The sequence below is a fragment of the Ochlerotatus camptorhynchus genome, unplaced genomic scaffold (genome assembly GCF_037179485.1).
Source record: "Ochlerotatus camptorhynchus isolate MF236.1 unplaced genomic scaffold, CSIRO-AGI_Acam_v1.1 ptg000124l, whole genome shotgun sequence".
NCBI classification, from domain to species: domain Eukaryota; kingdom Metazoa; phylum Arthropoda; class Insecta; order Diptera; family Culicidae; genus Ochlerotatus; species Ochlerotatus camptorhynchus.
The window spans coordinates 1,487,727-1,559,815 of NW_027040614.1; the positions used below are offsets into that span (position 1 = coordinate 1,487,727).

Here is a 72,089-nt window from a genome sequence, read left to right on the forward strand (position 1 = left end):
CACCGCCAAGCCGATCATAGCGCGAGCCTTTCCGTCTTTCGCGAGCCACTCCGCACTGACCGCTTCAGGCTTTGGATCCGTCACCAGCTTTGACAGTTCCTCCTTCACCAGCAGAAGCTCCATCTCGAACTTCCAGATCGAACATTTCTGGTCGTTCGGTTTCTCAAAAGAAAACTTTGCATCAGCCATTTTGTTTTTCACTCGCGAAGCAAAATTGTTCGTTCTTGAAAAAACACTTCACGTTCCGGGTTTTCACTATTGTCCACAAATGTACACAAACTCCGCGTTTCAGTGGGCCCATAACCTATTGGGCTGAGCTAGCAGGTTAAATAATAACACCGGAATTAATTGGTTTGATAATAAAAGTAAACTGATTTATTCAACACATGTGTACAGTTCGAGAGAAGAAACGATAATTAGCAAAATGGGCGATCGCAGTAGACGGTGCGATCGCATAGAAAAGCGTCTCTCATTTATAGTTGTGCTTTCTCTATGACAGCACGCAAACAAGCTTTGCGCTGCTGGGTTCAGCAGTTTGGGGGTTCGGCAATTGTTGCCTCCCATCCAATAAGAATTACCAGGAAAACGGCTTTCAACTACTGAAAACGCTCAAAGCATGAAAATCTCCTGAATATTCTACAATGTCTCGCTGCACATAATATCACCATGATGACGAAAATGCAACTAACTAATCCATTCCTTGATTGATTACGAAGGCCACAAATCCAACCGAGTCTTGGTCCGACCTGTATAAGTGTGAAATTCTTCACGATCCTTTGGTACGTCCGCATGATCCGTTCTGTGGAGCAGCCCAGCCAACCGCTAATCCATCTCGATAATCTTTACTGCGCGACAAACTTCAACCGATGGACACCGATTCTGCTGCTGCTGCTGCTGCTGCTGAAAACATCCGTGACTAATTCGATTTCGTTACACAATTCCAAATGACTGATCCGTACATAGTAGGCTTGTCGCGTCATTGCCATTGCTCCCTCCCCCTCCTGGCTAGGATATGCGATCGTAGTCGGCATTGTATAACCGTAACCAACATGTCGCTATTTTGTTTGCAGGAAGCTCAAAAACAAGAACCAGAAGCCATCAAGCCGCCACAGGTCGAGAAGGAGCTTATGTGCTTACGTGTGGTTGCATAGTCGTCATTATGAATGACATTCCCGAGCGGGACACGGACATTGCCGCTGCGCGAGCGCACTGGCCGCAACGCTTGAGTAGTAATTCACTTTCGCTGACCGATTCCGGTCCAGTCTGGCAGTGACTTTCGATTCGATTGGTCGATCACCAGAAACAGAAACAGAAAGAGATTTTATTTGTTGCCGTCCGTGCTGCTTAGAAGTGGAGTGAAGTGAACCGCGAAATGGAAGACGCCACCAGCCAACCGCTTTATGCAACCCGAGATACCGAGACGGGAGATGTGTTCGAAAAGAAAAAGGGCACCCCCAAGTGCATCCGGGTGATTGTCGTGTGCATCTATCTGTTCACGGTGTCCTTTGCGGCACTGCTCCTGTCCGCGTACTACATCTTCTTCTGGAAGCCCACGATCGAAGACTACGATGAGGATAGCCCCGAACGGTTAACGGCCTGCGATAACAACGATTAGCGATTGGCCAGCACCTTCACCGAGCGAGCCGAGTTAGTTTAGCGTTTTAGGCTTAAGGTGAGTAATGAATAGTGGGCGATGGAGGCGCGTGGCATTCTAAGATTGCTCCTAATCAAATTTCCGCCCATTAAGTCGCTGTAATCCGACGTCAGGGGAGCTTGGTCCCCATTTGTCCCCATCGATGATATACCTACGTTGCAATTGTTTATTCATTGAAATTTTGTGGAGCGCGCCTGTGTCGTTATGTAAAAAATCAAGAAGGACGTCGATGAATGGTAATCCTATTATGGCGGTGGAATTCCTTTCGTGACCGTCGTCGTCAGAACGTTGTCTTTCGAACCGACCGGACATGATAGCATGCCGCACATTTCTCGTGGGAATTATACAAGTTGTTACTTATGAACTATAAATGGCAAATTATGCATCGATGCATTGGTTGCTCCACGGTCGACTGATTGGAAGTGATTTGAGCACCATTCTGGATTGGTATGTCATGAAATTATAATACTTATGACGAGTTGGTATGTAAGCAAAGTAGGCCACCATTGTAATACCTTTGTACACATCAAGTATTTGGGTCGTTGTCGGTTATAATTTTACTGACTTTTCAAACAGCTGAGTGTTCGGTAATTTGTTCAGTAAACGTTTTGCTACCGAACAATTAGAAAACTTGCAATCAAGGTGAGTATAACTCACCATGCTTGCAGTCAACACTCAACCTTAAAAATGCCGACTAGTTCACACGGCAAAACGAAACAACGCAAAATTAAGTCTTTTGTACTTATCTTGGCTAGAGGTGGGCAAAATGGCACACTGCAACGAGCGGCTCTGAATTGTTCCGCTCATTAAACTGAACTAGTTCTCCTGAATCGTTCATTCGCTAACGCTTGAGATTGTCATTGACAAGTAATACAATAGAGGTAACTCTAAGACCAGATTGTCCCGAAGAAACGAGCTCAACTTTTTGGCTCAGCTCTGGTACTATCTTCGGTCCCAAGCTAATCGATGCTTCCCTCGAAACATAGTAAAATCCACGAACCCCTCATTTTATCTGTCAAATTAGCACCAGAGCACCAGAGAAATTTTTCTTCACTCGAGTTGTTCGCAGATGACAGGTGTTGCAGTCCTGTGGCGGAGCGGAAACTAACTATTTTAAATTGGCTAACTATTTGACTAGCCTATTGGTCCCAAGCAAATCGATTAACGTACCTCATTCTGGTCGACATTCTAGTACTACACTATGTTTGTTTTGATTCGCTATGAAAGTTTGACAGATAAAATGAGGGGTTCGTGGATTTTCCTATGTTTCGAGGGGTGCATCGATTAGCTTGGGACCGAAGATAGTACCAGAACTGAGCCAAAAAGTTGAGCTCATTTTTACGGGACCTTCTGGTCTTAGAGTTACCTCTATGGTTGTACCATAGAGGTAACTCTAATACCAGAAGGTCCCGAAGCTCAACTTTTTGGCTCAGCTCCGGTACTATCGTGTTCAGAGTTGAAAATTATCTGGGGAGAATCACCCGGGTGCAAGAGATATCATTCTCTGGGGTGAATCTCTGCTTGTCTCCTCGGAGATTTTTCCTGGCACCACTGGAAAGATTTTTAGACACAGCACGAGAGAGTGAGAATGTTGACAGTTCACTTTTTGTCTGTTCATACACTCACTTCCGTGAGAAAGATGGCAGCGCAAATGCGTTATTGTTTCTCCAAAGATTCCGGCAGAGCTTGACGTGAGTGAGTGAAAACATCAATAAAATGTTGAAGATGCTATTTCGAATAACACACTGAAGTGGTAGTTTTTGTACGATAGATGAGTAGGAGATGAAAGTATAGAATTGATAGTTCCGTTTAGATAACGGCATTGTGAAAATTGCATATAGAAAGTAGATAGCGAGCTAGGACAACTTTTAAGGAAGGTACAAATCGGTTTTATCATCTCTCTTTACCAAACTCCCCCTTTGGAGAGGGATGGTGAGGGGTGTGTGTAACCCCCCCCCCCCCCCCCACAACTGGCAAAAAGAGATGATCGCCGACCGCTCAAGTACCAACGATGTGTTTGAAACAGTTCTACCGATTTTTATTGTTATTCGAAGGAAGGCATCCAGTCGTAGATTTGGAAATTGCAGCTATTGTTAAAACCGATTTGTACCTTCCTTAAAAGTTGTCCTAGCTCGCTATCTACTTTCTATATGCAATTTTCACACTGCCGTAATCTAAACGGAACTATCAATTCTATACTTTCATCTCCTCCTCATCTATCGTATAAAAACTACCACTTCAGTATGTTATTCGAATTAGCATCTTCAACTATGTAAATCGTTGACTTCACGCAGAATTAATACTAAACATATAGTCAAAGTATCAATAAAATGGCTGAAAACCGTATACAAAGACAAGAGCGTAGCCAGGTTTTGAGCTAGGGATGAGCGAAAAAAAAATTTACTATGGAAAATTTGGCCGAATGCCATTTTACCGAAAGCCTTTCTGTTGCAGAGTTTAGTGCGGTTTGAGGACGGTACCGAAAAGGTGGTTGTGAATGTTGTGCTTTGCATGGCAATTGGAAAAACATTAAAAGTGGTCACGGTATTCAACTTGAAGCGGCATCTCGTCAATATTCATCGAGTGTTCTGGTGTGGCTAGATCGCTGCTCCTCTCTCCATTTTCGCTGCAGCTGCTGACGGCATTCCAAGTGCCTTCCTCTCGACACATTTCATCGACGACATTCTCCACGTTAAGGACGGGCATCTCCCTTCACAAAACTGCCTCGAACCTTGGACAGTCGAAGACCACATGCTCCGGTGTTTCATCCACGTTGCCACACTGCGGGTCCGAACCGATGCAGATACTTCCTGAAGCAGCCGCGGCCAGTCAAGAACTGCGTTAGGTGGAATTTGACGTCTCCGTGATTTCTGTTCACCCAGGTCGACAAAAAATCTGTATTAGTCTACTTGGTTAGGTAAGGTTATCTTTAATAGCGAGACTTTCAGCCAGAGGCTGGTTCATCTCTTTATTAGTCTACGTGTCCATCTACCGTTCTCTGCCGTGTTCCACTTAGCCAACGACTCCGCTCTCACAACTTTCTGTACTCTTCCGGCTTCCCTCCGCCTGTACCACTCGCTATCTTCCACTTTGAGGTTACGGCATGCCCCGGACGGTGATATCTTCCCACTGTACCGCTTTACAGTTACTGTCCAATAGAACTTCCGTTTTATGATGAACTATCTGCAGCTTCGCTCCTTACATCCAGTTACCAATCATGTCGATCGTCTCGGTCGCCAGCACTTCCACTTCTTCCAGCGTCTCGCCTGTTACCGTCAAGACGATGTCGTCCGAAAAGCCAACGATCTCAACTCCTTTAGCACGCCGTTGTACATCCCGGTGCAGAGCGTTGGACCAAGGATGGAGCCTTGTGGAACTTCCGCTGTGATCCTAATCGACCTCATGTCTGTCTGTCAACTAAACTGAAGCAAATTTCAATAATGGTGCGCTGATGCACTTCCCGTATTCGCATTTTCAAAAGGTGTACACCAAATTTTAAAATATTTGACTACTGTACGTTAATAGAAAAAGTAACCTTTAAAAAATCTTTGTATGCAACAAACCTAAGAGGAAGAGAAGACAATACGGGGGCGAAAACGAACCACTTTTCTGTCAAACGCGAACCAGCTCGTGATTGGCCGATTTGAAATGCGTAAGATAGAAATAGAGATAAAAGAGTAAGAAGTCAGTTGTCTCCTCTTCCTCTTAGCAACAAACTAACAACCAAAGTCTTCACCGGGTTGATTCTCCCCGGTGAAGCAAACGAACTCTCTACGGAGCTCCCTAGTGATCACTGTCGGTGTGTTGGACTGGTGGAGGTGCGAGATCAGAAACTGTATTTGTTTGCGAAGTGTGAGAAGCGATAGAAACTGAAAACAAAATAAAGATCTCTCGGGTGAGTTTGCTTTTGTCATAGTGCGAGGTGTCTTTTCAACTCATCACCCTGCTTACACTGGGGAGAATGGCATCCCTGATCGTGTTAAATATGTGTATGTGTATGTGTTATCACTGAGGACATCCAGATTGATCCAGTAGATCAAGTTATCTGAACTCCAGGACAATTTGGAGAATCTAGAACATATTGTACACATGCAATTGAAAGTTAAATGATGTGCATAATCTCAATGATCCTGTTTGGATATGTTTCGTAATTAAGAGCCTTGTATCAATCATGGATGATCTGGTAGATCATTTTATCTGAACTCCAGGATAATTTGAAGAACCTTGAGCATCTTATATAGCTCAAAATAGATTATAAGGGATGCGCAAAAACTCAATGAGCATGCTCGGACAGGTGTCGTCAATGAGAACGTCGTGCAGGCCTTGGTTGATCCAGTAGATCAAATAGCCTGAACTCCTGGACATTTCGGAGAACCTAGAACATCGTATACACATGGAATTGAAACGTAGATGATGTGCACAATCTGTATGAACTTGTTTGGAGATGTGTTAGTCTTCTATAAGTCATGGTTGATCGGATAGATCAATTGATCTGAACGCCAAAATAATTTGGATGTCCCAGAACATCAAAAAAAAAACTTCTCGATGGTTTTTAGGTATTTATACCTAAATAGCCGTATTCTATTGAAAAGTGTCAGTATTTCCTTAAAATATGCTTTTGAAAAAAATGGGACCGAAAGGGTCAAGCCATAGAGGTGACTCTAAGACTAGTAGGTCCCGAAGAAACGTGCTCAACTTTTTGGCTCAGCTCTGGTACTCTTTTCGGTCCCAAGCTAATGGATGCACCCCTCGAAACATAGAAAAATCCATGAACCCCTCATTTTATCTGTCAAACCTTCATAGCGAATCAAAACAAACATTGTGTAGTACTAGAATTTTGACTAGAATGGGGTACGTTAATCGATTTGCTTGGGACCAATAGGCTAGTCAAGTAGTGAGCCAATTTAAAATCGTTAGTTTTCACCGGTTGGTTAAGCCCTAAGTGGAAGAGGAGACAATAGGGGGACTTTATGAACTAATTTTCTGTCAAACGCGAACCAGCGCCTGATTGGTCGGGCGAACGTATATAAACGCGAGAATTTTTACAACAGGGAATCTATTTTCTTGTATTTTGACAGTCGACTGCGTCGCCCATAATGAAATAGTTTTTGCACGGTCGTTTCCGCGAGAGAAGAAGAACACGTCACAGACAAAAAGAAGCCAGTTGTCTCATTTTCCTCTTAGGTTAAGCCTGTGCTTCTGTATCATGCGAGGTATCATGTCAGTTTGTCGTTGGTTGTTTAGCTACTTAATGATCGGCTGGGGTGTGAAAGCACTCAGCTCCCGGTACCGTCTTTGCGGTCATCAACTTAATCAGCTTTGCGGTAATATCTGTCAACGTAAGTTAACGTCAAAACAACAAACCGTTGACGTCTACAGGAATCTACAAATTGCATTACGCCGTCCATTGACCTGATAGTTGATGGCATTGATGGAACCTGTTTCCCTTTCTACGCAGTACACAATGCAATTAAGGAGACAAAAGAAATAGCGTCACAGTTTGCTGGCTTTATATTGTACTTTGCAGGATAATAGATCTTTTTTTTTTGTAGTTATCCAGTGGCAGCACTTGCTTAAACTCTACACTGGACCCCTTTTATTGATAAATTTTGCTTCTATGAGCCTCTATTTTAAATCAACACACAGACGTTCCTACGCTATGGTGCCCGTTTGGTCACTGTTGTTTTTGTGCTGATCCAAATAGTTTTGATAATATAATTGCACATTCTTTTTTTTTTTTAAGGTTGATTTTGTCCCAGTCTTGTCTTCTGTCGTCACTTATTTTGTCATTTTGTCTTGTGTATTAACCCCCACTTGTGTTGTTTATTGTGTCAACTTGTGTCTATTGTCCTTCCCCATCTGTTACTCTGTCATGACTAATTTCATTGATATATAAAAATAGTAATATCAATTACAGGATAATATGGTTATTTCTCGATTACTTTTTCAAAGGGAAGCACCAGCTCCTGCAAACAATGCATCCGATCGTCGATCCGGCGCAACCGGCAGCTCGCACACGCTTATCAACACCACCAGCAGGTAGAGGAAAATTTCCCCTATCTGATGATAGTGCCAGCCCGCGTGGGCGAGCCACCAGTTAAGCCAAATCGACGACCAAACGCACCGCCTACAAAAGCCGATACGCTCCCTTGAAAAAGTTATCGAGGTTTCTACTAATTAATGAATTATTGACAATTACCTCTCATGATCCTTGGCTCTGATTTTAACTTACCACTTTTTGATTATTTATCAAATACCTATCCCAGAATATATGATTCCCCGATGCCTTGTTGGTTTCTGGTCTCATTTGGATTGGCCTGAATTTGTTTGACATCCTGTTCGAAGTAATTCTTTGAGTTCCAGCTTGTACGTGTCTCACGTCATATGATTCGCCATTCATAAAGATAATGGGTTAAAAGGGAGTAAAACATACATAAAGGTAGATTAGTATTAGTTGTACTTGATCCAAACAATAGAAAGAAGCATAGATGACTTAGTAGAAAAATAAAACTAATATATAACTAAAAGTGCAATGGATAAGTGTTAGTTCCGGGATCATTTTAGTGTTAGTAGTTATGTTAGTTTTGATCCGTATTCAGCCCTGCCGGCCCCTCCAGCACTATTTGCAGCAATTGTGATAAGATTATGCGACACTGCTACTACTACTATGTTAGATGTATGACTTGTCAATTTTCGCAATGTCTTTCAATAAATCACTCAATCAATTTGATGTTTGAAAATTTGCTCAAAAGGGCTTTGTTGACACATCATACCTTACCGAAAACTAAAGCACAACAATCCTAATTCTTATTTCAAACCTATCAACATATTTAACACAGCTTTCTTAAAACTTCACTTGTTCGTAAGCGCCTGGTTGAAGATATGACTTTCGCTATTGACATTGTCTGTAATTAACAAATACACTAAATATGAAGATTTATTATACAACTTCATAGGCTAGTCGCCTCCCTAAGCGGACCCCCCGCGTCCTATCTCTTATGTTAATTAACTTTCTGAATTCTATAATTGAAGTTTATTTAATAAATAACTGTAATCTCTAATCTACCTACACAATCATAACCCATGCTTTTAAACTACAATTTAACATGTTTCAAGTACTTCTGGCTTTTACATATATTTTTTATATCATTTTGTATTAAATCGTCCCAGATGACACCTTCAAGTGACTCAAATGCTTCACTTTGAAGTTAGTTTCCAAGCTAATTTTAAATTGTATATTGTATAGGGTAAATGTTCCAACTACGCTCTCACGTTTCCACTATGTGGCACCACAAAAATACATATGGGTATGTCACAATAGAAGCACACCACAGTGGAAATCCCGAGCCATAGTTCAAACACTTATCCCAAACCAAAATGAAGCACATATAAGATTAGTTACAATACCGTGTACAAAAATGATGTTTAACATTGTTTCCTGAGTAATAATTCAATGAAAACAACAATGAAAGCTTGTCACGCAAATAGAAGGAGCACTGTTGGGCACTTTCTGAAATATTTCAATAGTATAATTCCCTTGCAAACCCAAATGAATCTATCTGCGAAAAAAATAAATAAAATAAGAGTGATTTGCGGCAAAACCCGCCAGTATCACACCCAACGTCACACACTACGAAAAAGTCGTGTAAATTTCGGTTCCCTGAGACCGACACATGTAAGCGGCCCTTTTGACATAAGAATCAGTTGAAAGAAACGAGAAAATCAATTCAATCAAATGTTCTCTTCGTCGAGTTGCTTATGTTTCGGTTTGAGAACACTCAATTTTACATGAAATGTTTGTTTACGTTCAATGATTTACGTCCAATATGGATTACGTCTCATGTAAAAGTAGTTATTTCTAAGTGTGCAGTGCCTATACGTAAGCGTACTACGACGCGGCTCTCAATTAAAGGAGTAACAAGTGTGATACTATCACTGCTAGACTAGATCTTTGGTTCTTTTCATGCAGTGGTTTATCAGAGAGGGGAAGATCAGTAATCTCCATTGCCTGCCCATGACGCCATTCTATCGCGGCATGAGCCAGCAACGCCGACCATAAACCCACCGTCTCCAACACTCCACTAGCATGAAATTAAGCCCGCCCACCAACAGCAAGGTGCAAAAACTAGCCAAGGGGAGGGAAGGATAATACACCCTTTAGGTATGTACAGAACTCGAGAAGTTTCCGCCCAATCCACTCAGCTCCACACAGATGACAAACGTTGGCGTTTCGTAATTCAAGAGCATATATATTTGGGATTAATACGTATTGAGATCCTTCACCAGTACTGAGACTTCTTTCAAAATTATATGGTCACCATTCGTAGGCAGTACCAGCGTACTGGCCTGCCTAATTTGAAGACCAATTGTAATCGATTAACAAAGATCATTCATGCCAGGATGGTGGATCTCAGAAATAACGATTTTGCTAGTAAGATCCGCTCTCTCCCAGATTGTGCTAAGCCCTTCTGGAAACTTACAAAAATTCTTAAAAACAAGCCTAGGCCCATTCCACCACTGACCCCACTGGATCGTCCCGGCGACCCAGTGGTTCATCTGATAACTCCTGAAGAGAAGGCTGCCGCGATAGGTCAACACTTCGTCAGCTCCCATAATCTCGGACAAAACATCGTCAGCCCTCATGAATCTGAGGTTGCTGAAAATGCAACCAATCTTCTTCAGATTCCTAACATGTTTCCAGAGGAATCCGGCCTATATCAAATCATCTAAAAACATGAAGGCCCCAGGTTTCGACAACATCCTGAATTTGGAACTCAAACACTTGAGTTCCAGATTCTACAACCATCTGGCACTGATTTTTAATTAGTGACTCAGACTTGGCTACTCCTCCTCGTGTTGGAAGTCAGCTAAAGTCATACCCATCCGGAAACCTGGGAAGGATCCGTCCTCTCCTTCAAGTTATCGACCAATCAGCCTTCTCTCAGGGTTATCAAAACTGTTCGATAGAGCAGTGTACCACCGGCTCCTAACATCTGCCGATGAAAACAACATCTTACTCGAGGAACAGTTTGGTTTTCGGAAAGGTCGTTCGACCGTCCCCCAGCTGACTCGAATAACAAACTTTCTCAGACGGAACAAGTCTGTTTCGAAAACATCTGCCATGGCGTTGTTGGACGTTGAAAAAGCGTCTGGCATGATGGCCTGGTGCTCAAATTGTAGCAGTACGGTCTTCCAATCTTCCTAGTGAAGATAATAAACAACTATCTATCAGACAGGACGTTCCGAGTCTCTCTGAATGGCATCATATCGGATGCTTTCAACATCGGTGCCGAGGTTCCACAAGGAAGCATCCTTGGCCCCATCCTATTCAACCTGTTCACCTCCGATATGCCGGCCCTCCCTGTTGGTGGATCGTTGTCTCTGTTCGCAGATGACACATCCATCGTCTACAAGGGTAGGGTCATCGGAGCTCTGACTGCCAAACTTCAGAGAGGCCTGGACGTATCAACGCGGCAAAGACCCAGGTCCGTTCCGTCGGAGAATAACAAGATCTGCCTGAACGGCACAGTGGTGGAATGGTCCAAATAGGTCGTGTACCTCGGGCTAGCACTAGACAGCAAGCTTCTTTTCAAGGAGCACGTTGACAAAACGAAAACCAAGTGCAACATCTTGATAAGATCGTTGTATCCACTTATCAACAGGAAGTCAACCCTGTCCCTGAAAAATAAGCTTGCTGTCTACAAACAAATCATCCTTCCTGTAATCGAGTGGGAGAGTTGCGCAAAATGCCATCAGCTTAAACTCCAAAGGATCCAGAACAAAATCCTTAGGATGGTCCTATACAGTCCCCACGGACTAGAAATTCTGAGATCCACCTCCTGGCTGGAATTCAGACATTAGAAGAACGGAGAGTATTCATTAGACTGATGCAAAACTGGACTTTTTCGTTCCACAGTGCTTAAATGGTTTCAAATCGGGTCCTGATTAGCCTCTCAAAGTTACAACTCATTTGGTTAGAAACAGACTTCACACAAGCCATTTTTCCGACCACATGTACTTGGGCATATTCGAGTCGATCAGCATTGTCCTTACCTTTTCAATTAGCGTTCGATTGAACCTCTCGGCAACTCCGTTCTGTTGCGGAGAATATGCTACGGTTGGCTGGATTTGAATCCCCTTTCGCTTGTAGAATGCTTCTTGTTCCTTAGAGCCGTACTCACGCCCTTGATCCACGGTTAGCTTGCTGATTCGTTTTTCGAACTGGGCGGTCACCATCGCTTCGTATTCTTGAAAACGACCAAAAACCTCGGACTTCTTCTTCATCACATAGATACACGCAAAGTGACTATAATCGTCGATGAATGAAACAAAATACTTCGATCCATCCCAGGCCGGAGGATTGATTGGTCCACACACGTCCGAGTGAATCCGCTCTAGTAGACGACTAGCTCTTTCACGAGTTCCGTCGAAGGGTTCTCTGCATTGATTACCGAGCACGCAAGTGTCACTGAACCCGATAGCATTGACCTTCGGACCAAATCCTTCCGCCACACTATACCGGGCCAACGTGTTCATCGTGGTCTGACTGGCGTGACCCAAACGACGATGCCAAAGTTTTCCAGCGTCCGATGCGCATAGATTTGCGGTAGCTCCTGACACGTCCAAGTTTAAATCCAATTCGTACAAATTACCTCGTAGATGCGCTACTCCAATTACTGAGTCATTCTTTTTCATCATCGCTTGATGCTTTCCACCACGGCTTGTGAATAGTACGTCGATTCCCGCTTGGGACATCTTCTTCACGGATAGCAGGTTTCCTCTCAGCTCGGGCACGAAAATCACATTTTTCATTTCAAACTTCACACCTTCTCTTGATAGTCCAGTAACTTCACCTTCGTAGTTTCCGATAATTGAAACACCATCTTTGGCTACATCGATCACGAACGGTTGTTTGAGTTTCCTCACCGACTGCATGCATTCCAAAGTGTTCACCAGATGGTCGCTGCATCCAGAATCCACAACGAAAACTGACCTCTTATGTTCCGTTTTCGTCGGCATCTTGTTCACCATGAATGAAACTGATTTGCTGTTAACGGCCGCATTCACCTTACCTTCTGGCTTCTTAACATAGCAATCTTTTTGCATATGTCCCACCTTTCCGCAACGATGGCATTTTCCGGTAAACTTTTTGGTCTTCTTATTTCGTCCTCCGACAAACGCTGCACTCCTATCTTCACAAGAATCTTCAATCCGATCAGACCGCTTGGATTCCTCCGCCAACAATCGTTGCTTCACGGTTTCCAACGTCAGGTCCTTTTCGTTTATATTCTCTAAAGCTGTTACCATGGAGTCGTAGCTGTCGGGAAGGGTCAAAAATAACTGTGATACCGTATCGTTCTCCTCCAATTTCGCACCAGCGGTCTTGAGCTGCCGTACGATGTCGTCGAACTGCTGGAAATGATGCCGCATTGAAGTACCCTCCTTTATCCGAAGTCTTGCCAGTTGCTTCCGTAACAGAGTCTGACTTGCCACAGACTTCTTTGCGAAGGTGTCTTCGAGTGCCTTCCACATATCGCGAGCCGTCTCCTTGTCCCGTACTATGCCAAGACATTCATCGGAAAGCAGTGCTTACCGGTACGTATATATTAAATCGTTGCCCTACTGCTGCTCTATCGGACAACCGTACGCCTGCTGAGTATTGGACCGGTGTGAAACCTGATCTATCGAAATTGAGGATTTTCGGATGCAAAGCATTTGCATGGGTGCCAGGTCAACTCCGAAAAAAGCTGGACAACAAGAGTCGCGAGGCGGTGATGGTGGGCTATGCACCCAACGGATACCGCTTTTGGGATAGAACGTCAAGAAAAATCCTCGTAGCCCGTGACATCAAATTTGACGAGAATTCATTACCGTACGCTTTTGAAGACAGTCAAGATTCGAGGGTACCGTTGGTGATTCCAATGCTGTATCCGGCCGTCGAAGATGACCAGCAAGCTGAATTGGAAGAGCAGCCAGATGACCAGCAAGTTGAGTTCGAAGACGCGATGCCTGTGCTAAGTGATGGCGAGGATGAGGTTGAACTAGACGAACAACCTGAGGAGCAACTTGAAAAACCTGGGGCGCTCCCTTCACAATCAAGAGGTGAAGACTGTTCAGAGTCAAACACTAGGCGTGGTGAACGGGAGCGCAGGCTCCCAGGTAAGTTTTTTGACTTTCTAACTGGGTTCAGAGCAACGTCTGCTGGAAAAATTTCAACATTCCCAGATTTCCCGGATTCGTACGATGAAATCAACGCGCGGAATGACCAAAAACTGTGGCTGGATGCAATCGATGAAGAACTGAAATCCCTGGAGGCCAACAAGGTATGGGAATTGGTGCCATGCCCAACCGGCGTCAAACCGCTGCAGTCAAAGTGGATCTTCCGCACGAAAGAGGATGAAGAAGGAAACCCTGTGCGCTATAAAGCAAGGTTGGTCGTCAAAGGTTTCTTGCAGAAAGCCGGTTTGGACTACAACGAAACCTACGCACCTGTGGCGAAGCTGACGACAATCTGTATTGTGCTGGCTGTCGGTGTTCAAAAAGGGTTCCATTTCCACCAAATGGATGTGAAGACGGCGTTTCTTCACGGTAAGCTGCAAGAGAAAATATTCATGGCGGTTCCGAACGGCGTCAAGGCGAGAGCTGGCACGGTGTGCAAATTGAAAAAGAGTCTGTATGGCTTGAAGCAGTCCCCTCGCTGCTGGAACGAGAAGTTCAATCAAGCGCTGCTGAAGTTAGGTTTTATTCGTTCCAAGCACGATTATTGCCTGTACACCCGTACCGACGAGAGGGGGGAAGATGCCATTTTCGTCGTACTATATGTTGATGACCTTCTCATAACGGGAGCAAAGCTGTCAACAATTTTGAAATTGAAGAACGAATTATCCCGGATGTTCGCCATGACCGACTGTGGAGAGCTTAGCCATTTCCTTGGCATGAAGATACGCTACAATCGACAAGACGGAAAGATGATGCTGTCTCAAGAAGTAAGCCTAGAAAAGATCTTCCAGAAGTTTGGCATGTTGGAATGCAATCCTACAAGGACCCCGATGGAGAAAGGGTTGCAGCTTTATCGTCAAGTTTCCGAAGCTAATGGAGTACCGTATCGTGAGCTACTGGGAAGTTTAATGTACGTGATGGTATCAACGAGATCGGACATTTGCTATCCTGTCGGGTACCTGGGGAGATTCCAAGCTCAACCCGGACAACAGCACTGGACCGCGCTCAAGCGAGTAGTGCGTTACCTGAGAGGGACGATGGATCATTGCTTGATTTTAACCCGGGATGTTCAAGCAAAACCACTAGTTGGGTTCGCGGATGCAGACTGGGCTACCGATACCGAGGACAGGAAGTCAGTGAGCGGATTTGTCTTCCAGGTGTTTGGATCGACTGTTGCCTGGTCTAGTAAAAAACAAACGACGGTCGCCACTTCATCAAGTGAAGCAGAGTATGTGGCGTTAAGCGCTGCAGCATCGGAAGCAATATGGTTGATTGGTGTCCTAGGCGATTTGGGTGAAAAGCAGATCGAGCCATTTGCCATATATGAAGACAATCGTGGGTGCATCGGCATGGCTAAGAACGTGGAGAGCAAGAGAGTGAAGCATATTGATATCAAACATCATTTTCTTCGGGATCTTGTTGTCACCGCTGGGAAGCTGCTGATAGAACCATTTGCAAGTGAGAACCAATTAGCTGACTTCTTTACCAAGTCCTTGGACGCTGGCCGATTCGAGGAATTAAGGACGAAGCTAGGAGTATCCAAACGAGAGGGGGTGTTAACAAAGTAGGCGTTGGATTGCTGTCTTGAACACTCCAATCAATTTTCTAGCGTCATTCCATATCAAGACACTGAAGAGAGCAGTCATACCAAGATAACTTTATCGTTAATAAAACTTGTTCATTGTTAAGTGTTGTCCTGGTTATTTCCTGTCCGCCCCATCCGCACCGTATTCCTTTAGAAGTTTACATGTAAATTACTATTGGAAATCTCAACTTTTTGTTCATTGCCTTCTAGTCTTTTCCCATATTGAGCTGCGAAACAGTTCGATAGCCATTCTTATATAACATTTTCTCAGCTACAACTTTGCTGAAGATTGTTTCTATGTAAAACGAGACAGGAAAAAGTTATTAATTATTTAAGAGATTGGTAAACTTATGACATGATCAAGCAGCTGCTCTGTAGGCAACTCTGTATTTTGCAGTGTGACATAGTAGCCATGATTTGTGAGTCCTATTCAACGCCCCAGAAACACCAATGTTGCCTGCTGAGCAGTTGATTGAGCATGATCATAAGACATCAGCGCATTGAACCATTGATAACTTTCGATCCTTGCATTTAATTAGCAAAGTTGTGGCTGGGAAAATTTCCTACAAGAACAGTTGAAAACTTTTGAAGCAGACCGATATGGTGAATTATTAGATAGACATGAACAAAAATCTTGGTTTTACCATAGTAATTCCCATACAAACATCAAATGGTTTCTGCTATCTCAGTTTCTCACCAAATGGGTTCAAATTTTGAGAGGTTAGTCAGGATCCGATTTGGAATCGTTTAAGTATTGTGGAGCGAAAATTTCAAATTTTGCATCACTCTAGTGTTCATCCTGAAAAGGTTCAGAGACACCTGTCTGACATCAAATCATCAGATCATACGTGATCTAGCACGTTAGGTTAAGTTATACTCGTAGTTAGGTAGGTTATCACTTTTTTCAATTCAATTAAAACACATCCCCAAAGGGATATTCTGTAAACTAGTTGAAAAACGCAAATATGAAATTAGAATATCAAATTAAACAAAGATGAAGAGCCAGGTAGGCTAATCAATTAAAATGATTAATCAATGTACTAACATAATCAACAGAAATAAACATAATTTTACTACTACTACCCCGACGATCACACAAAATGCTCTCCAGAGTTGTTATCTTGTAACCAAATTTGGAAGCAGGGGTGCAATTGATTTCGATCGATTCTCTTCATCAACTTTCTCTTTGAAAAAATTACTACAAATTTGGTACACCCACAATTCAAAAACGGAAAGAGTTAAGATAATAGATGATCGATCAATTTAAAGAACTAAATGTCCACTAGTGGTCCTACGTCAAGCTTCCGTTCGTGCCCCTAGGCACAGACCCTTCTACTTTTTTTTAGCACGTTCACGTTCGAGCCGTTCAGTGCGGCTACTGCTAAATTCGACCGTTGGTTGGAACGTTTGGAAATTTCGTTCCGGATCTACAAGGTTGCTCAGGAGGACAAGCGTGACTGCCTACTTCACTACATGGGTGGTCCTACGTACGACGTACGACATCGTTACCTTGTTGAAGGCGCATTACAGTCCGACTCCGCTGGAGATTTCGAAGAATTTCAAATTCATCTGCCGGAAGCAGCTGGACCATGAGGCATTGTGCGACTACATTATGGATCTGGAGAAGCTGACCCAAACCTGCAACTTTAGTGCCCATCTGGATACTGCGATCCGGAATCAGTTTGTTTTCGGACTACGAAATCGTACCATTCAATCCCGCCTACTGGAGGTACGTGATTTGACGCTAGCCAAAGCAAAGAAAATCGCTTTCGGCATGGAGATGTCGCATAGAGGCACTGACGAAATGCATGGCTCGAAACCGGAGGTGCAGTTCCTGGAACACGGAAAACAGAAGAAGAAGAAGGTGATTCCGAAGTCACCAGCCCCGAAGGTGAAACCGAAGCCGAATGTACAGGAGAAAGCTTGCTACAGATGCGGTGATACGGATCATTTCGCTAATAAGTGCAGACACCAGTCAACAGTGTGCAACTTCTGCAAGAAGAAGGGACACCTGGAGAAGGTTTGCCAGTCGAAACTGCGTGGCAACAAGGAGAGGACCTCGGAGAGGGTTGTTACTCACCACATCGAAGATTCACCGGTGATCAAGGATGTTTTCCAGCTGCGTAGTTTGCCAGGGTTTGCTGATAAATTCATGCTGGATCTCACGATCGACGGGAAGAAGCTGACTTTCGAAGTGGACACCGGATCACCCGTTTCCCTTATCAGTTCCTTGGACCACAGACGATACTTCTCGAGTTTTGCAGTACATTCGACTACGACTAGATTGGTGAGTTATTGCGACACCGACATTAATTTTTTCGGGAAAATTTTTGTAAAAATAATTTCAGACGGTGATGAGCTCACATTACCTTTGTATGTGGCGGAGTCTAACAGACATCCAATAATGGGTCGTGACTGGTTACTTCGATTGGATATCGATTACAATAGCGTTTTCAAGCCCGGAGTTCATTCGATTTGAAAAATCTGTTGGACAAATACTCTCGTGTTTTTGATGGAAAAGTAGGTAAAATTACCGGCATTCAGGCTTCGCTGAGTTTGCGTCATGTGTACATTAAACAAAGACCAGTGGCATTTTCTGTTCGAGACGCTGTCGAAAAAGAAATTGATAGGTTTGTAGAAGGTGGTATCTGAGAGAAAGTTGACCATTCTGAATGGGCTACACCTGTCGTTCCAGTTAGGAAGGCTGGCGGCAAGGTCAGGCTGTGTGGTGATTACAAGATCACTGTGAATCCCCATTTGCTGGTTGACGATTGTTTGCAGCTGTTGCCGGGGGAGAGCGATTCTCAAAAATAGACTTGTCACAGGCTTATTTGCAGCTTGAAGTCCGAGCTGAGGATAGAGGTCTTTTGACTCTCAGTACTCACAAAGGACTACTTCGGCCTTGATATTTGGTTGTTAAATTTGGAATTCATAAGCTTCAAAGGAAGGTGGATGCTATTCAAAGCATGCCTGTCCCGAACGACAAGGAACAGGTGCGTTCGTTTGTCGGACTCGTAAGTTACTACGGTCGTTTCTTCCCGAATTTGAGCACAATCCTTTATCCGCTGAATAATCTTCTGAAGGATGATGTTCCGTTTTCATGGACTAAAGAGTGTGACAAGTCTTACAATTTGGTGAAAAGGGAAATGCAATCTGATTTCTAGTTCATTTTGATTCAACGTTGCCGTTGATACTCGCCACTGATGCTTCACCCTACGGTGTCGGTGCCATTCTCAGCCATCAGTTCGCTGATGGAACTGATAAACCGCTGCAATATGCTTCTCAAACGTTGACCCGCACTCAGCAAAATTACTCACAGATCGATAAAGAAGCCTATGCCATTGTGTTCGGGATTCGCAAGTTTCATCAATACTTGTACGGGCGCAAGTTTACGTGGGTGACTGACAATAAGCCAGTTAGCCAAATATTTTCGGAAAGTAAGGGCCTCCCAACGATGTCGGCAATGCGCATGCAGCATTACGCTGCTTTTCTGCAGAATTTTGATTACAAGATTCGATTCCGCCGATCATCTGACCATTGCAATGCTGATGCCATGTCCCGTCTACCAGTAGCTGTTACTGATCCAGAATTCGAAATCGAGGAGCCTGATGCAATTGAAATCAATTCAATCCAGACTTTGCCCCTAACAGTAGATGAGTTAGGACCTGCCACTCTTGCGGATAGTAGCGTGCGTGAGTTGATTCGTGGTTTGAGACCTGGTAGGACGGTCCATGCAAAGTTTCGCTTCGGAGTCAGTCAGGAAGAATTCAGCCTTCAGAAAGATTGTATTATCATTGTATTTGTATTACCACACTTCGGAGTTTCCAGAATTAAATCCCTTGCGCGAGGTTATTGCTGGTGGGAAGGTATTGACAGGGATGTCGAGGATCTTGTCGAAAACTGTGCATCATGTAAAGCTACTAGATCGAATCCTCCTAAAGTTTTGTTTCACTGTTGGGAGACTCCTTCAGAACCATTTCAACGGGATCATGCAGATTATGCGGGTTACTATTACTTAATTCTCATTGACGCTCACTCTAAGTGGCCTGATGTACATATTGTCAAGAATATGACAACTGAAACAACAATTCGAGAATGTAGACAGTTTTTCAGTACATACGGTATTCCCTCCGTATTCGTGAGCGACAATGGTCCTCAATTTACATCAGGAGATTTCGCAAAGTTTTTGAAAATGAACGGTGTTGTTCATAAGTTCAGTGCACCTTACCATCCGGCTACAAACGGCCAAGCCGAACGATTCATTCAGACAATGAAACTGAAATTGAAGGCCATTAGGTGCGATAAGTCTCAGGTTTATGCTGAGCTGTGTTCTATTTTGATGTCGTACAGAAAAATGGTTCGTCCTGCCACAGGACTTTCCCCTTCCATGATAGTTTTTGGCCGTCAAATCCGCTCTCGTTTGGATCTCATGATTCCGTCCACTGGTTTGCAGAACCGTGAAACTGTAGCTAAAGTTCGCGAATTGGAAATTGGATCAAGAGTTTCTGCACGTGAGTATGTCCAAGATAATAAATGGGAGTTCGGTATTGTCAAGAAGCGTCTTGGAAAATTGCATTACTTAATTTTGCTTGATGATGGCCGGGTATGGAAGCGCCATATCGACCAGCTACGAAGCATTGGGCAAGGGATTGCGAGCTCTTCAACGTCTGAATTCTTTGCGCGCGGTGAGTGGTCTGACTGTCGCAGTAACTCCGTCTGGTTCTACAGTTCCTGGAACTGGAAGGGCTCAGAACCCCCAAGACAGTACAAATGACGAAGACATTCCTGATCCTACACCCAACGTTACTACTGCAAAACCCCCTACTCCCATCCGACCCCTAACGGTGCCGGTATCCAGTGCGAGGGAACACGCTGAATCTCTGAGGTCTACGGGCCCAGGTGATTTATTGGTGGACCAAGGTCTGCGACGCTCGAAGAGGACTATTCGACCACCGACACGGCTCAACCTCTGATATCACGGAGAAACTTCTTTACCAGGGGGAGAGCTGTTATAACCTGGCAGCACTGGACGCTGCCAACCGAAACGAGCAAAACTACACGAACGTGGCTCGACGTGGCGATTGACTACCGAGCGCGTTAGAACAAAAGAGCAACCACAAGAGAAACATTGTTATATATTCTTCTCTAATAAAACGTAAAATAAAGTTAAATTTGATTCTCTAAATAACTGAGAAGTTAGTGCTTGTCCTTGTTTGCGATCCGGACTTCCGTGACTGACTCTACTAAAACACAACACCCTCTTGGATGACGTTTTTATTTTAATTGAGAAAGTCACCATGCGTTTCCACCAAAGCGACTTATAGTACCGTGCTGTAAAGTACCAAGCGTCTTCACTTTTCGAAGAAAGCAAAGGCACGCAAAACTAACAAGTGGCAGGTTTCATTACCTTTTGCCACATGAGAGCTCCTCAAACAATACGAAACAATAACAACACAGTTCATCATGCTTTGCAGGTCCCGTTTGATTTGAATGCACTTAATCTTTCATCCAAGATGAACAGAACAACATCTAGCAGCAGTCAATGGAATAGGTAGGGGAAATGTCAGCTTCGGCAATACCTTAACCTAGTATCGTCAGGGGGTGAGCAAAGTCCTAGAGCACTCAAATTTGGCCAATAGATGCTCTGAAGCACAATGTATCCGCATGCCAAAATTGAGCTCTCAAGAACTTTGTTTACCACCTTGACGATAATAGAATAAGGTATTACCAAACCCGTCATTTACCCTATCTGATGTAGCACAATTGTCAACACCGAGAAACGCATGCGCCTTGGCGGCGGGGAGAGCTGAATATGCTTTGTTTTGTTATCGTCGCATAGCTGCTGCGAGCGGAAATAAGCCACCAAGAAGGCTACTCTTTTCAACTCAAAATCAAAACAAATCGACGTCGCAATGCTGAGTTGGGGGTTGCTTTGATGGTGTTCGGTAACATTCTGATATAATGGGAAACATCTACTCCGTAAATCAAGCTTCAGTAGTAAATGTTGGGGCTTGAAAGATTTTCCAGATCTCCCCTTTTAGCCTCGCAAATAAACAGAGAGTGCGAGCGGAAAAGTCTTCCATCCCATGTATGTGAACTTGTGGGAGCGAGAGAGCGCCCGAACGGCAAAAAACACACGTGTGCTGTGAGATTCGTTTTCCTCGGTGTGAATTTTCCGCACTCGTTCCGATCCGACGTCAGTGAGCGAGAAGTTTTCATTCGATCTGGATTGTTAGTCGATTCCGTGGTCTTTCTTATTGGGACTTTCGCACTCGCATTAAAAATTGGCTTCGCTATTGGAAAGTGGTTTTGCAGCTGGAAATGAGCCGCGAATCGCAAATAATTTCGCCCGTTTAAGTGGTTCGGTGGTGGTGAAAGCAATAAATTTTCGTTACTCGGTGGTTATGTTTTATCTCGGCGGGAGTGTGCAGATTTTCTTTTTATTCGCTGGAGTCTTACGTGAAAAAAGGGAACCTGTGGTATAATTAAAGTGTGGGATTTGCTGAAGCGAGGAGGTGGCCGATGGGCGGAGGACCAAAGTGGGGGTGAAATGTTCTAGAGTGTGGTGCTACGCGCGTTGGATAAACACGAACCAGATTTGTTATTCTTTTGTGCTCGCTACTAATCGAATGCCTACTCACGGCAATAAGGAGAAACGCGGAAAGCCGAATCGTAGTAGGTCTGGCCGATGGCTATAAATTATTCATCTGTCGGTCCATAAGCAGGCGAACCCCGATTCGAGTAATGCATTGCACACATTCTGCCTTTTAAGTGATTCGGATCAATCAAAACAATATTTTATTCCGTAAAGAAAATCGTAAAGAGGAAATTTATTGAATCTGGTGAAAAGCGGCTCCCGGGTAATAATTCATCTTTTTACGACGCTACTGAGCGTTCTGTGTTGGCAGATGATGTGCAATCTGTCAGTCGGGGAGATCTACTTCAGTGATAAATGGAGGGGCCAATCGTAGTAGGTACATAGAGACCGTATGGTTCACACTGGCTCCATAACAATGACATTCCAAAACTTCTACCTCGTCACGCCAAACAAGGAGATTGGAATCGCTGGATAAAGATAACAAACGGAGGGGTGATGTGGGGGAAGAAAATGGTCTCGTCTAAATGCTAAAGGGTATCCCTGTGGGCCGTACATAAGGGAATGTGCGCGGTGGTGCCACGATTACACGGGTGATGTGTCCTAATTCGAGGTTTCCTTTTCACATTTTCTTTCTTTGCTTTGCACCCTCCCTTCTTCATACTGGTGCAGCCCTATATGGACTCACCACTCACCAGGGTATTGTTGCTTGCATTTAATATTGGCTACATTTAGCTCGTTTTGGGCGCAATCTGAGTTAATAAGTTTATGGAGTTGCGAACTTCGAGATTTTGGAAATTTATTTAAAATTGAGAATTTAAATAACACGTTGACTATATGTTTAGTATTACTTCTGCGTGAAGTCAACGTTTTGTATAGTTGAAGATGCTAATTTCAAATAACAGACTAAAGTGGTAATTTTTATACGATAGATTTGATAGTTCTGTTAGAATACGGCAGTGTGATAATTACATATAGAGAGTAGAAAGCGAGCCCGTGTCCCCTCGAGGACGTCAAGTCGACGATGACAGGAGCACATACCGTGGTAGAGGTAACAATAGCTGCAATTTCCAAACCTACGACTGAAGGCTTTCCTTCAGATAACAACTGGAGTGCGGTAAAAATCGGTAGAACTGTTTCAAACACATCGTCGGTACTTGAGCGTGTCGGTGATCATCTCTTTTTGCCAGTGGTGGCGGGGGGGAATACCCCTCACCATTCCTCTCCAACCGGGGAATTTGGTAAAGAGATGATCAAACCGATTTGTACCTTCTTAAAGTTGTTCTTGCTCGCTTTCTACTCTCTATATGCAATTTTCACACTGCCGTACTCTAACGGAACTATCAATTCTATACTTTCATCTCCTCATCTATCGTATAAAAATTACCACTTTAGTCTGTTATTTGAAATTAGCATCTTCAACCATGCTTGGCATACACAGTTTTGGTCACGAACTGCTCATTTGCTAATAACTTTGCACACAGTTGACGAAACATAGTTCTTTTTGAAGCAGTAGATAGAATAAAATGTAAGCTTGTTATAGGTACGTTAAAAAAAATAGATATTATTTCTAGAATTAAACTATATTTTTTTTTGTGTTGTAAAAATGAAGTGAGAAATGCTCGCTGTACATCTCGGACTTAACGTGTAAAAATTCATTGGTGTTGATTCAAATGATAAGATTTACCTACTCTTTGCATATCTATAGTAAACTATGATCCTGATCTATAAATTACTATAAAGAAAAACTAATTTCAACAACTGATTGAAAAGTTATTAACAAATGAGCAGTTGGTGTGTACAACTGTGCATTTCAAGCATGTCTTCAACTATTTAAAAAACAGGTTTTAATATTTTTTGTTTCACCCCTTGTTTGCAGGGCTGGTAGTGATCACTGCTGTCAAAAATAGTGATTTTAATGACCATGTTAAATAAATAAGTGACCAAATAGTGACTTAAAGTTGTTAAAATAGTGACTAAAAAGTGACCTAAGAGAAGAAAAGTAGTCGATATGATGGCACACAAAAGCTATAATACCTCAAGAAGTTTTAAGAATCTGGAGTCAAATTCCATGCACAGTTTTAAAGGCTCGTGGAATTTTATTATTATTTCTAATGACCTCATTCCAAGGGAGTTCTGGAAAAAGATCTTTCAGAAAAACATCATATGCTATCTGTTTTCAAGGTAGTTCTGAGGAATTTTGTTTTCATGTGAAGCCTGATAGTTTTGAGTAGAATTTCAAGAAAACCCTGAATTGAATTAAAAGTAAATTTTAATGATAACTCCAAGGGTATTCTGAGGATAATTTCATAAGATTTGTGGTAGAAAATGAATCCAGATCATAAGTCATTGAAATTTGTATTAAAATACTAAAAGGAGGATTACAACTAAGTCTAATAATAACTCCAGGACATCTTCGAAGGAATTTGGAAAATAAATTCAGGAGAGTTTGCCAAACAAATTATGAGAAGAAATCGAAGGAATTTGTTAGGAGAAATGCCAATGAATTCTTAGGAGACTTTCAATGTGAGTAGAATGCCAAGGAAAGGAGTGAGATTCAAAAGGAAATCGGAAATTAATTCAATAAATATTCGGAGAATCTTTTCTAAGTGTTCATATTGTGGAAAATTTCAAGGTAATTCCGAGGAAAACTAAAAAAATAAAAAAAATATTTCAATGGAAATCTCCGTTAGATATGGAATGGACTATTCTGAAGGCTTCAGAACTACTTGAATGTTCCCAAATTTTTCCTGAAGTTATTGAAACTGCCTTGAAGTTCTTTTGTAGTTTGAGAAACTAGCCTGATGCCCACAATACTTCTCATCAAATTCAAACTTCCCTGAACTTTATAGGACTTTCTAAAGTTTCCTCAATTTTTCTAACGATCATGGATTTCCTCTAAAGGTTTAACAATTCGCTGAAGTTCCTAAATTTCTTTAAAATTGATGTGACTTCTCTCATGTTAACGGAACTGCTCTGAGGTTCTGTATTCTTTTCTGAAATTCTCAAAACTTCTCTAAAGTTTTTGCAGTTCTCATGCGGTCCTAAAAATGTTTAAGCTTCAGTGAACTTCTGATCTTATGCGAAGACCTCAATTAACTTTTTGACGTCTCTGAAGTTATCTGAAAATCTGGGAACTGCTTTAAATTTCCCACTAATTTTCTGAAACTAATGGAACTGACCTCCCCCCCTGAGATTCTACCAATTTTTAGGATGCTCCCGAATTTTGCTAATGTTCATAAAAAAGTTCGTGGATCTCCTCTTAAACTCCGTAGATTTCTAAGAAGTTCTCGAAATGTTTCTGAAGACCACTGTTCTTCTGTAAAGTTTTCGAAGTTTTCCAAAATTTCTGGAACTTTTGTGCTCCCGCAATTTTCATGGAATTAGAACGAAATAATTAATACAGTTCTATGATTTCCACTGAAGTTCTCAAGATTTTTCTGAAATTCATGGAACAGCCCTTAAATTATCGACACTAATTTAAAACTTCTTCAATAGTCTAGACTTTCGTGGTACCTAAACGATTGTTGAATTTCTTCAAAGTTCTCTAAACTGCCTTGAACTTGTGAGTATTTTACAACTTTACTGAAATTAATAGATTTGCCTTGAAGTTTCAACAATTTTCCTTAAGTATTATAACCATTATTAACAATCGCTAATTTTCCCTGAACTTATCTATGCTTACCTTAAGTTCTCTAAATTTGTTTAATAATCCGGCAAATTTTCTGATGTATATTCTTAATTCCCTGACGCTTCTGACGTTTTCGGATCAATCATAGAATTCTTGGAATACCCCATAATTCCATGGAACTCCTTATTAGTCGCTACAAATTCTCTTAAGTTAATGGGATTATTCTGAAGCTATCTGATCGTCCTCGAAGTACTCGGAACTTCGCTGAATATCATGAAACTATCTAAAAATATCTAAATTTATTAGGAGTTCTCTGAATGTCTTGAAGATATCGCTGCTTGCTTAAAGTTCTCACATTTGTCTTTAATTAAAGGAACTTTGTTGATGTTCTCTTATCAACTTAGGATCAAATTTTCGTATTTTTTAAGTTCTCGAAATCTCCATGGTATAACACCCTTAAAATATGTTCCAGAAAGTCCCTCGGAGCTTTTCTGAAGTTTCCGGAAATTCCCTGAGTTTCTCGAAACTTCTATATGGGTTTTACTATTTCCTTGTAATTATTTGATGGACTTTGATTCTCTGACCTGTCTTGATGTTCTCGAAGCTTCCACAAAGCTCTTAGTTCTATTGAAGATCTCGGTTCTGCTAGGAAATAAATAGAATTCCCGTAAACACCTTTGAATTTCCCTGAAATTCATTATACTTCTGTGAAGTTTTTGAAATATTTCATAAGTTTCATAAATTCTCTGAAGGTCTCTGTACTTCCCGGAAATTCGCGGAACATCTTAAGGGTTCTCGATTTGTTTTCAGCACATCCTCCATTTACGATTATAGATTTTTAATCTATCTGGTTGGTTGGTTGGTTGTCTTTATTAAGGAGATTTTCAGCTGGTTCATCTCCGGAACTTAATCTATCTAGCTTTTCTGAGGTGCTTAGAACTTCTTAAAAATTTGCCCAATACCCCTCAAGTTTTCTAAATTTCTCAAGTTCACTTGACACCTATTAGGTTCTCTGAAATTCTAGGAACTTCATAAAAGAACCGCTTTGAGGTTCTTACAGCTTCCAGTAAGTTTCCCATATTTTCAGCGTGTTAACTTCCCTTATGTTCCTGCAGTTTGTTTATAGAGCTTCACTGAAATTCTCAGCATTTCCTTTCATTCCTCAGAACTTCTCCAAAGTTCCTACAATTGTTGTAAAGTTGATGGAGTTGAAGATCTCTAATCTTTCATAAAGCTAATTATGAACTTGAAATAAATCATTTATTTGTTTACTTAATTCTGGCACTTTGAATATTTTCAATTTCTTGAACATGTACATGGAATACGAAACTTCAAGACATTGTATATTTTTAGATCTTGGGCTTACTTACTTGGAAAACTCAGGTAATGTTATCCAGAAAAATGAGTAGACATCCTGTATATAGAGAAAGACGATTAAACGTCACAACACAAAGAATAATCAACCTTGAAATAAATTCACGCGAAAAAAAGTTGAAAATAGTGACTTATTACAAGAAAAGGTGACTTTAGTGACTTTTTAGTGACTGACTTGAAAAAAGTGACCAAGTCACTAATAAGTGACTCGCTACCAGCCCTGTGTTTGGGTAATTTGCTTAAGTCCACCCCGGGAACTATTTGACAGCTCCAGTGTAATGTCAATCTCCCCGAAAATTGTGGTACTTTGGTTCTGTCAAATCGAATCAACTCTTTTTTCACTTCCTAGATCTTTCTCCACTTGGTCTAACCACCTTGGTCGCTGTGCTCCTCTGCGTATTGTACCGTCCGGATTCGAGGCAAACACAATTTTTACGGGATTGTTGTCCGGCATTCTTACAACGTGTCCCGCCCATCGTACCCGTCCAGTTTCCACAACTTTCTGGATACTGTGTTCACCATAGAGTTGAGCCAGCTCGTGGTTCATCCTTCTCCTCCATACGCCGTTCTCACATACCCCGCCAAAGATGGTCCTAAGCACTCGTCGTTCGAAAACCCTCCTCGAGCATCGTCCACGTCTCGTGCCCGTAGAGAACTACCGGTCTTATCAGCGCCTTGTACATGGTAATTTTGTACGGGGGTGAAGTTTACCCGTCCTCAGGGTCTTGTGGAGTCCGTAGTAAGCACGACTTCCAGCAATAAAATGCCGACGAATTTCTCTGCTGTAGTTTTTATCCGACGTCACCAATGATCCGAGGTACACAAATTCATCCACCACCTCGAACTCATCTCCGCACGCTATGTCTGAAGGCACTTATTATGCAAGTTGCATGTACCTCCGATTTTTTTTCACAGGAAGTTAATATTGATGATAACAATCAAATCTGTGAAAGACTTAAAATATTTCATCTTGGGTTTTTAGAGAAAAGGTGTTTTGAAGTTGATATCAGGCATGGAAAATCATTTACATTAATTTCGTGCATTCATTTACATTTATTGGCCAATAACTTTTTTCATAAACCAAATTTTGTTAAGTAATGTATGCGGTATTGGTAGGTCTTAACATTGGCTACAACTATTGTGAACATCTAAAGTCTGTATCTCTTATGCATGACGAACTAGAGAGATCAGTGTTTTTCGAAGAATGTAAATTATTGACTGAAAAACAATATTGGGTTCTGCTCGCTCTAGTTCATCATGCACTAGAGATACAGACTTGGGATATTCACAAAAGTTTGAGCCAATATAATGACGTATAAAAGAATGACACATCTTATTAACGAAATTCTGTTGATAGTCAAAGTTAAAAGCAAATAAATGTACATAAATACACTGAATTAGTTCAAAGATTTTCCATACCTTCGGCTTTCGATGAAGGTGTATAACAAATATTAACGATACAAAACTATTCTCTGACAATACAAATCAATAATATAATAATATAAATTGTTTCAAAAGTGGTTAAAGTAGTCCAAAGTATAAGTATTGGGAGTACCATAAGGTTTCATGACTTTCCCATAGTTTTATTTTGCATTTATAAGTAAAATATTAAAACAGTTATTCTTTTCTCAAATTGTATTCTTTTTAATAGTTGCCATCATTTCTTATCAGTACCTATATCTATATATAATGAAAATGTTAAGCAAATGTGATGCAACAAATAAAATGAAGATTACTTTAAATTAGCGCTGTTATACGAAACCACAGCTTTCAACAGGTTCTCTTCGTATTTAACATGATTCTGCGCCACTTTAAAGTTACTCCATGTTTGGATGAAATCATGATGCACTGCTTCTGTTGTTTGTTCCGTGAACCTTGCTAATCCTTTTCCTGTATTCTTACAAAAATCGCTAATGTGATATTTGACAATATGGAATTTAGGGGTTACTGGAAGGTTTGCGGTAAGCCAACTTTCACAAAAAAAGATCTATGGCTTTTCGAAATCATCGTTGAGCTCATCGCCAAAACAATGACTTATCATTGCATGCATGTTGTCTAAAACCTTTACCTGACGATCTAGATTGCCTCCTATCAAAACTGTGCGTTTATCCAGCAAAGATCTACAATGACGTCTAGCGAATCCAAATTGCGCATGCCGACTTGCATTAGAGGCAGCCGCCCAGTTTGAAGCGTAATTGGGCTCATTTTCGGCCACGTTGTTGTAAACTGTGTTCATGAGACCCAAAAAGAGGTGTAGAGCAGGTGGTGGACAAAACAGGTTGATTTACACAGTTGAAAAAGTTTTTGGCATCTTTGTTGATTCCTCCAGATTCTTTCCAACTGTTCGCAAAAGTCCTGATGGAACCAAGTGTTCGTGCAAGGCCATTGCATGTCCTTAAATCACTCTTGCGTGCCGTGCAAAATGCGCAAGGAAACGTTGCACTATTTGACATTACTCCAGCCAAAATATTGATAACCTTGAGATCACCTGAAACAAAAAAAAAAGAGTTGAATAATGATAATGGGACAACATAAATCTTAATCTCACCAGTGACAATTGCTTTTCTTTTATGTAATCCAAGCCTCAACCACAACAGGGCAATGTTTTTGCAGTTCTCTTGAATTCCTGGACCCAAAGGCAAGAATGAAACACTTGCGAACACCTGAGTCTTTTAGTCCGGTAGTGCTCATTCCTTCTTCGATGGTCATGATGATTTCAAGTGATCCTTGACCGTCATCGATCCCGATCTTGCAAATGATCTCTCCCACATTAAGCGAACCCCACACGAATCAATATATTGACGCAAAGGGGAATTATTGACAATAATATTGATGATGTGAATACAGAATTATTGCCAATACCGATGTATTGACGTCAATATAGAATGTATTGACAATACGATTATTGTCCATAAAAACAAACGTGTAGGGTCCACTTTACGTCGACCTTTGACGTACTCAATCAACCCCTAAACGCTTGTACACATCAGAACAGATTAATTCTCTATTGCGAAGGATTTTCCTTTGCATGAAGTCATGTCGCACTTCATCACGAAACATAAATCCTCGAGCTCGGACAACATGTTGTTTATAGGGGAAATGTTGGCTTCGACAATACCTTAACCTATTATCGTCAGGAGGGTAAACAACGTCCTTGAGAGCTGGCTGTCTTTGACTGTCATGCCCATTGTTATCTCTTTTAAACTTATGAGGGATGACAAATGTGAATAGTTGTTGATCTAGGAGACAACTTTAATTGATCTTACGCAAAGTGGTCAGAATCAAGATGGTTGTTACTTGAAAGCCAAATAGAACTCTTAAACGGAAAATTAACTACTTGAATCCACTTGTGAAACAATTTTAAATTGATTTGTATAGTCAAAGAATAGTTTTATATCGAAGGCAGAAGGTATGGAAAATCATTTACATTAATTTTGTGCAATTATTTACATTTATTTGCTTATAACTTTGACTATCAACATGCACGAAATTAATGTAAATGATTTTCCATACCTGATATCAACATCAAAACACTTTTTCTCAAAAAACCCAAGATGAAATATTTTAAGTCTTTCACAGATTTGATTGTTATCATCAATATTAACTTCCTGTGAAAAAAAAATCGGAGGTACATGCAACTTGTATAATAAGTGCCTTCAGACATAGCGTGCTCCGTCGATTGTCACGCTTCTGTCTATGCAAGCCCTATCGCGCTCGGTTCCTTCAGCTAACAGATACTTTGTCTTCGACGTACTCACCTCTAATCCAACCTTCTCTGCTTCACGTTTCAGTCTGGTGTATTTAGGCCTATTCTGCGCGGCGTGTGAGGTGAGGTGACAGGAAGTGACAATTGTCACCTCGGGTGAGGTGAGTCTCCATGCAAATCAAATGGAGAGTCACCTCACCCGAGGTGACAATTATCTCTTCACTAGTGACAGCGAGTCATCTCACCTCACACGCCGCGCAGAATAGGCCTAATTGCTCCGCCACGGCTCAAAACGTTCTTCCGACAATGTCCACGTCGTCAGCGAAGCAGATGAACTGGCTGGACGGATTGAAGATCGTGCCCGCATGTTAAAGCCCGCACGTTTCATAACACCTTCTAGGGCAATGTTGAACAGGAGGCAGGAAAGACCGTCGCCTTGTCGAAGTCCTTTGCGAGTTTCAAACGGGTCCGATAACGCACTCGATATCGGCCCTTATTACGGGTGTTACTACACGGTGATAAGGAAGTGATACTCATAATAAGAGCCGTGATTGCCGTACAAATCAAATGGGACTCACTTCACCGTGACGACAAGTGACAAGTTTTCACCGTGAAGTGACATCCGCAGGGTTATTCTGCGTGGCGAATGAGGTGAGACGACAATTGTCACCTCGCAGTCACATGACTCTTCTCACTCTATTCCGACAGTCGACTCGGGTGACGTGAGAGGTTCATTCTTAGGCTCTGAACCATTTGGTGGATTTTTTTTTAACTTTTGGTTAAAATTTTACAGATGGAAAGTTATCGATTAACCCTGCTATCCGAGCGTGGTTATTTCTGACAGACAAGAAGTTAAATTTTGACAACCGTGGGTCGAAAACCGGTCGATCGATAGCAAGGGGATTTTCGAACATAGAAAATAACTTTCGAAATGTCACTTTTAACCACGAGTTAAATTTAACTCGGCAAATGGTTTACAGTCTTAGGTGAGTTGCAAAGAGAATCGGTGTTCATTCGCCGAAATGTCAGTTTGCTTTGTTTTTCGAAAAGGGCCTACGCAGTTTTTGTAGGTTCATTTATCAGTTTGATCGCAGGTTTTTAGTTTTTACTATGAACATGCGTTTCGAGTCGTATTCCATGTCAAACAAGGTAGATTAAAATATTTTATTTTTTTCTTAAACATAATCCGCGTTCACATGTTTGAAATAATGCATAAAAATATCATTAAAATGAATTGAAAATGTTCGGTCAGTTTCTCCATTTCCGATCCAGCGGCACGGCGGTTCGTAAATCGAACCAGACGTAACAAAATCTCATTACTTGGAATTTATTTCATAAAAAAGTTTTTTGAAAATATTATCAAATACCCCTCAATATGGGTATTTTTGGTATCGGGGTGACGTGTACGGACCGGACATCGATGTCTGGGGCCGTTTTAAAATTTAAGATGGCGGCTCCCGGTTAGAGAAGAACTGGGAAATACTGCCAAATCACTCACAATATTGGGTATTTTTTTAAACCTTGGTGACGTGTAGGGACCGGAAAACCATGTCTGACGCCTTTTTCAAGTTCAAGATGGCGGCTTCCGGGTGGAAAAAAAACTTTGGGAATTCTGTGAAATACATCTCAATGTGGGTATTTTTGGAATCTTGGTGACTTGGTGATATGGTGGCCTCCGGTTGGAGAACAACTTGGAAATTCTGTCAAATACCCCTTACTATGGGTATTTTTGGAAACGGGGTGACGTATATCGACCGGAAATCCAAGCCCGGCGCCATTTTGATATCCAAGATGGCGGCTTCCGGTTAAATAAAAACTGGGATATTCTGTCAAATACACCGCCTTATGAGTAGTTTAGGAATCTTGGTGACGTGTTGGGACCGGAAATCGATGTCTCACGCCTTTTTTTTGAAATTCAAGTTGGGGGGTAAATATGGGTATTTTTGGAATTGGAGTGACGTGTAAGGACGGAAAACCCATCCGTATTTTTCTATTCTTCTGTATTCTGAAGCCACCATATTGGATGTCAAAAAGGCGTCAGACATTGCTTTCCGTGCTCTACACGTCACGTCGATTCCAAAAATACCAATATTGTGGTGTATTTGACAGTGTTTCCAAGTTTTTCTTCTACCGGAACCCAGCATCGTGGATTTCAACATAGAGCCAGGCATGAATTTTCGGTCTCTACACATCAACACGATTCCAAAAATACCCATATTGAGGGATATTTGACAGTATTTTTATGTTTGTCTCTACCTGGAAACCGCCATTTGGATTTCAAAAAGGCGTCAGATATGGATTTCCGGACTCTACACGTCATCCCGATTCCAAAAATACCCATATTGTAGAGTATTTGACAGAATTTTCAGGGTTTTCTCCAGCCGGAAGCCGCCATCTAGAATTTCAAAATGGTCTCAGACATCGATTTCCAGACCCTACACGTCACCAAGGTTCCAAAAATACTCATACTGTGGGTAATTTGGCAGTAATTCCCAGTTTTTCTCCAACCTGAAGCAGCCATATTGAAGTCAGAATGGTGTCAGACATCGTTTTCCGGGCCCTACACGTCACCCCAATTCCAAAAATACCCATATTGAGGGGTATTTCACAGAATTTTCAAGTTTTTCTCCAACCGGAAACCACCATCTTGAATTTCAAAATGGCCTCAGACATCGATTTCCGGTCCCAACACGTCATCCCGACTCCAAAAATACCAGTTTTGTGGGGTATTTGGCAGAATTTCCAAGTTTTTCTCTAGCCGGATGCCGCCATATTGAATTTCAAAATGGCCTCAGACATGGTGTTCCAGTATCGAAGCACCCCCCGACTTTGCGAGCGCCGTATTTTTACCTTCGGGTTGAACCAATTTTCTATTTCCGGAAAAAAACAATTTGGAATGTCACATGAATTTAGTTTGTTTCATTCGTCCAGAAGAATAAACGTGTTTTTGAAATCGTAGTAAAAAAAATAAGTATATTTTCTATTTCCGAAAGGCAGTCAAAGCTTTAAATCAGCAAAACTACAGTTCGCTAATACCCAAACATTGGTCCTTCTAACCGGATAATGTCGGACCTGCAAAAGCTGATTAGCCGGAGGAACGCCCTCATGGCTCAAATCAAGGTAGAGCTTTCAGTCGCGGACAACATCAAAGAGCGGAATCCGTCCCAAAGTGAGGTCAGGGACCGACTGAATCAGCTAAACGAGCTTGCTGCTAGTTTTCGGGAAACGCAGAGCTCCATCGAGGAGAAACAGGAGGACCCAGTAGCCATCGCATCGGTGCATTCGGTCAGGGAGGAGTTTTTCGAAATGTTCTACAGAGCCAAGGATATTTTCGAAAGCCATCTGGATGAAGTTGGATCTTCCGTGAGTCAGCAACCTGTTGCCAATACGGCCGATTGGAAGGAGGCACTTCATCTGCTCATCGAGACGCAAAGGAAGCTATTGTTGGATCAGGCGATGACAGCAAAAACCGTCGAAAATCTGTCGAAGTTTCCGATTGCTGCAATCAAACTTCCCGACGGAGAAGAGGTGTCTAATGGTGCACCCCAGTTGAATGTTCGGTTGCCTGCCATCCAGATTCAGCCATTCAATGGTGAACGTAAACAGTGGATGACGTTTAAGGACCTCTACGTGTCAACAATCCACAATCGGGCTGACATTACAGATGCGCTGAAAATGCAATACCTCTTTTCCTATCTGGATGGAGACGCCAAACGCTTAGTCAACAAGTTCCCTATCTCGGGTGTGAATTTACGATAAAGCGTGGGAAACACTGGTCAACCATTACGATAAAAAGCGTTTCACAGTGGTTCACGAATTCATGGCCCAACCGGCCGTAACTCCAGCATCGCCGCAGTCGTTGAGCAGACTAGTTACAACATCGGACGAGATTGTGCAACAGCTGGATGCTTTGGGGCAGGAGTTCAAAAGCCGAGATCCGTGGCTAATCCATCTCATCCTGGAGAAGCTGGACAAGGACACACGAGCCAGTTGGTCTCAAGAAGTAGTGGAGATTGAGAACCCAACATTCGAGGAACTGCTGGCGTTTCTCAAAAAGCGCTGTGAGGTGATCGAAACTTGTTCTGCGTTCGTGAAGAAACCAGTGAATGAACCGAAGAAGGAAGTACAAAGATCGGTGCCAATCTCGACGAAGCTGAAGACGCTGTATACTTCAACAACGGACAAAAAGTGCGCGAAGTGCTCCAGTGAGCACAATACGTATCAGTGTGAAGAATTCAAAAATATGAGTGTGCTTACGGCCATTCCATTCGGTGAAGTCGTGTACGTCGAAGTCTGTGTGCCACAACTCCGACTGCAAGCAACGGCACCATACACTGCTGTGTCCTGAGGTGAGGAAGGCTGAACAACCGGAAGCAGAACAACAAGAAGATTCGGCGGTGGCCCCTGCAAAGGAAGAAAGTGCCATTGTCTCACTGGCGGCGGAAGTTCCGGAGAACAAGCAAAAATCTATCCCGTTGCTGCCAACGGCTGTTGTCAAGGTGCGAAGGGTGGATGGCGATTTTATGACAGTGAGAGTTCTCATCGATTCCGGTTCTCAAGCGTCGTTGGTGACAGAATCCTGTGTCCGGAAATTGCAACTACCACGAAGGAACGGCAAGCTAGTAGTCAACGGTCTGGGTCAACAAGAGGTCGGAACGACACGCGGTGTGGTGACATTGCGCCTTGCATCTCGGTTCAAGGACACCCTAGTCTTGAGCATTGAGGCCTACGTTCTTGGCAAACTGACTACCACAATACCGTCTCAGCCGTTCGATGTGGATAACATGAAGCTTCTAAATTAACTGGACGGGTTGGCGGATCCGGAATTCAATCAACCAGGCGTGATAGACATCATTCTGGGAGCAGGCGTTTTTCTTGCACTCTTGGAGGGAGATCAAGTCAAAAACGAGAGCGGCCAAACAGTGGCCTAACGGACGATTTTCGGATGGATCGTAGCAGGCCGCTACGACGCTGCAGCTGTCATTCAAAGCAACCACGCAATTCTCAGCCTGCACGTCGAAATGGCAGCAATTTAGGGAACAGGAGGAAATGTTCAAACCACCATCGCTTAAACGCTGTCCAGACTGGAGAGTTATAACATGTTATAACGGTTGTCAACTAATTGCAACACAGAAACCACCATCAAGATAGCGCTATAACATGTTATAACTCTGTAGTCTGAACGTACTATTACTCCTTCTGAGCAACTGGTTACTGATTATTTCAGTTCAACCCTGACACGAGATGATACTGGACGCTTCATTGTCAGACTATCCTTTGATAATTCGAAGCCAGCGCTTGGCGATTCTCTCACTGAGGCCACGAAACGACTCACATGTATCGAAAGGCGATTTCAACTGGATTCGGAGTTCAAGAATCAATACACTAACTTCATGCGTGAATATTTGGAGCTCGGACATATGGAGGAGGTTCCGGTAGCCGAAGTTCAGAAGGTTAGCGGTGAGTGCTACTATTTGTCTTGTGTGTCATCATCTGGAGTTTCGCTCAATGACAGACTGTTGGCCGGACCAAACAATAACGCTGATATCTTCACAGTTTCGTTGCGGTTCCGTTCACATCGTGTGGCTTTCCGTGCGGATGTTGCCAAATTCTACCGTCAAGTACTGGTACATCCAGCGGACCGTGACTATCTTCGTATCGTCTTCCGTGAAGAACCCGATCAGCCGTTGAAGCACTATCGCCTTTGTACAGTGACGTACGGAACGAAAACAGCCCCGTATTTGGCGATCGAGGCCATGAGAGAATCAGCTAAGCCGTACGAAGCTGTTTATCCGGAAGCAGTGGAGCGGATCAAGCTTGACTTTTACGTCGACGACTTCCTGTCCGGAACAGACAACGAGGAACAAGCAATCCGGCTGAAGCAGCAGGTGGTCGAAATCTTATCTTCAGCCGGGTTTGAACTAAGGAAGTGGTCGTCTAATTGTGAGAATCTTTTATCCAACCACTCTTCGGACGAAGCACAACCCGTACATATGAAGCTTTCGGATTACAACGAGGCAGCGAAGGCACTGGGCATCCTGTGGTATCCGTCTCCAGATGAATATGGATTCAAGGTTAGTTTTTCCTCGCACAGAGTCAACACTAAGCGCCAGATGATATCAGATTCTTCCAGATTATTCGACCCGTTCGGATGGTTGGCTCCTGTAATAGTCAAAATCAAAATTCTCTATCAACACATCTGGCTTTTCGACATCGCCTGGGATAACCCGTTGTCGTCAGCCATCGAGCAAGAATGGCAAGCAGTGAAGCAAAATCTTCATCTACTCGAGTCCATCCGAATTCCACGATGCATTTTTCCAAGCCGGGACCGTGTGCAGTTTCATGGTTTTTCGGACGCCTCCGAACGGGCATATGCTGCGGTGGTGTACGCGAGAACAGTCGATGATCAAGAAAAACGTTTCGGTGGTACTCATTGCGGCTAAATCTCGGGTGGCGCCAATCAAGCAAGTGTCACTACCTCGTCTAGAGTTGAACGGAGCGCTGCTATTCACGACATCTGCAATTTTGGATTACCTGCCACGAAGCTGCTGGAATCACGTATCTAGCAAGGATAACCCTGCAGACGTTGCATCGCGTGGACTATCACCAGATGAACTTGTCAACAATCAGCTATGGTTTCAAGGAGCACCGTGGCTGAAAGAAGATGAATCCGGTTGGAAGCGAAGTCCAGCACTACAGGTTGTCGACGAAGATTCGTTGGAGGTCAAACCGATCAAATCGTTGTGTACACTGACGACGAAAATAATCAACTATAAGGTTGAGCAGCAGCTAATCGTTAATTTTTCCAGCTTTTCACTTTTGGTTCGTTCCTTGGCATGCGTGTACCGTGTGATCTACAACTTAAAACCCGTCGTACTCAAGCAAGGCACCAGCGAGCGACACATTGGAGAGCTGACTTTGGACGAGCTATATCAAGCTAAGATACATCTGTTGCAAGCTGTGCAGCACGAGGTATACGGCCAAGAGTTAGAATTGCTGCGTAAGGGTAAGTGTCTCCAACCTAAGCATATCATTTCGGCATTGCATCCCTTTTTGGATTCAGAGGGAACCTTGCGTGTGGGCGGCCGTCTACATAATTCGGCCCAGCCATACGAAGTAAAACATCCAATAATCCTTCCACAAAATCATCGAGTTACGGAGCTACTAGTGCGCGATCTGCATTTGCGCAACCTTCACGCAGGACCGTCTCTTCTGACCGCAATTGTCCGTCAACAGTATTGGATAGTTGGTTGCCAGACGGTAGTTCGGAAAGTAGTACAGGGATGTATGCGATGTGTGCGACTCAAAGGCAAGACTGCTGGTCAACTCATGGGAACCCTTCCACCGGCAAGAACTTTCCTATAAGCGGTCTGAATTCCTCCTCCTGGCCGACCTGAGCGTTAAGACCTCCGATAACGATTTTGATGTCATGACTTGGGCAGCTGTCGTAGGGGTTCATCATATAACAATCACCCAAAATTGAGTGTTATTGTGTGGCTCTTTGCATTCTTGGAGTTCCAACCATCAACAGTTTGACCAACAGACTGGCTGGCGCATGGAGAAATCGCGCACAATTCGTTGCAGAACATATGCTCCGCAATTAATTTCGTTCAAAACAACAATACTCCAGTCCAGCGCCGCAGGAAGCACACGCTATAGGAAGTTATCGTTATGCAGTTGTAAATACAACCAAAAGGAAGAACGGAGGAACAACCAACTACCATCGAAAACACAAAATCACCGGATGCCACCCACCGTCCATGTGTTGGAGTGAGTGACGGTGAAGAAAAACGAAATACAGTAGGCACTGGAAGTCGATCCACCTATTTCGGTGCCAACATTTCATTAGGGCGAAACTGCTTTTGTAAACAATTACGTCAACTGCCGATTTAAATGCTGACTCCTGCAGCTTAACGAAGCCAGCTGGTAGAGGAAACATTGATCAACCTGATGGTGTCGTTACTTTGCGTGTGCATTGTTTACAAAAGCAATTTCGCCCTTTTTGAAAGGTTAATGAAGATTTCTACTGCTGGGTAATCGCCTACTTCAATGTTGATAACGACGACCGAGCGGACAGACGGTTGTTCGTTCATCGTAGCATTCGTGAGAAAAACGAGTAAACTAGAACGTAGCTCCAAACCCGCCCTCCAGGGCACTGGAATGTGGCATGGGCCATAAGGGGAGGTGGGGTGGTCGGAAAAATCAATAATTTATTTATCAAAACACGATCTGCCGGTACACAGTCGGTCATGAAACGCACACGCGGAATTGGGTGTATCGTAGGAAGGTATATTTAAATAATAATGCCAGTTTCTGTTGCTCTTGCTCAGCTACTGCGATTGTGAGGATGTTTACTCGCGGGGCTCCGGAGAGGGGAGGGTTCAATAATGTAATTAAATCTGAGCAAAGGATTTTTGCATTAGCGATGGGCAATTGAAGTTTGCGGCGCTGCTTTCATGTTCGAAATTAAATTTATCGGCAGTAAATGAGAAAGTGTTTCGAATATTCGAATATGCATTACTCAAAAAATGGGTTCTCGGCCTACTGCGTTTGTGAACCGGTTTTGAATGAGTTTCTTCTGATGTTTTCTTCGGTAGAATGTTTTAAACGGTAGAGTGATCGAAATCGAACGAAACGCACAAACATCATGAGTTACATGGCAGAGGAGAAGATCAAGCTGGCCGGCGAGGATTCCAAGGACCGGCTGTACGAGGCCAAGCAGAACCAGAAAGCCATCCGGATTCTGACGGTGGCCGCCTATGTCCTGTGCGTCTCGCTGGTAGCCATAATGCTTTCCCTGTACTACATCTTCCTGTGGGACCCGAGCACAAATCAATTAAACGCTAAGACGCAGACAGTTGGTCCGTGACCTTAAAGTTCGCCCTTGCCCGAGTTCGATTCCCACTAATGGCATCATTTTTTGTTTTCGATTTCTTACAGACAATATCGTTATACCGGACAACCTGGCGATCCAGCTAGCGAACAGAAGTGAAGTACCGGCGGAGCTTTTCTACACTAATCTGTACCGACATCTGATCCACAGTAAAACGATGAAGGCTCGCAAATCGGCCGCCATCTGGGAATCGTCCAATCTGACCCGGTTGATTCAGCTATACCAGCAGCAAAAGGATGGCGACCAAGGCATGGAGCCGCTGGTGGACGTCTCGTCTTCGTCAGCCGAAGGAACACAATCGACGGGACAGCCATCATCGGCGCCGGCCGACGTCATGATGGCCGACGAAGACGACGGTGGCGACGATTACGAGCAAAGCGGAAACTACGGCCTGTACTCGAACCACACGACGATACAGCTGGATCAGGATGATGCGCTGCAGCAGTGATTTGACGACAGATAGCTCCAAAGGATACTATTTTTCTATGACAATTACGTTAGTCACACAATACTCACGATGCGATTTTTGCAGCAAGAGTCACCACCACACAATCAAACATTCGGCGAAATTTCAGCTTATTTAACAGTACACACGTTCACACTCACACTCATGAATAGAAATGTTGACATTTATATCCTAATTTTGTTGACGGATTCAAACAAAAACCGGCACTGGTACTCTTTACAAAATTGGTAAAAAGTTACACACTGAATAAAAAAAAATGTGGCCTAAATTGGGAAAGCTAACCCTCGAAAACATTTCCAAACATTTAATTGCTTTAATTAAGATTAGCTCCCCGTTTTATCGATCGACAATGAAGAGGAAAAAACGAACGGAAGTATTACTTATACAGTGTTATACATTTAACCTTACTCAAACATGCACGAAAAGTCCATTTCCCACATTAACTCTTCGATTCTCTCCAGTGCGACAAACATCCCAATTTCGTGCAAAAGGTGTTAGTTGAATATAACAGAAAATGTAACCACGCGTTAAACTCTATATTTACTCGAAGCACTCTTTGCCAAGAAAGGTGAAACAGTTTTAAACCATTTCAAGGTTCAATAACAATTTAGTAGAAAGCTAGAATACAATAAAACAGATGGAAATGATGGAATCGTTTGACAGCTGGACAGTTCTGTTAAGTTTAAGGAACTAAGAAGAGAAATAATAAAGGTTTTAAGATAAGCAATTCGGAGGTGTTTTAGTTCCAGACTTGGTCAAAGCCGGCTGTGATTTATCTCCACGTCCGAAAAAAAAACCCTGACTGCTTCGATCTATTCGATTTCGCACAAAAATGTCAATTTGGCATCCTATCTATTCTCACTTCGTTTTTATAAAGCTATTTCTCGGGGGACTTGATCAAACCTACCAAACGAATCGAATTACTCAACTCACCTCTCATTATACAACCTGCTCGTTCTCACCCTCCTCCTCCGCTCCGTACTGTTCGTCGATGATTTTCTTCAGGCACTCCATCGTCGACATTCGATCCAAATTGCACAGCCTACTAAAGTCTATCTTGCCCAGCTCACTAGCCAATTGTTTCAGTTTCTCCTCCTTGATGATCTTCTGTGCCGACTTCAGCTTCGAAGACGAGGACGCCTTCTGCAGGTAGGAAGCCACCTTGGCTCGCTTCTGCTCCTGCGTTTCCCCCTCGTCGTCATCCTTCAGCAGGTGGGCATTCTCCTCCAGGATTTCCTTGATTTTCATCCTACTCTTGGACGAAGACTTCCGCTGCACCACCAGTTGCGGTGGCTTCACCGTAGACTCTCTGTTCCGGTTGCGATTCTTCTTCGGTTTGGGAATCTTTGGAGCCTCTTCCTCTTCCTCCTCCTCCTGCTCCTCTTTCAACTCCTCCACTTCAACTTCAGATTCAAATTCCACCTGCCCTTCCTCCTCGTCCTCCCTTTCGATAAATTCGAACGTCGGAAACTCCGGATCACTCAGGGACCCACTGCCACCGAGGGTGTTCGTTTCCACTACATCGTCAAAGTTCAACCGAATCCGATTCCGATCGACTCCGTCCCGTCGCTTCATGATGAAAACGCACGGTTTGGTTTTGATCTTAACCGGCAGCAGCGATTTATACTGCAGTCCGATGCTGTTGAAGCACTCGACGAATTCGATAATCTCGTGTGTCTGCCCTAGCAGGCGCATCTCGTCGGAGTACTTGTCCCGGGCCTCGGTCAGCAGGTAGTCAAACTGGTGCAGGCGCTCCTCGCCCGGGAACAGGTTCTCCTCTTTGCTGTAACTGAGGTTCGAAGGGAATTTGTTGGTTAGAATCGGATGAAATTAAGGAAGAACAAACTACTCACATCCAATCCGGATTGATTTGCGAGAAGCGAGAGACACCGCTCTGAGCGGCCAGGTTGTCAATGTGGACGGTGACATTCGTTTCACTGGTTGCCAATCGATGGAATCTGGAAAAAAGAAGGAACCTGTTAGACATCAAGAATTTTCTCGGTAGGTTTCTTTGGAATATTTTTCTCGCAGGATTCAATTTTCATTCAGATTTAGCACGGTTCATCAAAGATTCTTCATGATTCATAATTCATCAAGGATGATCAATATTGATCAGACTTAAGATCCATCTAGATTAATCGAAAAGCATGATTGATGGATCATCATCATGAAAATCCAATGATCGTCAGAATTCATAATGCATCAGCATTCAAGATTCAATATTCATCGATTCAATTTTAGAGATTCTCTAGAAATGAAATTCATCAAGAATCTATTCATCAAGATGCAGCAAGAATCCAAATATATCAAGAATCCAGATACATCAAGAATCCAGATTCATCAATAATCCAGATTCATCAATAATCTAGATTCATCAAGAATCCAGATTCATCAGGAATCCAGATTCATCAAGTAACCAGATTCATCAAGAATCCATATTGACCAAGAATCCAGATTAATCAAGAATCCAGGTTGATCAAGAATCAAGATTCATCAAAAATCCAGATTGATCAAGAATCAAGATTGATCAAGAATCAAGCTTGATCAAGAATCAAGATTGATCAAGAATCAAGACTGATTAAGATTCAAGAATGAATAAAAATCAAGATTGATCAGGAATCAAGATTGACCAAGAATCAAGATTCACCATAAATCAAGATTGATCAAGAATAACGATTAATCAAGAATCAAGATTGATAAAGAATCAAGATTGATCAAGAATCAAGATTCATCAAAAATCCAGTTTCATCAAGAATCAATATTCATCATGAATCAAGATCCATCAATAATCCAGATTAATCAAGAATCCAGATTCATCAATAATCCAGATTCGTCAGGAATCCAGAATCATCAAGAATCAAGATTCACCAAGAATCAAGATTCATCAAGAATACAGATTCATCAAGAATCCCGATTGATCAAGAATCAAGATTGATCAAGAATCAAGCTTGATCAAGAATCAAGATTGATCAAGAATCAAGCTTGATCAAGAATCAAGCTTGATCAAGAATCAATATTGAGCAAGAATCAAATTTGATCAAGAATCATGATTGATCATGAATCAAGACTGATCAAGATTCAAGAATGAATAAAAATTAAGATTCATCAAGAATAACTATTGATCAAAAATTAAGATTGATCAAGCACCAAGATTGATCAAGAATCAAGATTCACCAAGGATCAAGATTTATCAAGGAGCAAGATTCATCAAGGATCAAGTTCATCAAGAATCAAGATTAATCAAAAATCAAGATTGATAAAAAATCAAGATTGATCAAGAATCTAAATTCATAAATAATTAGGATTGATAAAAAATCAAGATTAATCAAGAATTAAGATTGATCAGGAATCAAGATTGAGCAAGAATCAAGATTGATCATGAATAAAGATTGATAAAGAATCAGAATTGAACTAAACTCAAGATTGATAAAAAATCAAGATTGATCACAAATCAATATTTAGAGATGAACTAGCCTAAGGCTAAAAATCTCTTAAATAAAGAATTAAAAAAAAAAAAAAAAACAAATCAATATTGAACAAGAATCATGATTTATCAAAAATCAAGATTGATAAAAAATCAAGATTGATCAAGAATCTAAATTCATCAATAATTAGGATTGATCAACAATCAAGAATTAAGATTGATCAGGAATCAAGATTGATCAAGAATCAAGATTCTTAAAGAATCAAGATTCTTAAAGAATCAAGATTCCTAAAGAATCAAGATTCTTATCAAGATTCATCAAGAATCAAGATTAATCAAGAATTAAGATTCATCAAGAATCAAGATTCATCAAGAATCAAGATTAATCAAGAATCAAGAATCAAGATTGACCAAAAATCAAGATTCATCAAGAATCTAGATTCATCAAGAATCTAGATTCATCAAGAATCTAGATTCATCAAGAATCTAGATTCATCAAGAATCTAGATTCATCAAGAATCTAGATTCATCAAGAATCTAGATTTATCAAGAATCTAGATTCTTGAAGAATCTAGATTCATCAAGAATCTAGATTCATCAAGAATCTAGATTCATCAAGAATCTAGATTCATCAAGAATCTAGATTCATCAAGAATCTAGATTCATCAAGAATCTAGATTCATCAATAATCTAGATTCATCAAGAATCTAGATTCATCAAGAATCTAGATTCATCAAGAATCTAGATTCATCAAGAATCTAGATTCATCAAGAATCTAGATTCATCAAGAATCTAGATTCATCAAGAATCTAGATTCATCAAGAATCTAGATTCATCAAGGATCTAGATTCATCAAGAATCAAGATTGACCAAGAATCTAGATTCATCAAGAATCTAGATTCATCAAGAATCTAGATTCATCAAGAATCTAGATTCATCAAGAATCTAGATTCATCAAGAATCTAGATTCATCAAGAATCTAGATTCATCAAGAATCTAGATTCATCAAGAATCTAGATTCATCAAGGATCTAGATTCATCAAGAATCAAGATTGACCAAGAATCAAGAATAATCCATATTGATCAAGAATCAAGATTAATCAAGAATCAAGATTCATCAAGAATCAAAATTGGGTAAGAATCAAAATTCATCAAGAATCAAGATTCTTCAAGAATCAAGTTTGATCAAGAATCAAGATTGATCAAGAATCAAGATTGACCAAGAATCAAGCATTATCAAGAATCAAGCATTATCAAGAATCAAGATTGATCAAGAATCAAAATTGAACACAACTTAAGATTGATAAAAATCAAGATTGATCACAAATGAAGATTGAACAAAAATCAAGATTCATCAAGAATCAAGATCAATCAAGAATTAAGATTCATCATGAATCCAGATTCATCATGAATCCAGATTCATCAAGAATCAACATTGACCAAAAATTAAGATTCATCAAGAATCCGAAGTCATCAGGAATCCAGATTCATCAAGAATTAAGATTCATCAAGAATTAAGATTCATCAAGAATCCGAATTAATCAAAAATTCAGGTTCATCGATAATCAAGATTCATCCAGAATTAAGATTTATCATGAATCAAGATTTATCATGAATTCAGATTAATAAATAAAATAATCGATATTCATCTAGAATCGAGTTTCATCAAGAACCAATATTCCAGATTGACTAAAATTCCATATTCATCAATAAACATAATTTCACATTCATCAAGAATCAAAATTCAGAAATAATAATTCGTGTTTTAAAAGTAACCGAATTCCAATGGATTACCTTGAGATAGCAATTCCTCCGGGATAATTGGTTCCCGCCACCAGCAGCAGAAACATCGTCAGAAACGCATTGCCAACCAGGTGCCCAATGGCCAAGAACGATAGGAACTTGTACAAAATTGTCTTTTTTCGGTTGATCCATCTGAAATCGAAAAACAATGAGTATTGATCGATTCCCCCTCTGCACTGATTCCACTTACATCCTACTGCAGGCACAAGCAGCGGCCACATTAAACAACGGAAACACATAGATGATGAACCGCAGTTCTTTGTGCGGCAGCATGGAAAAGAGCAGCACAAAGACCACCGCGGGAATGACTAGCGATCGGATGCGGGTCTCCAGGACCAATCCGAAGGGGACGAACAGAAACGACAGTCCCATGGCACGTGGCAGCGCTGAATAGATGTACCACAGGAACGGCGAGGTACCCCACTCGGAGCTCTTGTTCAGGATGGTGTTGAACCAGAAGACTTCTGCTTCGGGCCACAGCAGGCGTCGCCAGAAGAAACTGTCAACCGCCACCGTCAGAACGACCAGAAGGATGCCTGCTGGGATCACAGCTTTCAGCACTACATCCAAATGTACTCGTTTGTAGTACAAGTCGTACAAGAGATACAAGCCCAAAAGCATGGCCAACTCTGCTCGGAAAATAATGATGGCCCCTCCGGAGCAAACAATAAATAGCTTGATACTTCGCGTCAACCAATAGTTCACTGCCAGTAGCACCAGCGGCAGGGCCATGATGTTTGGCAGCGGACGGCTCATGTAGAACATAAAGTGAAACTGCGTGATGGTGATGAAAATGTACCACAGCGAAACGGAAACACCGAGACGTTTATGAATGGTGACACGAAGGTTGTTCCACGCGAACACCACCGTCGCTGCCAGAGCGAAGCGAACTGAAAATATTCAAATTGTTTAAATGTCAGCCAATAAAATCATTGTGCACGCGTGGGAAAAGATCAACTCTATATATTTACCGACATATTGCATCCAGAATTTGTTTATGTCGAAAAATTCGAGCGCGGTGGCGACTGGTGTTACGAGAAATGTGATAAACAACGGACCCAGGAAGCTCCTTGGAACCACACCGGGAAATTCGAGATGGTCATACTGAAAGTAAATATTCGAAAATTCGGGTGAAATTCAGGTCCATTTTCGAAAATGACATTTCAATGCCCACCTGGGATACATTCAGTCGATGGTAAAGCAAGTCATGAATCGCCTGAAGATTGAAACTCTCCTCCACCTTTGTGAATGGCGTGTAGACACAGTGGGCAGCTGCAATCAAGAATACCAACAAGGTCATCGATGCGTTATTTTTGGCTTCCTGCTTCCGCTGACGCTAAAAAGAATACCTTCAAATCTATCAAAAAATGGTTGTACTAAACATACTTGAATTCATCAAAAGCAAACCTACCGTAAGCAGATCACCTCCGTCTACTCCTTAATCGTTTAATTTACTTTTTTTTTCGGTTACTCGTAGTGATATCACGCGGAGAATCCAAAGTCACTGGATTACGGCATAAGGACCAGCCCTTCCATTTAACACTGATCCAACACCTAAATCAAAACCGAGAGAGAAAAACAAAACAAACGATAGAAATACCACCCCAAATCAGATAACCCCTATAATGCGAGCCGCCGTTAAAAATAACCAAAAATGAACAAAAATATCAATTGCGCTACCATACACGTAGCTATTTCCTTCGGTGGCTGCTGGCGACCGGCGGAGACGTACCGTCGACGGTGGTGGGCTAAACAAAAATAAACATTCCACCGTCATCGCGGGGATTGACAGCCCTGCAGAGACACACGCCGATGACGTTTCGTTGGTGTCGTTTGTTGTTGTTGTTGTTGCAAAAATGCATTTTTTGTGTGGGGATGCATCGAAATCGAAGCCATGTGGGAAAGAAAACGGTTTGATTGAAATGTTGTGTTCAATGTTGCATGCAACGTTGCGCAAAAGTGTTTTTTGTTTTGACAGTTGAAATCTTGATTGAATGCTTCCATTACAATTTATCGTTACGTGGAATTTAGATAAATATCCCAAATTTAGATATTGGAAAAAAGTATTGTATTTCCTATTGAAACTAAATGAAAACATTTTCCAGTGTATACTTATACACTGAAACAAATCGACATGTACCGTTTACTGGATCCATCTTATAACATAGCAATGTCAGCAGATTTATTCATTCTATGTGATGATTGATGGATTCACGCAGAAAAAAATAAAGTTCAACCAAACAAATTATGTTTCATTTTAAACAAAGTTTTGAATAGAATATGGATCAATAAAATTGATAGATTAATTCAACAAAAAAATTAGTTGAAATAATACCACTAACTTTATTGAATTGAACATCGATTTTTATAGATTTGAGAAAATGTTTGCTTAAATCAAGTTGAAGCATTATTTAAGGTAATTATCGTTTTTAGTGGTATTGAAACGTTATTTATATTGTTTCAAAATCAAATTTATTAAAACCCCCAGGTCAGATTAGCTGTCATTATTAAAAAATAAACCCATATTTTTTTTTCAATTATGATTTCAATCAAGTATCTAACTAATCAGCTGTTTGTTTATTAAATTATTGAACAGTCAATCAGCTTATTTTTTTTTTGTTTATTAATTTATTTGATAAGGCTCAACCGAATTAACTTAACAGAGCCGAGGATTCTTGGTCACTATACAATACATCTTAAATATATAGTCAAAAGGTACAACACAATAAACACTTTATCTTCCGCTATCCAAAAAGCCTCCTCCATCAGAACTGGAGCCGCTTCCAGTAGTTTCATTGTATGGCAAATTGTTGTACGCCAACGAGGGTCAGAGCGCGTCCATTGCAGCAATGGACGCAAAACGTGGTCAGCACTCACACACTCATCACGAAACGGTTGCTTTCCAAAGTCGACGACGCATCGACCGAAAGAACTGCTGATGAAGAGCAATGAGGAGGACCACACTATGGTTGCTGCCGAGAAAACAGACGATCGCGTAGCACACATCGAGAGTGGTCTGCTTTTGTCGACAGCCGAGTGAACACTCAATCAGCTTATTGCATTGAAGCATTTGGTGCGTGAATGGATGGAAAAACTTGTTGTTCTTGTGCGCCTTTCAATGCACCATGGTGTCGATTCTTACGTTATTGTTTGTGGTAATTTTGACGATTGTCTTACTACAAGTAGCGATTCTGCTGCAGCTGCTGGTGTTGACGCATTTCGGTGGAGCCTTAGGCGGTGCAGCATACGCAATGGCAGAGGAGGAGTTCCTATAATGGTAAAATATTCTAAAATGCTCGTTTTGAACTTTTCAGTTTCCACCTCAGAACCTACCTGGTTCTCCGGGTCACAACATCTAAGTTTCCAGTATGCTCAGCTACGGCGAAATGTATGCACTCTCTTGAAGATGCGCTTCTGACACCTAGTCATTATTCATATCCAAATGATCCCTACGCTGGTAAATTGATTCAGCTTCTATCCAAGTTGGAATCCCCATCTTCACCTTCTCGTTGGTCAGCCGAACCGAATCCTCATGCAAATTGTGCCCTATCACACGTAAACACTGAAATTTCAAATGTTAGTTAAGGTGGATTGCTAGTTGAGAAAATTTATACTTAGACATAAAAAAAAACTTAAACTTACTTGTTAAGATTAACGATCGAAGGCAACATTTCCGTACGGAGAATCTTTTTGACTAACAACGATGTCGACTGACAGTTTGAAACGTGCACTGTACACACAATAATAAAAACAGTTTTAAACAATTTTATTGGTTTGATTTAAATAGGCTTCTGTATCCATTTGAAACTTATTTATGAACTGAAACAAATAGAAATTTTGCATTGAATAATAACAAAATATTTTGTTGGTTTACACCTCAGTGTTTTTTCTGCGTGTTCCATTGGATTATCACTTAAAAATTATGACTGCGATATGGAATGATTTCTATCGTAATTTCACATACTTTGTACTTGATAATACTTTGCTTCGAACGTGGTTAGCGATAGGTAAAAAGTATATGAATATTGTCTGATATATTTCATGGTGAAAAATTGTTGATATGTCATGTTGATATATGGGGGAACAGACATCTAGAAACTAATGGAAAATCATATAAGTTTGCATTATGAGAAAATTCAGTACAATATATTTGGTTTCATGATGAACTTTGCTCACTAAAAGATATATCTTATAAGATAATCATGTATATTTTATTGATGTTGCTTTTAACGATTTTTGACGTTTGTTGATATGTTGCGTGTAAACAGACATGTAGAAACTATTGGACTGTCATTTAACTTTGCAGTATAGGAAAACATGTATATCTCATATCTCATTGGAATAGCTTCCTTTGATTTTTGAGGTTTAAAGATTGTAAACAGATTTATCCCAATCGTTATATAGTCATATAGATTTGCCTTTTAAGATGTCCAACAGCAAACATTTGTTTTGGCATGTTTTTCTGGAATGAATATCGCTCAAAATAAAATACATCTTACATGATTGCTCTCCATAAATTATTGACACCACCGAAACGGAACATAAATTTGTCAGTGCTATTTGTCTTCACTCTAGCAAAACGAGCATAAAGTTGCCCTACATTCCATGTCGGGAGAGCTGCTCTTACTTCATGCTAATTGAACGAGCTCAATCTTGAAGTCAACCGTGTCCCAGTGGAATCGAGCGCAGAAACCGAAAGCATCACACCTCAACAGTTCTTGATCGAATCCCAAATCAGCTACAATAAAAAAAGACACAACTGTGAAAGCTTCCACTGCCTGATGTTTATTTTTCGATTTATTTTTAGAAATCGGTTAAATATATGTGTCAAAAGAAGAAGTAAATTTCATGTGATTTTCACATAAACTTTACTTCGATTGATAGATGACACATATATTATATTGTGGTGAAACGTAAAGCTTATGCTTATGCGTTTCAAATCCATTTCAGTTAATTATTATAATTTGACTGATTTTCATTTATCATATGACGATCATATAAAAGTAACCAAATTATCAGCATTGTAAATGTATCAGATATTCATATAGAAGTTACCTGACACATTTTCAATCATATCATTTTCAATGGATTATCTTATAGCGCAAATTTATTAGATTCCCACATAACAGGAATATGTCAAATTGGTTCAGTGTAACCACCCCATTAAACTATAGCCACTATATTCATAGTCTGGCGGAGACAACCCTAATAAACAAGTACCATAAACGAACTGTATTCCGGATGGGTAAACTATCCCACAAATGGTTTGGATGATACCACGAACACGTCGTTAAGCTCTCTTTTATGGTTATTTTTATTAGGGAATGCCGGGAGCCAACTGAACTTCCGCCAATTGAAGATCCGTTTGCGTTGTGTTTACGTAAATTTGACAGTTATACAATAGATTTAGCTGTCACTTTGACACAACGCGGCCGATCCGAATCTAATGTGGGTGGCTCTTTACTTTCGAGCATGAGTTTTTTTGTTATCCATTGGGTGAAAGAATTGTGATAATTACGATAATGAAATCGATCTAAAATGAAATAAATTTTGGTGATTATTCATCAATGTCGTCAATGTCGAACATCGTAGTGGAAAATGTGCAGACAAAAAGCAAAATACTTTGTGATAGCTTTTTGTGCGGATAGAATGGTATTTCGGTTAATATATTGCAGGTATGCATTGAAAAGTGTAAGTTAATCGCTTTTTTTTTAAACATTTCCGCTTATTTCGTGTAAAATTTCATATAGCTTTGCAAATTTATATTGATATTGCACAGAGACAAAATGTTTTTATTGCGTAAAATAAAAACGTTCTGCAAACGCTTGAGCATATTTTTATTGTAAAGATCAAAGTTGCCAGTATTATTTATATTAATATTGCACAGAGACAAATTAGTAACCGCCAGACTATGAATATAGTGACTCTACAATAAACATCGTTTCTGATCTAAGCGAGTTATAAAGGAATATATCCCTACTAATTATTAGTCTTCTTCATTTTCTTTATTCATTTATTTAACGTCGGTCTCTGTTCCACAATCGAGCGTCAAACGCCGACGGACATCCATTGACGGTAATCGAATAGCCAGAGAGCTAGGGGACAATGTTTCAAAGGTTTTATATAACCGGACCATCTTGGATTTCAAAATGGCGTCGGACATCGATTTTCGGTCTCTTGACGTCAAAACGATTCCAAAAATCAAGCTGAACATTGCATTAGGTCCTAAGTAACATTGATCGATTCTCTTTGGCGACTTTCTCTTTCGTTAATAACTTGAGCACATAACCGTTTCTTGTTGTGTTTGTGTTATTAGATGCTAGATAAAAGCTTCTTTTATCGATATGTGTTCTGAAAATACCTGGGAATGTCTTTACATGGCCGTGGGGATACAAAGAGAAAGTCGACGTAGAGAATCTGTCAATGTTACTTAGGACCTAATGCAATGTTCAGCTTGAAATACCCATATCAGGCATAACATTTAATAACGGCACAAAAGCATTTGTAAACAAACTTTCTAAGGCCCTTTACACGTGAACCAAAGTACGCTTGTAATAGTTTGGCAGATTCTTTTCTGATACAAACAAATTTTCCCACTATGTCAGGTTTTTCGGTATGCATGATATTGTGTGTGGCAGGATAATTTCTCAAAATGGGATTATACCATCTGCTTTGTGTGTATGGCCGTACGACTGCGCCCATTGATTTAACACACGGCGGCTATTTATCCAGGATTCGCTCCTCAAGCCGCTGCCATAAAATACTATCTAAGTTACACACCTGTGTATAATCCTTATGGGCGGAGTTGCATCGCGCTTATGAGCGGCGCGTTTCGACCGTCACCAAATGAGAATTTAACATAAGCGCGACAATAATATAAGTAATATAAGTATGGTAAACGGCTAAACAACACCGACGAACCGACGTGCTGAACATTGCATTAGGTCCTAAGTAACATTGATCGATTCTCTTCGTCGACTTTCTCTTTCGTTAATAACTTGAGCACCTAACCGTTTCTTGTTATGTTTGACGTATTAGATGCTAGATAAAAACTTCTTTTATCGATGTGTGCTGAAAATACTTGAGAATTTCTTTAAATGGCCGTGGGGATACAAAGATACGTCAGTGGGCATCATCGATCATCAATCTCGCCATCAAACTACCACTCCCCGTTCATCGATTATCGCCTGGAAGTTATTGACAGAGCATTATCAGAACTCTGCAAGACTGAAACAGTCGTACGTAGACTCGCTCTTTGAGTTTCCCTCGCTGAAAAGGGAATCAGCGACGGAGTTGCACTCACTCGTTGAGAAGTTCGAAGCAAATGCGAGAGTACTGAAACAGTTGGGAGAAAGGACCGAATTCTGGGACATACTTCTGATACGAATGCTCAGCATAAGGCTCGACAACACCACTCGACGTGACTGGGAAGAATACTCATCGACGAAGAATCAGATCACTTTCACAGACCTAACGGCTTTCATTCAACGAAGAGTCACGGTTCTACAGTCGATCAACAAGACAACTGAACCTCTTCCGTCAACTTACACAAAGAAGCCTGTTCAGCGTCCCGTCACCAGCCATGGAGCCAGCCAGCAGAACTATCGCAAGTGTCTCGTCTGTTCCGATCATCATCCTTTGTATCAATGCGCAGTTTTCTCGAAAATGTCGGTAGAAGATAAGGAAAGAGATGTCCGTCGCCACCAACTATGCCGCAATTGTTTACGAAAGGGCCACCAAGCGCGTGACTGCCCCTCCTCCAGTACTTACCGCAAGTGTAGAAATCGCCACCATACTCAACACTGCCCCACCGAAGCTCCAGTCGCTGTGAACTCCAGGACTGCCGACGCCGCTCAACCGAAAATTTCTTCTATCCCTGTATGCGAAGAACAACCGAGAAGTCGACGAAGAGAATCTGTCAATGTTACTTAGGACCTAATGCAATGTTCAGCTTGAATTTGTATTGCCTTGGTTTGCGTCGCACCTCGTTTGACAGATCTGATCGCCCGTTTGAAGGTTCGAATCGCTCGTTTGACAATTCGAATTGTGGACAAACGAAATGCTCCTGTGGCATGTCGGTTCGTCGGTGTGGACAATGCGTACCATCGATAGTTCGCGTATCGTCAGGTATACAATAGACCCCAACACCTATGTGGGCGTGGTCACTTAGCCTCTTGTGTCGGAGATGAACTAGCCAAAGGCTAAAAGTCTCCCGAGGTCTCCCTAATAAAGACTAAAAAAAACTTAGCCTCTTGTCCATTTAAAGGGTGATACGGTCAAAATTTGGTCAAGGGAAAACGCGTGTAAATCGGTGAAATCGTTTATTTAAAAAATCAAATTAAATTTCTTTTTCAAGTTCAATTAGTATAAATTTCAGGAAAAATATTCAGTTAGGCTTCCGCTTTTCCAAATCCGAATTGCCGGGCCTTACGCTTGACCCCTGCCATCAGATTTTGTACAGCCACCTTGTCCACCTTCTTCGCCACAGAAAGCCAGTTTGCCTTGAACTGCTGCTCGCCCTTAGCAGTTTTTTTGGTCTTCTTTAGGTTCCGCTTGACAATTGCCCAGTATTTCTCAATTGGGCGGAGCTCTGGCGTGTTGGGAGGGTTCTGGTCCTTGGGAACCACCTGCACGTTGTTGGCGGCGTACCACTCCATGGCCTTTTTACCGTAATGGCAAGATGCCAAATCCGGCCAAAACAGTACGGAACAACCGTGTTCCTTCAGGAAAGGCAGCAGACGTTTATTCAAACACTCTTTCACGTAAATTTCTTTGTTGACAGTCCCGGAAGCTATGAAAATGCTGCTTTTCAAGCCACAGGTACAGATGGCTTGCCAAACCAGATATTTCTTTGCGAACTTTGACAGTTTCATGTGCTTGAAAACATCTGCTACCTTTCCCCTTCCTTTTGCCGTATAAAACTCCTGTCCCGGAAGCTGCTTGTAGTCGGCTTTGACGTAGGTTTCGTCGTCCATTACCACGCAGTCAAACTTCGTCAGCATCGTCGTGTACAGCCTCCGGGATCGCGCTTTGGCCGTCGTATTTTGTTTATCATCGCGATTTGGAGTCACTACCTTCTTGTAAGTCGATAGTCCGGCTCGTTTTTTGGCTCGATGCACGGTTGTAGACGATACACCCAGCTTATTTGCGGCATCTCGGAGAGAGAGGTTAGGGTTTCGCTTGAAACTACCGGCAACTCTCTTTGTCGTCTCAGCGGCTTCCGGTTTTCGATACCCCCCCGATCCAGACTTCCTGGCTGTCGACAAACGTTCCCCAAACACTTTAATTACATTTGTAGCGGTTGATTTGGCAACTTTTAGCGATTTTGCCAGCTTTGCGTGCGAGTAGCTCGGATTTTCGAGATGCGCGAGCAAAATTTTGATACGCTGCTCTTCTTGCTTGGACGGCATTTTGACAACTGAAGAGTGAATTCCAAAATCAAAATAGGAGCAACATTCTACACACACACACCTTCAAAATGAGGGGTGTTCAGGTTTTTTAAATGCAAAATTGAAAGAAATACGTCAAGTTGATATTGACCAAATTTTGACCGTATCACCCTTTACTCCTATCCCTACCTCCCCGCGTTGCCGGCTGGGGTACGAGTAACCATAGAAAAGATCGGGTAACCAACTCCGGTGGGCCTTGGTCGTATGCTGACGGGGAAGAGGGAACTCCTCTCCCCGGAGTGTGCAGTCTTCGAGCGTCTGTTCGCTATGGAGGTGCGGCTCAAAACGGCGTCTGTTGTCCAAGTTAGGAGCGGTTGATCAACGTCCTGATGCCAGCGTGGGACTCTAAACAGTGCTATGCACGATGGTTCTCCGGCGAGACAATGGAAGTTGGTACAGGCCCTACAAGCCAGCCGTAAAAAATCTAAAGTACAGGAAGCAAGCAATGTAAATACAGACCGAAACAATCGGCATAGACCCAGGCAAGGAAAACGAACTAACGATTGGAAACTCGGAACATGGAACTGCTAGTCTCTCAATTTCTTGGGAAGTACCCGCATTCTTTCCGATATATTGAGGGTCCGCATGTTCGACATCGTAGCGCTGCAGGAGGTTTGCTGGAAGGGATCGTCGGTACATACGTATAGGGATGGTTATACCATAGAGGTAACTCTAAGACCAGAAGGTCCCGAAGAAACGAGCTCAACTTTTTGGCTCAGCTCTGGTACTCTCTTCGGTCCCAAGCTAATCGATTCACCCCTCGAACATAGGAAAAACCAATAACCCCTCATTTTATCTGTCAAACTTTCACAGCGAATCAAAACAAACATTGCGCAGTACTAGAATTACTAGAATGGGGTACGTTAATCGTTTGCTTGGGACCAATAGGCTAGTCAAGTAGTGAGTCAATTTAAAATCGATAGTTTCGTATTGATTGTTGGTACAGCTTTCATCGTGATGGGCGAAATGCAGAAGCGCGTGATTGGGTGGTGGCCAATCGATAGCAGAATGTGCAAGTTGAGGATCAAAGGCCGTTTCTTCAATGTCAGCATAATCACCTCGCTTAGCAAGTGACGATGACGATAAAGACGATTTTTACGCGCAGTTGGAACGGGAATACGACAGCTGCCCAAGCCATGACGTCAAAATCATTATCGGAGATCTTAACGTTCAGGTCCGCCAGGAGGAGGAATTCAGACCGGTTATAGGAAAGTTCAGCGCTCACCAGGTAGCGAACGCCAACGGCCTCAGACTCATCATGGCCATACGTAGTACCTACTTCCAGCATAGCCTCCCATATCGGTACACCTGAAGATCACCGCAGCAGATATCATCGCAAATCGACCACATTTCGATCGACAGAAGGCACTTCTCGGACATTATCGACGTCAGAACCTATCGTGGCGCAAACATCGATTCAAACCACTACCTTCTAATTGTTGAGGTGCGCCAAACATTTTCCGTTGCCAACAACATTCGGTACCGACGCCCGCCACGGTACAATCTGGGTTTGTGGAGCGGAATCGACGGAACGATTGGTTCGAAGAGGAGTGTCAGACGGTTTTGGACGAGAAGAACGCAGTGCGGGCGAGGAAGCTACACCAAGGAACCCGTCAAAATGTGGAGCGATACAAACAGAAGCGAAGACAGCAAAACCATATTTTCCGGGATAAGAAGCACCACCTGGAAGAACTGGAGTGGGAAGAAATGCAGCAGCTGTATCAGTTCTACGAGAAACTCAACGCATCCCGCAAAGGCTTTGTGCCGCGAGCCGAAATGTGTCGGGGTAAGGAAGGGGGTTTCTTGACGGACGAACGTGACGTGATTGAAAGGTGGAAGCAGCACTACGATGAACATCCGGATGGCGCAGAGCAGAGGACCAAAGCAGTGGATGAAGGGTACAGTGGATGAAGGGAACATGCCAGTTCCCACGATGGGTGAAGTTAAGGATGCTTTCCGACAGCTTAAGAGCAACAAAGCAGCCGGTAAAGATGGTATCGAAGTAGAACTTATTAAAATGGGCCCGGATAAGTTGGCCACTCGTCTACACCGACCGATATTCAGGATGTGGGATACAGAACAGCTACCGGAGGAGTAGAATGAGGGAGTTATGTACTCAATATATACAAAAAGGCGGCCTACAAAGTGCTCTCAACGCGGCCTACAAAGTGCTTTCCCATATCATCTTTCTCCGTCTATCGCCGCTAGCAAGCAGATATGTGGGAAGTTATCAAGCCGGTTTTGTGGACGGGCGATCGACAACGAACCAAATCATTACGTTGCAGCAGAGCCTATAAAAAGTGTCGTGAATATCAAGTCCCTACGCACCCCCTATTCATCGATTTCAAGGCGCTTATGATACTATTGACCGTGAAGAGTTATATGGAAGATTATGGACGAGAACGGTTTTCCCAGGAAGTTGACCAGACTGATCAGGGCTACGATGGAAGGTGTACAGAGCTGCGTGAAGATATCGAAGGCGTTATCGGACCCTTTTGAAACTCGCAAAGGACTTCGACAAGGCGACGGTCTTTCCTGCCTCCTGCTCAACATTGCTCTAGAAGGTGTTATGAAACGTGCGGGCTTTAACATGCGGGGCACGATCTTCAATGAGGTCAGCCAGTTCATCTGCTTCGCTGACGACGTGGACATTGTCGGAAGAACGTTTCGGGCCGTGGCGGAGCAATACACCAGGCTGAAACGTGAAGCGGAGGTTGGATTAAAGGTGAATACGTCAAAGACAAAGTATCTGTTAGCTGGAGGAACCGAGCGCTATAGGGCTCGCATAGGCAGAAGCGTGACAATCGACAGATGAGTGGTGGATGAATTGAAAAAAATTGACACTCGAAATTTTGTTGCGTCCGTACAGAAGTAGAGCACACTCCGATCTCCCCATTTGAACAACTTTGCTTAAGACAGGAAACTTCTGTCTGGTCTCAATCCTGAGTTATCACTAGAAGATTTTTATTTGTGCTCTGGCGCCTCCTAGCAAATAAATTCTGAACTAAACTATCCACTGCCAGGGTATTTTCCAGCAGAACAACTTAGCTGAAGACTGAATCTGGTGTAGCTCATGAACTATAACCGGAATTGTTGGCCGTGTACCAACACACACGACGCGTCTACTGGTTTCGATCATGAAGCTTCATCAATTTTAGTGATTCTTAATCTTAAGGCCTGTATAGAAATCGAATTGAAAATCTCATATAAAATACTCGATTTTTCAGCAGCGTGCAAAATGTAATTGATAAAAGTTCCAATTCGCTTGGAACTGTAAACAGATACGATACAGTGAAATCGATTTTTGTGGATCACATCTTTTAAGCTTGGGACCTCCCTTAGCTCAGTCGGTAAGGGCACAGCTACAAAACAAGACCATGCTGGAGGTGGCTGGGTTCAATTCCCGGTCCGGTCTAGGAATTTTTCGGGTTGGAAAATTTCTCGACTTCCCTGGGCATAGAGCATGATTGTACTTGCCACACAATTATACTAATGCAAAAATGGTACGGGCATTGAAAGCTCTCAATTAATAACTGTGGAAGTGCATCTAGAACACTAAGTTGAAAGCACGCAATAAGTTAACATGTACTACGCAATAAGCTTGAAATGTGAGGAAGAAGAAGAAGAATCTTTTAAGCTTACGTTTACTTTTTTCACTAAGAATCGATTTTCACTTCACGTGAACAACCTTTTTCGCTAGCAACATTTTATGATTTTTCACTAGCTTCAAATTTCACTTCGCTTTGATTTGTATACTCGACTTTATGGAATATCTCGAAAATCAGGCAATTAGATTTGTTACTGAATTAGGGGAGGGTAATTTGCCTCATCCGTGGGCTGAGCCCATGCTTCGTTATTTTTGACTAGCTAGTCTCAATAAAGGAAGCAGTCGACAGAAATTCGACCAGGTCCTACACGCTAACTTTGGTTTGTTTTTTTCCGTCGATCTTGTTTTCCGTGCTGAGCACCAATGCTACCGACGTGCCAGGAAGGCAGCTCCCACACCTGGACCCTACCTATCGACCCATCAACTCATGAACCGGGGACCAACGGCTTTACTTCCCATCCGAAGGAAGGCGTGATCAGAGATGTTATGCCTCAGAACATCCCGGCGGCGCCGACTGGGATTGAACCCAGGCCTGCTGGGGTGAGAGGTAATCACGCTTACCACTACACCACCGGCGCCGTTATACACGCTAACTTGAAAGTACTCATTAATGAGTAAAAAAAGACCCATTTTGAAGAAAAGTGGCTTAACTCATTAATGATTAAACAATTTTACGCATTAATGAGTATCTGTTACCCATTAATGATTAACAATTACTCATTAATGGGTAACAGATACTCATTAATGGGTAAAAAATTTACTCATTTAATGAGTTAAGCCACTTTTCTTCAAAATGGGTCTTTTTCAACCATTAATGGGTACTTTCAAGTTAGCGTGTAGGTAGAATCTACATAAGCTTGATTTGACACTAATCCCAAGTAGAAAATTTCTAATCACTCTTAAAATATCGAATTTAATAAAATTTTCCAATTGCGGTGTTCAGAAATTTTCTTCCTGCGACGGTTCTCAATTGACGCTCATTTCAAAATCCACCTTATCGAAAGGCGTGGTACACTTCAGTTGGCGACACCACTTAATCCACTCACACTCACACAATCCGATGGCCCCGCAGTCTGCTGGATAAATACTACACTCCAGTGATCAAATTGATCAATACCCCCGAATGTTTACCCTATCGCTCGCTGAGGCTGGGGTCCACGGACAAATGCCATATCCCTTCAATCTCGGTCAGAGCCTCCTCCTCCGCCGTCCGATCTGGCGGCGGTCCGATCACTTGTACAGAAAATGGCACATAACAACAACCATCGTCCATTCCAAAGTCGTCCCATCATCATCATTATCATCTTAGCAGGCCAAGCCAAGTGTTTGTGTAGTCATCGAGCACGCCTTAGCCTACTACTGGTGGCCGTCATCCGTGACTTTTCAGTGTGATTACGGAGAAGCTACGTGACAGCAAACACCAGCAACAAGCATCGGGCAGCCAGGTTGCATCTTGTGGCCAACTTGGAACCATCTATAGGAAAAATGTGCATGTTCGCTGGGCTTGGTGCGCGCAGTTTAGGTAAACAACTTGACTGACCTGGAGGGGGCGATCTCTGCGGTGACAGAACCAACAACATCCCGCGACATAAGAGGGCGCCTTCCCGTTCGGATGTTTGCCCATTGTCGTCCAAATAGCCGTCGTCTCGTGGTTGAGATTTGCGCTAACTAGCTCTCTTGTTTTATGAAGGAAGAAATCTTTCCCAATCCCAATCATCATAAAACTATCAAGTACAGCATCGAATTTTGCGCACACATGTGGCGGCGCGTACCCTTGCCACATGCTTCAAAGGAAATCTTCCGACGCAGAACAACTGTAACAAAAAAAAAAACCTAGACCACGGACACACATGTGCGAGAGGAGCCGGGTCTGTGAAATTGAAACCGAGCCCACCGCGCGCTGCACTACTCACTGTAGTCAATTCAGCAGCCCAGCCGGCCAAATCCGGATACGATACTACTCTATTGGACGATGGAACGGTTCTTAATAGTTGAGGACCAATTTTATGAGTTTATAAATCATTATTAGTGCCGCCGTGGTGCCCTTTTATGGACCTCGGAATATGGTTATTACCTCTACGATGGGTACGATGGTTCGTCGTTGACGAGGATGCCACCCAGAGTTGACGGCACTCATCGGAAGTCGTCGTCATGAAGAGAGGATCGTAAAACTCGGTTAATGGTTAAGTGGCACTTGAATCGAATTGGATCACTTGTTAAAGGGGGAAGCCAATGTTGACAATTATTAGTGGATGGTTGAATTGGTGGTAGGATGCTGATGGGGCAAGCCATGTCTGAACCTTAAACGGATTTGTTTTCATAAGTATTTTGTATTTTTGATTTGCTTTGAGAAATAGGTAGGGGTCATTGCAGCTCAAGTGTTTACAAAGTTGTGGTCAATGACCGATTTCCATCAAACTTTCCCTTAATGCTTATTTTTTGGATTCTGCTCTGAAGCGCCCTACAACCCAGGATTTGTTTAGCAGTTGAGCAGTTCTAGGTCAAATAAAAAAAAACATTTTGACTCGACCTTCTCCGATTTGCATGAAACTTTTCAATCTTTGCATGATTGTTTGTTATGGACAATAGAGTGATTCAAATATCGATTTTGTTCCACCAAGCTTATTTGATTCTAAATCAGGTCCTAATAATTTTCCCAAAATTTGAGTTCATTTGATTCCGATATCTTACTGCACTGGCCCTTTGAAGTTTATATGGGAATTACTATGGGAAAAGTGAACTTTTAGTTCTTCTCATCTTAACCTATAATCATTTACGTATTAGTTTTCTAATCTGTTCTTATACGTATTTACTTATATCTAATTTTCTCAGATACAACTTTGCTGAAGACCTTTTCTGGATTGAATATTAGGATTATTGATTATTAATTACGAAAGATCATATATGATTACCTTTTAATGAGTCCCCTCACATTGCTCAATCCCAGGCATTGTGAAAGTGGACTCTCTCGCAAAGGTGAATGGTGAATTTTACCGTTTAGTACGTCAGAGTACCCTTTCGAGTAGGCAAACCGATTGGGACACTGGAATTCTTGGACGGTGGTTACATTCAATTATTCCTAATGTTTCTTCGAGAGCGTGGCTTAACGGCTTGGGCCTAAGTCGTGACTTCATTCGCGTGATGAGTAGACTTATGTCCAACCACTACTCGCTAGATGCGAATCTCCATAGAATAAACCTCGTGGACAGCACCATCTGTCAGTGTGGGAACGGTTACGATGACATCGATCACGCAGTTTGGAATTTTACGGATAATGACGCCGTCAGAGAGCGACTTTTGAATACCCTCGAGGCCCAAGGAAACCCTATATCCCTATCAGAGACGTGTTGGGAACCCGCGATCTCTGCTATATGCTATTTATGTGTTTCTGCAAATGTCTAGTATAAGAATTAATTTCTTTGCTTTTTGACTCCCTTTATGAGTCTCATCGTCGCCCACTGATCACCATAGCCGGTCGAACTCCAGACGAATCTAGAACCGCCCTACCGTTCATACTGGCGACAACGCTTGAATGAGACAACGAAACCATACCCCCAAGCTCCTCCCCTGATCCTATCCTTCGATAATGTACCCCGCTAGCCTCGGGTGAGCCGTGAGTATTCGGCCCAACTCCTACTAGACATAGAATTAAGTGAACTATCGGCTCCGTAAAGCTAACGTGATTGAGCCTAACAAACTAGATAAGAAATAGTTATTGATTGATTTCGAGTCCGATATCTTTCTGATATGATCAATCGGCTGCTTTCAGGGCAACACTGCATTTTGCACTATGACATAAAGGGTGTATTCGATAAAAATGGCACACCGAAAATCTTCCATAACTTTTGAACCGTATGAGTGAAAAACCTGAAAATTTTAGTAAATCTTATTCATAGTGTATTGTTTACATCAATCAAGTTTCATAGTTATTCATACAGCAGTTCCAGTCATGTCGTTCAAATAGCCCGTGAAAAAAAATACGCACTTTCAATAAAAATCCAAAGACGTCCCGACGATGGATCGCTAAAAAGCTTGGAATTGCAAATAAAACTGTGTCTCGTGTAAAAGTGGTTCAATGGACAGTAAAATGGCCAGGAAAGTGGTGCAACAGTTCAAGAACCGTCCAAACATGTCTATTCGAGATGTCGCTAAAAAGTCCAAGGTGTCAGTCGGTTTGGTGCAGAAAACCATGAAGCGTGCTGGGTTACATCAAAGACAACAAATCAAGAAGACTGACAACTTTGCCAAAATTGGTGAAGGTGGAAGCAACGCATAGAAAAAAGAGCAAATACACAAACCCTTCGTCTGGGGATGTAATCTTGGCTATCAAATTCGTTCGAAGCATTTACCTTTGAGCGGCAGATGACGCGATTGTACCTGTCTCATAGCGTTCGTATGAGAAAATGGAAGAGTGTCCAGTCTTCTTGATTTGTTGTCTTCGGTTACATGTTTACAAGGTGCAACAAGCCCCAAACCGGAATGAAAAGCAAAACATCACTGCGAAAACCCGCGCCCGGAAGCTTTACACGAAGTTGCTCACCAATTCGTGTTGCACCGTGATGGATGACGAAACTTACGTCAAGGCCGACTTCCATCAACTTTCTGGACAAGAATATTTCGTTGCCAAGTCTAAGTTCGATGTTCCGAAGGATGTTCGAAAGAAGAAATTATCGATATTTGCAAAGAAGTTCCTGATCTGGCAGGTGATTTGCGTATGTGGTGAAATAAGCGCTGCTTTCATCACTTCCGGAACAATCAACTGTGCGATTTACACGAAAGAGTGCCTTAAAAAGCGCCTCTTGTCATTCATAAGGAAGAACAAAGGATCAACTCTGTTTTGGCCTGATCCAGCATCCTGCCACTATGCTCGAAACGTGTTGGAGTGTTACCGAGCCAACGGAGTCAATTTTGTGCCAAAAGATAAGAACCCACAAAATTCTGGGCAATTATGAAGACTGAACTTCGCAAACATCCAAAACTATTAAAACACAGCTACTCATAACTCATTAGTAGTTTTTCATTCCCAGATAATTTCAAGAAAATCCGATATTCCGTTTTATTTTTGGTGAGTAAATATGTGTGTGCCATTTTTATCGAATACAGCCTTTAGTAGTCTGAATTTTTTATGTCATAGACTGAGACAGCACGGAAATTCTTCATAAGAACCACTTGTGAATTTTAGCCAGAAGAAATCAGTACCCCCCAATTTAACAGTTTCAATGTTTTGTTTTGAAGGAATAAAACAACAAGCAGTGCAATCCGAACGAAGGAAATGATTCAAAGGACCGGAGGATCCCGTCAAAAAGGTGTTGGAGTTTGTCCGATCACTACAGATGCTTTTTAACCGTTATGTGATCGACAAAAAACATCTTTATGAGCTCGACAAGGGTATCCGCTTACCCACAAATTGAAATACTTGCTACTGCGGTCAATTTTGACCGATTTTGAATCTTTTAGCACAATGTCCATCCGGAATAGTCTGGTTCCCAAAAATCCGGATTTCGTGTATAATGTTCCAGAACTAAGCATTTTCTTGCCACATTCGCTAGAATTTCGAAAGAATCGATATCAAAGTATCAGAATCTCCTTCAAGAAACAATTTCAGCTAACTTGAGGCTCAGTTTAAGGTTACATACCGAACAGGCTTTGAGGCGCAGGTTCTCGTAGGGCCTGTAGTGGCCATAGAAGTATTTGGGAAGAAACCCCTGCAATATGGGTATCAAAATTCATGAATTTACAGCAGCAGACTGTTTATCATGATTTTGTAGTCATCCGATGGATTGTCCCCGGGACGGGCATCCAGCGCAGGTTCCCGTAGGGCCTCTAGTGGCCATATAAGTATTGAGAAGAAACCCCTGTAATATGCACACTAAGATTTTTTTTGCCGAGATGGGCACCACCGAGCAGCTCGGCATTTTATTTTGCTGGAAATTCAGCAAAAAATATGTTTGTTAGCTGAGATCTCGGCGAATTCCCGTTTGTTAGCTGAATCTCGGCAAGTTTTTCACTGAGATCCAGCAAAATAAAATGCCGAGTTGCTCGGTGGTGCCCATCTCGGCGAAAATATCTAAGTGTGTGGGTATCAAAATTCTTGAATTTTCAGCAGTAGACTGTTCATCATATTTTTGTGGCTATCTGACAGATTGTCGAGATCGAGAAAGAGGTACATGCTTTAAAAAAGTGCTGAAAAGGTGAATCCGCTATAGCGTTTATGTTCACCTATATTGTCCTCATTGCCTTTCACCACCACACCACCCAGTCTTCATTGTCAGTGTCACCGGAATAATCATGTGCCCGTGGCAGTGCTGATTTTTTTTTTTTTTTTTTTTAACTCTTTATTTGTTCCAAATTCAAAATAAATTACATTTCATTTTAACCTAGGTGCTCCAGTTACTGCAATAACGTACCAGCCTTAATTGTTATGATATATATCTAAGTGTTTTTACATTGTTCCTGTCTTGGCAATTCAGTATTTTAAACAGGTTTTTTAAACCTGCATGTCAGTATAACAATTGATAGCTTAAAACTAAAAAACTAAAACTAAATCTTATCTAAGTATAAAGGGAATTAATCGTTGCAATTGAGGATTGCAACGATTTTTGCCTGAAATTATTAATTATTTTGTTGGACATTTGTGCTAAAGTCTCAACATTCGAAATTCTATGTACTTCGGTTGTACTGTACCAGGGAGGCAACTTCAAAATCATTTTCAAAATTTTATTCTGAATCCTTTGAAGTGCTTTTTTCCTGGTAGTGCAGCAACTAGACCATATTGGCACAGCGTAAAGCATGGCCGGTCTAAAAACTTGTTTGAATATTAGAAGTTTATTCGTCAGGCAAAGTTTGGATTTCCTGTTTATAAGAGGATACAAACATTTTATATATTTGATACATTTGGCTTGAATGCCCTCAATGTGATCTTTAAAAGTTAATTTTTGGTCAAGTATTAATCCAAGATATTTCACTTGGTTTGACCAGGAAATTGGAACTCCGTTCATAGTGACTATGTGACTACTACTAGGTTTCAAAAACGAAGCTCTAGGCTTATGTGGAAATATTATAAGTTGAGTTTTGGAAGCGTTGGGAGAAATCTTCCATTTTTGTAAATAAGAAGAGAAAATATCTAAACTTTTCTGCAGTCTGCTGCAAATAACACGAAGACTTCTTCCTTTAGCGGAAATGCCTGTGTCATCAGCGAACAAAGATTTGTGGCAACCCTGAGGCAAATCAGGGAGGTCCGAAGTGAAAATGTTATACAATATAGGCCCAAGAATGCTACCCTGAGAAACTCCTGCTCTAACAGGTAGTCGATTAGATTTGGAATTTTGATAATTTACCTGCAGAGTTCTGTCAGTTAAATAATTTTGAACTAATTTCATAATGTAAAGTGGAAAATTAAACTTTTTCAATTTAGCAATCAAACCTTCATGCCAAACACTGTCGAATGCTTTTTCTATGTCTAGAAGAGCAACTCCAGTTGAGTGGCCTTCAGATTTGTTTGAACGAATTAAATTGGTAACTCTCAAGAGTTGATGAGTACTTGAATGCCCATGGCGAAATCCAAACTGCTCATCTGCAAAAATTGAGTTCGTATTGATGTGAAGCATCATTCTATTCAAAATTATCTTTTCAAAAAGTTTACTTATTGAAGAAAGCAAACTTATTGGACGGTAGCTAGAAGCTTCAGCTGGATTTTTATCCGGCTTCAAAATTGGAACAACTTTTGCATTTTTCCATTTATCAGGAAAGTATGCCAAATGGAAACATCTGTTAAATAATTTTACCAAGAAAGACAAGGTACTCTCTGGGAGTTTTTTGATGAGGATATAGAAAATTCCATCATCACCTGGAGCTTTCATATTTTGAAAATTTTTAGTTATAGACCTTACTTCGTCCAAATCAGTCCCCCAGGAATCATCAAAAATATTTTCCCGAGAGAAAATATTCAGAAAATCCCGAGCAACCTGATTCTCAATAGGACTAGTAAGACCCAAACTGAAATTATGGGAACTCTCGAATTGCTTAGCAAGTTTCTGAGCTTTTTCCAAATTTGTGATCAAAATTTTACCACCTTCTTTAAGCGCTGGAATAGGCTTTTGAGGTTTTTTCAAAATTTTTGTGAGTTTCCAAAAGGGTTTGGAACTCGGGTCTAATTTAGAAATATTATTTTCAAAAGTTTTGTTCCTCAGGGCAGAGAATCGCTTTTTAATTTGTTTTTGCAAATCCCGCCAGATAACTTTCATGGCAGGATCGCGTGTTCTTTGATATTGTCTCCTACGGACATTTTTAAGACGGATCAAGAGCTGAAGATCATCGTCTATTATAATTGAATCGAATTTAACCTCGCATTTTGGTACTGAGGCAGCTCTTGCTTCAACTATAGAAGTAGTCAGAGATTCAAGAGCATAATTAATTTCATCTTTGGTTTGCAAAGGAATGTTTGGATCGAAGTTATATTCCATAAATGTTCGATACTGCTCCCAATCAGCTCTATGGTAATTGAAAGTAGAGCTGTTGGGATTACAAATTATTTCTTGGGATATTTCAAAAGTTACTGGAAGGTGATCAGAACCGAAGTCAGCATGGGTAACCAATTGGCTACAAAGTTGACATGAATCAGTTAAGACCAAATCAATAGTTGAGGGATTTCTTGCAGAAGAAAAGCATGTTGGGCTGTTTGGATATTGAATAGTGTAATAACCTGCAGAACAATCATCAAACAGAATATTACCATTGGAATTGCTTTGAGCATTATTCCATGAGCGGTGTTTTGCATTAAAATCACCAATAATGAAGAATTTAGACCTATGACGGGTAAGTTTCTGGAGGTCACCCTTGAGAAAATTCTTTTGCTGGCCTACGCATTGGAATGGCAAATAGGCAGCTATAAACGTAAGTTGTCCACATTTTGTTTCAACAGAAACTCCCAAAGTTTCAAAAACTTTGGTTTCAAATGAAGAAAGAATTTTATGTTTGATTCGTCTATGAATAATGATGGCAACGCCACCACAGGGTCCATCAAGACGATCATTTCTATAAATCAAGTAATTTGCGTCCTTCTTAACCTTATGGGCAGGTTTAAGGAACGTTTCAGTTATAACGGCAATATGCACGTTATGAACTCTCAAAAAATTAAATAGCTCGTCTTCATTATCTTTAAGAGATCGAGCATTCCAATTTACAATATTTAATGCTTTAAAATCCATTACTGAATTTTAAAGTCATGACAATATTATTTGCAAATTTTACTCCAGTTTGAATAGCATCAAACATGGAGTTAGATTTAAGCATATCAGAAATCATGTCAATTATTGAATTCTGTAAAAATTCCATTTTGGGGGCAGTAATGCTTCCTAAGTCAAAATTGTCAAAATTTCCGTTAGAACGTTGGTTAGTATTTTGATTTCTACCCGCTGCAATAGCAGCATAGGTAGCTCCATTAACTCGCTGAACATTGTTAGCAGCGAGGGGAGTAGGTACAGATGAAACATTTGAAGCAGGGGAGATATTTGTACCTACGGGTACGAATGTAGAATTTGTTCCTCGCTGACCGTTGTTAACAGCAGAGGAATTTGTACCTGGTCGGAAACGTGGAGCGTTTCCTACCTGACGGTTAGAACGAGATTGTAGGATCGCTTTGCGAGTCTTACATTCCCAAAAATTGGATTTGTGGTTTTCACCACAATTTGAACATTTAAATTTCTTAGGATCTTCCTTCACAGGACAGTCGTCCTTTGCGTGAGAGGAATCACCACAATTCATGCATTTAGCTGGCATGTAGCAATTTTTAGTTCCGTGACCCCATCCCTGGCACTTACGGCACTGAGTGAGGTTTTGGAAATTTCCTCCAGTCTTCCTGAAGTGTTCCCACTTCACTCGGACATGGAGCATAAGGCTAGCTTTTTCTAAGGCCTTAAGGTTGTTTAGTTCACTAGACTTGAAGTGAACTAAATAAAAATCATTAGAAATCCCGTTGCGCGAATCGCCAGGACGGGATTTCATTTTCATTTTGATTACTTGGAGTGGCACAACTCCAAGTAATTTTGCCAGTTCATCTTTTATCTGATCCAGGGATTCACCACTGGGCAGTCCTTTCATGACAACCTTGAACACACGTTCAGTTTTGGTGTCGTAAGTAAAAAATTTGTGCTTCTTCTCAGTAAGATACTTGAGAAGACATTTAAATCCGTCCAAGGTTTCAGCCAATACACGGCATTCACCCCGACGTCCAATTTGTAGTGAAAACTTAACTTTCACGAAATTCAAAAGTTCCATGCGAAGAGCATGGAAATCGGTAGTGGTTATCACAATAGGGGGAATCTTTTCCTTCTTGGCATTAAGCCGGGAAAGTTTACTAGAATTTTTCTTGGATGATGGATCATCCGTGAGCAAATCAAATTGATTACTCAAATTAATTTCATCAGAAGGGGGTCAAGAGTTTGCTCCTTTCTTTTGCGTTTAGGCGCCATGGCGGCAGTAAATTTTTATCCAAATCGACTTCCAAGCAGATTACTATAAGAATCTGAAGGATCGAAGAGGAATTTTCCAATTCGATATCCAAGAAGGATTACCTCGGGTAGGGTCCAAACAAGGATCGAAGAGGAATAAGAGTTGAACAAGGTAGAAAATTTTTACAGGTTGAGCACTGAAAAGTGCTGTTTAAATTTGTTGTAGCTTTAGGTAGTAGTAACACTTCCTTCAGCAAAAAGCAAATAGATCCGCACGGCAAGAGAGCACGATGCGGACTGTGGCAGTGCTGATAAAAATCATTCCTTCTACACTCAACTTAGCTGAAAATGATGACAACCTTAAAAGATAGACCAACTACCTGCATGAATTTGAATTTTGACATAAACACATTCTCTTGATCAAGGCAACCTCTGAGTATCGAAATCAAAATTTGTTTTTGTTCATTCGTGGCTGGATGTTTATTATCGCCTGTGTTGTTGTAAATATCAATATTCATCTTGGTGGGGATGATTTTAAGGATCAAATGCAAAATGAATATTTTCTTATTAAACTACACAAATATAGAACGTAGAACGTGTTGTGTTGGTTTTTAAACACAGATTGATGGAAAATTATTGCCTCGTGCTGAATTGATGAGGTTTTAGGCTCTGGAGTCGATGATATTCAAAATAATCATTTATCCCAAAATGAATATGATTCTTTTGCTTTTGAGGATCGTGTCTGATTTTGACAATTTTGGGTTGGATAATCAAGCAGTGATGAAAATCAACAAACGCGTATTCTTTGATGTATAATGAACTCATTTGTTTGTTTCACTCGTACTTCACAGTGAAGATATTCAAAACGAACGTAATTCATATATACTGGGTTGAAGCACTAACGGGTGTTCAATAAAAAATGAGAATGATTTCAGTGCCGTCCAGCGCCCTTGTGAGAGCATCGCGACTATGTTGTGTCGTACGTCCAATATTCATTGACGTTTTTTAAAGAATAAACATTATGTTTTTAATAAAAAAAATACTTCGTTGAAAAAAAATTTTTTTTACTAGTTTATATGACTGAAAAAATTCTCATTTTTTATTGAACACCCGTTACTTGTTGCGTGTGATGGTAAATGATAAAACCAGACATGGGTCAGCGACAGCCAGAATCCCGCAGTTACAATAAAGGGCCATTTCTATTCCTTATTCCTTCCTTGGCCGTTTTTTTTTCTCGCACAAGAATCGAAAGATTGTACTCGAAAAAAAATGCAACACTTTCTTTTGTGAATAACTTTTTTATTACTATTTTTTTATTTTTGATGGAAACCCAGACGACCCGGCGGTGAACTGGCAGCGGAAGAAAGGCGAATACGACCGACCCCGTGAACGCAAGGAAGGTGAGGGATTACTTCAAGGGCAATCCGAACCTTTCGATTTGGGACGTGGCCAAGAAGGTCAATCCTCCCGTCGGGTTCGTCCAGTAGACAATGAAGTGGGCCGGACTTCATGTCTTCAAGGAAAGGAAGGCGGCTAACCGAACCGATAAACAGAATACGGTGGCCAAATCCCGCGCCAGGAAGCTGTACCGCGAGTGGTTGGTGCAGCCGAAATGCATCGTTATGGACGACAAGACGTACATTAAAGCGGATGCCAAGCAGATCCCCGGCCTGGAGTTTTTCGTCGGCAAGTTCTGCCTGAATGTTTCTGAGAAGTTTCGGAAGAAGAAGGTCGACAGATTTGCCTAGAAGTACTTAGTGTGGCAGGCGATCGACCGGCACCATCAACAGCCAAATATAGGAAGAGAATGCCTCCAGAAGCGCCTGCTGTCCTTCCTCCGGTCCCACGAAGGTGGCACTCTGTTTTGACCGGATCTGCAATCGTGCCATTACGCGAAACCGGTGGTGGAGTGGTACGAAGCCAACGATGTTGTTTTTGTACCGAAGGAGGCAAATCCGCCAAACTCGCCAGAACTTCGCTCAATAGAAAAATTCCGGGCGATTATGAAGGGCAAGCTCCGGAAAACAGGGAAGATCTTCAAAAACGACAAGCATTTGAAGAAAGAGTGTATGGAAGTGTGTAAGAAAGATGGCGCAAGTGTTGCACAGGATTTGATGGGTAGCGTTCAAGTTCAAGGTGCGGGCATTTAGCCTAGGAGAGGAGGTTGAATAAACCAACTTTGCAAAAACATAGCTAATATGTGTTTATTAATTCTCGCCTAACTTTTCAAAAGGTCCTATATAACATTTCACTCTTTTCGAGAAAAACGAGGCTGAAGATTGACAAAATTTTTTTTTGATACTATTTTAAACCAAATCAACTTTTGACATTTTTAAGACCTTTAATAGTAAAATGCGATAGTAAAATTGATATTGAAATTATAATCTACCCGTTTCATACATTTTTTTTCTATGAAAACGTGAAAAATGTTACATAGGACATTTTGCTCTTGTCAGGTGTACATTGGACATGTTATATAGGACGTTTTGTTAAAATCACAGTTACATAGTTTATTTATGTTTTCAACATTATTTGTTTGTTTTTAAGCATTATGAGTGCATAATTTAAGTTATACGAGCTAAACGAACAATATGAGTATTGGACAATGCATCAACTTTTGTTTAACGGTATATCGCAACACTGCCCACAGATTGTTTTGGTCGATCGTTGGTGGTAGCGTGAGCTGCTTTTTATTTGAAAACAGTGTTTTTTTAGGGGCTGTTCACTAACTACGTAGACAGCTTTTCGGTATGCTTAACCCCCCTCCCCATGCGTAGACAATTGTCCATATACAAATTTTAAAATTTGTATGGGCCGTGGATAATTGTCAACCCAATTGTCTACTATTTCCACGGGGGGGGGGGGGGGGGGGGTCAACCCCCCCCCCGTGGAAATAGTAGAAAAATGCTTGACATGAAAATTCCGATGTGCACAATCATATTGTTTTGGTTTGTTTCAACATTTTAGACGTTTTACTCGTATAAACACAAAGGACCGAAGTACAGATCTGCACTGTTTTGGTTTTTCTGATACTTCAGACGTTTGTCTTGATGAACATAGTCAAACGTCTTATGTAACAGTGAAACATGGTTAATGCAAATTTTGATTTCAGACGTTTTGTTAATTTAGAATTTTCTCAATTCAATTGACATTAATCTGAATGTCTGTGTGTGCATAATGTTCTTAGATACAAATGTTACAATGTGCATTTATAAACTCGATTTGTTTACATTTG

The 72,089-nt window shown here is 41.6% G+C and overlaps 3 protein-coding genes across 9 annotated transcripts; 2 read left to right on the plus strand and 1 right to left on the minus strand.

Annotated features, from left to right (window-relative positions):
• The first annotated feature begins 21,675 nt into the window (after positions 1–21,675).
• Positions 21,676–40,835, plus strand: inaF-D. 3 transcript variants are annotated; one of them, XM_065220338.1, is made up of 3 exons: positions 21,676–22,137; positions 39,362–39,625; positions 39,705–40,835. In XM_065220338.1, the coding sequence occupies exons 2-3, from the start codon at positions 39,412–39,414 to the stop codon at positions 40,103–40,105; spliced, it is 615 nt and encodes a 204-aa protein (XP_065076410.1). In that variant the 5' UTR covers positions 21,676–22,137; positions 39,362–39,411; the 3' UTR covers positions 40,106–40,835. The 3 variants fall into 3 exon arrangements, with proteins under 3 accessions (XP_065076410.1, XP_065076409.1, XP_065076412.1); XM_065220337.1 differs by having other exon boundaries at positions 21,676–22,133; XM_065220340.1 differs by having other exon boundaries at positions 21,676–22,130.
• Positions 36,521–38,129, plus strand: LOC135699959 (uncharacterized). The gene is made up of 3 exons (XM_065220284.1): positions 36,521–36,838; positions 37,164–37,770; positions 37,828–38,129. Exons 1-3 carry the CDS (start codon positions 36,521–36,523, stop codon positions 38,127–38,129), a joined length of 1,227 nt encoding a protein of 408 aa, XP_065076356.1.
• Positions 40,836–40,938: 103 nt separating the features above from the next.
• On the minus strand, positions 40,939–47,116 carry Alg12 (Alg12 alpha-1,6-mannosyltransferase). 5 transcript variants are annotated; one of them, XM_065220263.1, is made up of 8 exons: positions 47,031–47,116; positions 46,762–46,892; positions 46,525–46,680; positions 46,322–46,454; positions 45,541–46,240; positions 45,342–45,482; positions 41,977–42,081; positions 40,939–41,912 (listed from the first exon to the last, which is right to left on the minus strand). In XM_065220263.1, the coding sequence occupies exons 3-8, from the start codon at positions 46,648–46,650 to the stop codon at positions 41,063–41,065; spliced, it is 2,055 nt and encodes a 684-aa protein (XP_065076335.1). In that variant the 5' UTR covers positions 46,651–46,680; positions 46,762–46,892; positions 47,031–47,116; the 3' UTR covers positions 40,939–41,062. The 5 variants fall into 5 exon arrangements, with proteins under 5 accessions (XP_065076335.1, XP_065076337.1, XP_065076333.1 ...); XM_065220265.1 differs by having other exon boundaries at positions 47,083–47,099; XM_065220261.1 differs by lacking the exon at positions 47,031–47,116 and having other exon boundaries at positions 46,762–46,904.
• Positions 47,117–72,089: the final 24,973 nt, after the last annotated feature.

Bases quoted from the DNA above. Each gene is read 5' to 3' on its own strand.
- inaF-D (XM_065220338.1), top strand. From the start codon at position 39,412: ATGAGTTACATGGCAGAGGAGAAGATCAAGCTGGCCGGCGAGGATTCC. The intron at 39,626-39,704 runs GTCCGTGACCTT...GATTTCTTACAG, and splicing joins CGCTAAGACGCAGACAGTTG to ACAATATCGTTATACCGGAC.
- Alg12 (XM_065220263.1), bottom strand. From the start codon at position 46,650: ATGACCTTGTTGGTATTCTTGATTGCAGCTGCCCACTGTGTCTACACG. The intron at 46,455-46,524 runs GTGGGCATTGAA...ATTTACTTTCAG, and splicing joins ATCGACTGAATGTATCCCAG to TATGACCATCTCGAATTTCC. The intron at 42,082-45,341 runs GTAATCCATTGG...TCTTTTTTCCAG, and splicing joins GGAGGAATTGCTATCTCAAG to ATTCCATCGATTGGCAACCA.
- LOC135699959 (XM_065220284.1), top strand. From the start codon at position 36,521: ATGAGAGAATCAGCTAAGCCGTACGAAGCTGTTTATCCGGAAGCAGTG. The intron at 36,839-37,163 runs GTTAGTTTTTCC...ACGCGAGAACAG, and splicing joins CAGATGAATATGGATTCAAG to TCGATGATCAAGAAAAACGT. The intron at 37,771-37,827 runs GTAAGTGTCTCC...TTTTGGATTCAG, and splicing joins GTTAGAATTGCTGCGTAAGG to AGGGAACCTTGCGTGTGGGC.